We start from the raw sequence: 72,089 nt of genomic DNA on the forward strand, positions 1-72,089 counted from the left end.
GACAGAAAGCCTGCTGTAGTTGATAGAAGCATTTTATTGATTTCTGTGGATTTGGAATTGGAAAGTAGATAATCAGCAAACAAGCAAAAGCCATGGAAGGATACATACTGGAAATGACAGCTCTCTGCTTGACTCAGTTGTCTTTCTATCCTCTTCCTCGTATGTGTTCTTGTGGATTCTAAGTGTGGGGAATAGTGTTTGTTTACATTTATGGTAGTTAATGCAATAGATATTCAGCTCAGTTTGCCTCCAGGCATTTCCATGTTTCAGCTGTTACTCAGTAATACATCTAGCCAATCATGCAGATATAACAATCACTAAAGGGAAGACCCCATTAGGTTTCTTTTCTATGCTGCTAAGCTTCATTATTTCTGTTAACAACAGAATAAATGTTTTAAAATGACAAATTCCCCATCCTAATTATCTGTACAGATCAGGGTAAGGAAGCCATATCTAGATTTCCAGCTACTAATTAAGGTATGTGTTGGACTACTTCAAAATGTATGCTGGATTACACAATTGGTGTGACCCAGTCTGAATTCAAGGAGCAGTTGCTGCTGCTGAAAGCACTGTTTTTTAGCTTCAGCCAACATTCAGCTGGACTGAAAGCAAACCTAAAGGTCTTGTATTTACACCACATAGGAGAAGACTGTCAGTGTATATTGATAAAGTTACAAGGTGTTCACAGGAATGTTTTTTCTTGCTTAAGTCATTACCTCCAGGGACTTAAGTGTACTTGCCTTTACCTTGCTGTTTGCCTGTGCTGCCTCTCTTGTCTGTGCAGAGGCCACGTCCCCTCACTTTTCTGTGCTCTCTGTGGATGGTGAAAGTTCCTGGAGGAGTTTGTTAAGGGCCAAGGAGGGGAACGGAGAGGAATCTGAGCTTTACTGAATGATTCCCAGATGCTCTTTTCTTTCACTGCCTGCTGGATGCTGGTTGTGAATCTGCAAGAAATCATACATTCAGTACACATTTTGAAAGATGGGAGAAAAATTCTGCATGCTTCTTTGAGAAGCTATTTACCATTTGTAGTGCAGAACCCAGACAATGCCGGGCTATACCTGTTATGCAAGGCATTACACAGATGCACAGCAAGACAAACAAACGAGCCTCAGAATCTTCTCCAAAGAATTGCATTTTGTGTACATTGGCACCAGTGAACATAACAAGTAAAGCAGGAGGAGAGAGAGGCAGCTCCTTCGGGCATGTTATGCATGGCATAGAGTATCTCAGTGTGATGAGCAGATTAGAAGTGGTAGCTGCACTTGTTTCCAGACTACCCATTAATTTTTTGCTGCAGCCTATTTTATAAAGCAAAAATAATCTTTAAGGCTTAGTCCTGAGCCATTTATGGGTTTTCTTTTGTTTTCCTTTCTCATTTGCACATTTCTGCTTTTCGACCTTTTGAACATACAATCATGACGCCTCTTCCCTCATGTTCCAGATAAAAGGGAGAAAAAGTCCGTTTTGATATCTTTTTCGTGGCTGAGTTGAGCACAGCATACCTTCAGCAAATACTCCTTCCACTGAAATCTCACAGTTTAAATTTTCAATCATGTATTTCTGCTGTTTGTGTGCAAAGCTTCTAATTACTGTGCCCTAAATAATCTCATCCAAATGGAAAGGGTGACAAAAAGATTGCTGTGCTGCCAAGGGCTTTGTAGACCTTAAATACTCCTGGGAGGGAAACAGAATATGAAGCCAGAAAAAAAAAGTCTTCAAGGAATATTTAGTAATAGATTTTGTCATTTGCAATTAATTCTTTTTAACAATAAGCTTCTGAATATAGTGGAGAAATGGAACATCTTGTTTGTCAATTAATGTAAAGTGCTTTACAAAAGATGTTATGACATTTGTCTCACTTTGTCTATATCAACATGACAGTCTAGTTAGTAGCTGAAAGTCTTTTTTCCCCATGTTTTTCTCATAAGAACAGGATGGAGTCACATTTTTTTTTCTGTGGTATGTACTTACCTTCTCCTTGAGTATCATTCTTGTTACCTTGTGTTTTATTTCAAGACATTACTTTAGATTTCTGCTTGCTGCATAGTCATAAATACAATTTTTGCAACCTGGTGTTTATTTAATTAAACCAGAGCTCATAACACTGGAAACAAACTCACAACTAGCATGACTGAAACTATTCATAATTCCTGTTCATAATAAGAGCCCTAGTTAGTATTCAAATCTATCATTCCTGTGGGAGGGATAAATTGATAAGAGATAGATACTAGCCAGTGTGCTCTTCGTGTCATACCAACGTGCATTGAAACATAAATATTCAATATCACTCTGATGTTGCATTGCCTCCTACGGTACTGACCTAAAACCAGGCCAGGACCAAATGACTGCACGTACACACCAATATGATGAACAGCAAAATGGCGTTTATTACACGTGAACTCTAGCTTATATAACCTATGTGCTTCGTCTACGCCCCTAAGGGCACGTGCCACACATCAATCATAGAGCAGGGAGAGGGCCTATCGCGTCACATCCCGTGGGGGGCTCTCGCAGTCGCCGACAACATCTCCCCCTCTCCAAGCTCAAGAAAGTCTACTACAACTTGAGAGGACCCTAAAAGTGTACACCCTGAAATCCCCGCATTGTGCCTATACATGCCATTGTCCTCTCGGTTAAGCCTTGCCCCGTTACATCGCGATTTGCAGAATAATCCTACCCTAATAACCCTATAACCTATTAACCTAATGACAACCTATTAACTTAATAATCCTAATGTCTTAAACATGAGTTCTACATAAAACTATATATTACATTCTTAGAAGATGCTGATTCGTTCGTCTTAGCATTTGCCATACGAGTCATTTGTCTCAGCATATACTATACCTATGTATGTGTAATATACCTATATACCTAATATGACTATATACTTATATACCTACATGTATAATATGACTATAAGCTCTAAGTGTATTAATGTTAGACCTAATACAACTATAACTGAATATAGAATAGAATTAAACAGAGTTGAACATTCCCGTCATATTGATGGACCATCCAAGAAGCACTTCCCATCAGTGGTGTTCTCCATCCTTCTTCGCTCTTTCTAAGATGTGATGTCTCTCTCTCTTGTGTCGTGGTGAACAGTGATGAAGACTTTCTATCCACTGCCTCTGATGTGTTTTAGCAGTTGGTACAAGTTATTATGTTGCACGAACACCTTTCTTTTGTGGGTAAGCTGCTCAGGAGCAAGTCCTTCTCTTGTTCTTTCACCGATCTTGTCTGTTGTCTGGGCCTTCTCAGAAGTCAATGCTGTAAATGGGAAGACTTATGGTCCAGTTAGTTCCTTGCTGATGTCTGGCTTAATTTTTTGCGATGGTATCCATACTATTTTTCCCGTCTCACAATGTTTTACTGCTGCATAGCCTCTTCCCCGTACCAGAATCATCCAGCCCACCTCCCATTCCCACTATCTGCTTTTATTTTTACTGGAGGCCCTTCAGTCAAAACTTTGGGCTGCCAATGTTCCTGTATAGGGCTTCTACTGCAATCTCCACGTTCGAAGTGATTCAATGAGTAAATGGCTTTAGATAGAATCTCTGCTTGTCTTTTAACAGGAATCGCACTCTGATACCCTTCCTCCTCACCCAGGACGCGTAACTTTTCCTTGAGGAGGCAATTGGTACGTTCTACAATTGCTTGTCCCTGAGAGTTGCCAGGGATTCCTGTGGAATGAGATATTCCCCAAGCTGTTAGCCATTCCTGGGTCGATTTTGAGATGAAGCAAGACCCATTATCTGTTTTTATCTGGCTGGGCAACCCCATTGCGGCTATTGCAGTGGCCCAATGACTCTGTGCTGCGGTCGAATTGCACTCTGTATGTTGAGTGACTGATATCATAGAAGAAGCTGTGTCTACAGTAACGGTGAGCCATGGGTGAGGGGCCATACGGCGTTCCAATGTAAAATCCGTCTGCCAGATTTGTAATGGCTTTAAGCCACGGGGGTTAACACCTGCACCAATAGTTGGGGCAGAACTGCAATATGGACATGCCTGAACTACATTACGAACTGTTGGCAAGGAATAGAACAGGCCCGTGCCAAAGTCTTGGCACCTATATGAAGAGATGCATGAAGATCATGCGCAGTTCTGACAGTGAAGCATGCTGTGCCCACAATAACTGATGTGATGTTACCGACGCTAAACAATTAAAGCCTACGATACTGGTAAAGTTATAGACAGAGAGATTAGAGAAAATAACAAGGAGCAGAAACTTCACACGGCATGTGCATGGCATCCAGAGGATCAGACCCAGTCAGCACAGATTGATGAAAGGCAGGTTGTGCTTGACCAACCTCATCTCCTTCTATGACTGGGTGACCAGACTGGTAGATGAGGGAAGGTCTGTTAATGAGTACACCCTCTGTAACAAATTGGGATATAGTGTCAATCTGCCTGAGGGGAGGGAGGCCCTTCCAAGGGATCCAGATAAGCTGGATCGCTGGGCTGAGCTGAATGCAATGAGGTTCAACAAGGCCAAGTGCCGGGTCCTGCACTTTGGCCACAACAACCCCATGCAGCATTATAGGCTTGGGGATGAGTGGCTGGATGAGTGCGGAGAAGAGAAGGACCTGGGGGTGTTGGTTGATGCTCAGCTGAACATGAGCCGGCACTGTGCCCAGGTGGCCAAGAGGGCCAACAGCATCCTGGCCTACATTAGAAATAGTGTGGCCAGCAGGAGCAGGGAGGTGATCATCCCCCTGTACTCAGCACTGGTGAGGCTGCACCTCGAGTACTGTGCTCAGTGTTGGGCCCCAAATGGGACTCAGTAGGTCAGGTTGATGGTAGACTGTGATGATCTTGAAGCTCTTTTCCAACCTAATGTTCCATGATTTTATGATATGTCCTTCTCTGCCACAGAGAAGAGTTATCAGAGGACATAAACATCAGGACAGCTGAGATATTTCTTCCTATGTGTGATGCTGTGTGAGGCAAATAACTTGAGCCACTGCAGGTGCTTACGCATGCATTGGTCCTCATGGAACATGGAAATGTTGTGTTACAGAAGACACTCTGAGCACTTCTCTTAAGAAGTTAGAAAGAAAAATTAATGAGATGATTTGGTCAGAGTAACATGGTGGGAATTACTACTGCATAAAAACTGATAATAACACTGATAGCTTCCTATGCATTAGAATGGAAGAAAAAGTTGTGTACTATTAGAGTTAGACTTGGACAGTATTGCTTACATCTCACTGCGTGGAATTCAACTCCCTTTTAGTACAGTAACACTAGTGCAATCATGTTGTAAATGACTAACTAGCAGGGAGAGGTGGTTTTAAGTCAATGTTTACTGTCCTGTAGCAAGTGGAAAACACTTAAATACTCCAGTAGGAAGAAAGAACATTTATTAGCACAAGAAAAGTGCAATCTGAGATAAGCCTAAGGCAAAATGCCAAGTAGATTGTGCAAACCATAGGAGTGAAACTATAGCACTAAGATCAGCATATACAGAACCTCTTTCACTTATGACTTCTTCAGCATTTTATTTTATTTTATTTTATTTTATTTTTGCTATATCTTGTCTGTCTTTTCATGGAAGTTCAGACATTACAAACTGGAATGAAAAGGGCTCAAGTACTGAAAAACAGAGAGGCAGAATTTAATTGTTGGCTTTGTGAATGAAGAAGAAAACTTCTGTTGTGCACAATTTCAGTCTAGAGGTGATAGGTGGTTAAAAAGAAATCCCACTCACATATGAAATGCCCTGACATTTCTTAATAGCAGATCTGGGTGTGAACTTTGGATTTGATTCTTCCATTTCTAGTGATGCAGATTGAACTCTGTCTTGTCTGATCCATACAAGCACTTGCAGATTGCCACATACAGAATGGAGACATCAAAAGCCGTGGCATTTATATAATTAACAGAATGCATTAAATAAGCATTAAATAAGATACAGAATTCAATAATGCAGAGCTTGTTAAATGCCAGTAGCTCTAAAAGCAGGCTGGTTTTTCATGCCCTCTTTGGAAGCCAGTAGGTCCCTGTGGGACCGACTCACTTGTCAGGAGATCTCCGTGGAGGAGACGGTGCCATGTCACTCGCCATGGGGATGTGGCACCCTACTCTTCCTTGGCAGTGTGCCCAGAGCCACATCTGGCTAGTCACATCTCCTTACACACTGCAGCAGCCAGCTGCTTGGTGAGAAGGCTGAAGTACATCCAGCCTGTTGGTTTATGGTTCATGTATGTGTGTGGTGTTTTTGTCCCAAACAAAAATTGTATCAGAATTTATTTAGCTACACACTGCTTGAACTCATTCCTCTCAGCCTTCTCTGGGGCCTACCATAGCACTCTGCGCTATCTGCTGTGACAGTCAACTCATCAGATCTCTTGGCAGAAGAGCAAGTAATGCCCAAATCTAAGCCACTCCGATGGAAATAGCAAGTTCCTTGAGTCCTCTTCTGCAAAAAGAAGCCAAACTTTTTGTGGATTTGTGTATTGTTTTTCTTTGTGCACACTTTAGATTTAAGGATTGTGAAGGAGAAACTGATTTGTAACTTTTACAGAATGAAGTTTGAGAAGGACATGATTATGCAATATTGAAATTACCTCAAAATATATAATTATTGCATAACTTGATAGTAATTAGAATGCAATGATACTTACTATCCAAAAGGATTACTAAGCCTGATTGCTCCGTATCAGGACTGGTAGAATATTTTCAAAATTGTTCACATGAAAATTGCTTGAAGTCAATCCCATCCATCTTATCCTTCTACAAGGGTAACATGACAGAAGTCATCTTCTTTTATCCCTATCTGTTGGAAAACCCTGTTTTGTCATGTGTTTTGTCATGCATTGTCCCACAGCATTGTTCACTTTCCTACATCCTTAGCAGAAAGCTTAGCTTGTTCACGAGAGCTGTTCTTCATGGCAATTAAAAAAAAAATTCAGAATTCCATATAAAAAATCAAACAAAATGCAACAGAAATTTTTCTGAGCACCAGTCAGAGCTGAAAGTATAAATAAAGAAAGAGTAAATGCTGTTTATTAAACTTTCTTTGCAGAGATCAGGAGCTTGAAACGTTGTGTTGGCTCTATTATCATTCTTGCAAGCACAGCTCAAAGCATTTCTGATGGTACAGGCCCATCTGTCAGCTAGGGAAGAAGAAAAGGAAAGGCAATTAAGAACATTATAAATTAGATTTGTTGCTCTGGGCTGGAAAGATCCAGTTGAGCATGCTACAATTCTGAACACAGAAGAATGGGAGATGAGCCGAGAGAGAACTTCTCCTGATGCTATCACTTGACCTGCTTTCCCTGTCTCCCCAACTCCCTCAGCCCAGGATACAGCTGTAGCCAACCTCCTCTGGCCCTCAAAGTTAGAGTCAAGTATTCCATGAATGTGAGGGCTGAGCACTAGACTGGGCTATTTAGTCTTGTAGTCCGACCCTGTGACAGAGAGAATGCCTGCTTTACACCTCATTGAGGACACCCAGCCCTGTCTTCCTAGTGAAGAGATTGATGGCCATTTCCATATGCCCTGCATAAACCAAATTTACTTGGTACTGAAACCAAGGCAGCAGAAGTAATTCTTGCACTATATTGGCAGTGATAGCCTGTGACATCCTGCAGGAAGATGACACAGACTTAACACTCTTGCAAGTGGCCTTGCATATCTTGAACATTTTCACACATAACTGTGGACAGAAGCTGTGGGAGATCCTTCCATGGAGTTGCTCAAGGCTGGGTTGGATGGTCCCTGTTGGCCTGACCTGTTGGGGGGCAACCAGCCAACAGCAAGAGTTGGGGTTGGAGCTGGGTGGACTTTGAGCTTCTTTCCAACTCAACCATTCTGTGATTCTGTGGTTCTATGCCTCATAATTTAATCTGCTTTGCCTAGGCATTTGAGGTCAACATGGGCAAAGAATGACTTTCAATATGTTTGCTGCACTTTTTTTTTCCTTTTTTTTTTTTTTTTTTTGACAGTCTCCATATCCTTTCTTGGTGATGCAGCACAGTGCTCCTCTGGTATGCATGTAAAGCAGTAATGGGAAAAGAGTATCTAAGAAGTGAACCTAGACCACATTACTCTTAAGTAAACACATCAGGCAGCTGGTACAGGTCCAGCCAGCCACAATTCCCATGAAACTGAGCCATATCTTTACATTTCACTGTAATCTGAAGGAAATGAACACAGAACCCTTATGTTATGTCTGCTTTACAGCATTATGGCTGGAATTGATGATCTTACAGGCCTTTTTCAACCTAAATTATTATATAATTCTATAATTCTGTGTTGTACGATAGGTTGTTTCTCTGTGTTGTTTTTCTTACTGGTTCCTTTGTTCATAGAACTGCTGTGACCTATTGCCCAGAGCGTGTCTGTGAAGCACACACTCATAAACCTGTTACCACGACCTTAAAATCATTGCTGCACAATGTGCAGCTCACTTCTGAGTCTGCACTAGACATACTAAAGCTGTGGCTATTTTTGTAGGCAGCATCACTTGTTTTTCCATTCTCTTCACATCGTGCACCTGCTTGATGCATAGCCAATCTGCATTCTGCCAGCAGCTCGCATGTGGTCAGCCATCGTATGCCAGGGAAAGAGGCAAGATGCCTCTGCCACACAATCAGTAGGGTAATTTTCCAACTGAAGGCTCATCATTTTGGACAGGAGCAAAGTGATTGCTTCCTTGTATTTAAATAGCTTTGGACTCTAAAATAGTGTCAGGGCACTGTGTACATGATGGAGGTTTCTCAGGTGGACTCTGGGATCTACTGCAGCCTGGTGGTTAAATCTTTATTGTTTATGTGTTTATGAGAGTTGCCAAGACTGAGTCTATGCACTCAGTGGTCATACTGCAGTGTGAACAAGCAGCAGCTTGGACACCAACCTCCATGGCCCAGCAATCACCGAAAGCACCCTCCATGCCTGGAGGATATCGTAGCCTGGGGACTGCTCATTTGTCTGCCAGCACCTTGCTGAGCTGCAGGCTGGGCTTGGCCAAGATGTGACTGATGACTGCAATTGAGATGGATGTGCATAGAATCATAGAATGGCTTAGGTTGAAGGGGTCCTTAATGGTCATCTAATTCCAACCACCTGCCATGGGCAGGGCTGCCACCCACCAGATCAGGCTGCCCATGGCCTGCACCAGTCTGGTCTTGAATGCCTCCAGGGATGGAGCATACACAAAGTGGATGATACAACTGGATGTGAAAATTGTGCCAGATTATCTCCATTCATCAAGTGGAAGAATAGCAAAAATGGCCATTTTACTAAGAGCGCAATCAAACCTGCATGCAGAAAATAAATGAAACTAGTCTAAACAGAATTAATTTTTAATAACTTTTGCAGTGGTTCATAAATCATCCTCTACTAGCTCATGTATGAGTGGAAACTTCTCATGCAAAGCTGATCTTATCTCAGTGGAAGCATTTTGCTTCTGATACATGGAAAAAATGTTTGGCTCAGCTTGTAAAAAGAGGTTAGAAACACAATCTTCTTGAGAGCTGGTGAGATCCTTCATGTAATCCAGAAATGAAGACACCACAGGTTTCATAAGGTGCAGAAAGTGTTACTGGCTCTCCAATAAAGGATGAATTTACTCAATTAAGAAACATTGCAGGAATTTGTTCTCTTCTCTTGCACTATACTGAGGAAATCAGAACTGGGTTTTTAATATATTGGATAAATTGGAAATAATTTTCAAGAGTAAACTTATATTTTATGCTTTAAAAAGTATTGTTATTCCTTTTTACTTTTGAGTTCCATTAAAAGATGGATAGACTCTAGAGAGTTTTAAAGAGCAAAGCCTGGGTGAGCACTCGTCATTAACGTTCATGATAATGTCACTAGAATTGGGTAAACTTTTCACAGAGAAAGTTTGATCTCACTCTCTCCTTTACCACTGGTTAAATTGTCTGGAGCTTGGGGAGTCACATCTAAACATTATAGAATTTAAAATTATATGATTAAAACAAAATTGGTAGGATTTTATTTCATCTTTTTCATGGATTTGCTTATACACCCAGATTGGAACTGAAAACCTATTTAAAGGTTTTAAATAGGTTTTATTTAAAGCATTTCCATTTACTTATGGGATAGATGCCATTGTTGCTATTTTTGCAATTTATAAATGGAGGCATATAGAAATTGGGTCAAATTCCACACTGGCATGAACTTTCCCTCATGCGCATTAACGCTGAGTTCAGCCAAGAGTTATGTAGCTCACACAGATGATGCAGCTAATAAACATGTGGCAACCTGAGGCACCAGCTCCTGAGTGAGAAATGACACAACCTATGGCTGGTATCATCTGATATCTGAGAATCACGTGAAGAAGAGGCCACCAGAGGAGGCTACAGCCAGCCCAGCAGCTTAGCTGTTGGGTTAAGAGTTTGCACTGAAAGGCAGCAGGAAAGAAATATTCCACTGGCTCAGTGGGTCGTCGTGATCCTCATGATTTTAAACATTTCAGAAGTTCAGAATTTAATAGTTCCTAGTAGTGTTGTTTGAATGGAAATAAAAGACATCTCCAACAGCACAAAATCCTGAAATAATAAGTTCTACAAATTAAGCCTCAGCTGCTACAGCAGTCAGTCTTGAATAATAATTCATTTTGTAACAAATGAGATGATATTTTGGAAAGATTATTTGTGCAGAAAATAAATAGACTATTTAGGACTAGGAGATTGTGAGAAAATTGTGCTAGCTGATGCAAAGATAAAATGTTTACCTTGAGATTGTGAATATAATTCTCATTCCATTATATTAATTCTCATTAAGTATAGAGCAATGTGTTTAAAACAGGAAGATGATTTCTTTCATGGAGATTACTAGAATGGAAAGGCAAAAAGTAAATCTCTCATTTTAACATCTCGCTGGTTATCTGAGCTGGGTTTCTTTGAACAAGTTTTACAGTGCATTACTTCATCTACCTCAATCTTACAATTTTTTTCTGTGAATTATACTGCAAGAATGTTTCTATTTTTGCCCAAACCCGAGCGTTTTTACAATGCAGTTAGGTATTCATCAAAACGGTTTCTCAGCTGAGCGAGAGGTCGCTCATTATACAGCAAATCAAAATTGGTCACTGAACATGTGTATATTCACTTACATTTTAAATATTGAACACAGTGTATTTATTGTATGTATGTTAGAGTCAGTTCCAGAATGGCATAATTTACTCCTAATAACTGAATGTTGTGAAAAGCTACAGAATTTTTTGTTGTTTCAGTTTGTCCTCCCAAATGATTGCTTCAAATACTACCTCCTTATCTCCTTAATTCTTCTTCAATGCCAATAACTGAAATTATGTTCTAACATGATAGCAGAAATCAGTGGCTAAGAATACTAGTGGAAACCTACTGACACAGAAGATACTCTTTTGGTTTTTTTGGTTTTATGCATAAAGCAAGCAGGCTGGGAAGCTCTAGCAATCCAGAAGCAATTGCTTTTGACAGGCTCTGGGGACCTATGAGATTATTTACGACCTGTAACCACAGCTTTGTTACCTACTGTATATTTCCACCATGCACAACATCCTTTCCCACGTATTATCTGAATATGATCCTTTGAGCAAATAAGTTATAGAGACCTTGTATGGGACTTCTATGAACTTATGGGAAGCCAAAAGTCCATTGTTCTGCTCCCTAGATATTCAGTGCTTCTGAAGGAAAATGCAAAGAGTCATCCTTAGAAATTTTGTTATTCTATTTATATGTGGACTAATGTAATATATTGAATGTGTAAAAAACTTTTATTAAGGTCTGACTGGTACTTTTGCTGCCTGGTAAGTTGCTTCTGATCAGAGCTGGGTACATTTAAGTGCTTGGTTGATTTAGGATGTGGATGTAAGTGGCAAAACTCAGTTTATGAGCTTCATTATTTCTGGAGTGAGGCTGCCCGTACAGTTCATTAATAAACCTCATTTTTATTATCTCCTTCTGAATAGCAGCCACTTTCTTAGTATGCATTTTGACACCAAGGTTTAATGGCATTAAAAAAGATGACAGACCCATGCAGGGAAAGTACAAGTTAGATGTGTTCAATTGCTCAATCACGGGAAGGTGGTTCATCTCAGAAGTGGAATCTCTGCTGTTCTTTTTCTATTTAGGTTTCAGCTCTTGCTCTGTTAGTTTGAACAAAACCATCTGTATAAAAACGTTTTATCTTGCTCTCAGGAAAGATTTTCTTTTTTTTCTTTTTTCTGCCTGCCCAAAACTAGAAGGATGAGGAAGGCAACAACTACAGAATACCAAGTACACCATCATTTTTTATGCTTTTTTGAGCACTTCTAAAATCTATATAAATAATTTGATAAGAATAAATTCATCTGGCAATAGTGCAGTTAATCTTACGTGACTCTGTGGAGTCATTTCTGCTCAATCCCTCTACCTTCAGCAATGCACTGCATCTCCACACTGAGTTGAAAAATACTGGGGATGTGCCCTTCCACTTCAGAGGGAAAAGCAGATCAAACTAATGATTAAGTTGTGCTGGGGTCTGCGGCTCTTTGTCTCAGTAATTCGAGTCAGCAATTCAGATAGGACTTTTTTTCTGTGGGTATATAGGAGAATATTTTATCTTTAACTTTCTTTTCAGTGTACTTTTCACTTGGAAAAGTTCTGCATTTAAAATATATGCATATATTTGAGCTGACATTAATTTTCATAACGAATGTGAAAATGTAATGTATGCAGTCAGTTCAAGCTCATTACTGAGCTATTTTAATAACATTCATAACCATTTTGTGATAAAATAAATAAGCATTTTTCCTCACAGTCTGAACTGCCTACGGAGAGCAATATGCTCTTGCTGTGAGCAAGAGGGGAAGCACCATTATTCTGATGGCCTGAAGCTTTTCACCCTATCCATACGGTTGCAGAAGGATTAGGACTACATGGATTTTCTGCCGCGTATGGAGCAGTTTAACCTTCATTCATGTGTTCTCTGCTTGGAAGTGTCTGTCTGGATTAGCACATGTTTTTTTAGCTCTGAAATGGAGGGCTTCTGCAATATGTTCTCAGCATAATTCTGGACGAGTGCCTGCACGAATGGAGATGCTCACAGTGAAGGAGTAATGTGATCTTTGGAATAGATGAGTATGAATGGGAGTGCGTTGACAGCAGAGATCAGACAGACGTGTGTCAGACTGTCATGCCATTTGCAGGAGTCAGGAATTGTTGCTCATAGTCATTATTCCTCTTCCAGGGCGTTGCACTTCTTCACGTACAAAACTATCCTTATGCTAAGGGAAAGGCAGCAATAGGATTTAGTCTTGCACAGTAAATAACATCTTGCTTTTTTGCCCAGGTGGTTTTATTCTTGTCTCCAGATTTTTATCATCTGTATATATGAATGTGAACTGGAAAGTTTCAGTGTACAGATATTACAGGCATATTTAAAGGGGTGATAATAAAACACCTTTGCAGTGGTAATTTCCACTAGAATTCCAGTGAGCCAATACACAGAAAGTGTTAGGATCACAGAATTGTTCACAGTGGGATGGAACTCTGTTACCTCAGGGCTAACCTCCTGCTTTGAGCTGGCTGAGCTGAGTCTGGTGTTAGGACAGCTGCTCAGGGCTTTGAACCCCCCTAGGATGAAGACTGCACAGGCTCTCTGAGTCTGATCCCATGTCCGACCATCCTCAGTGATATTTCTTTCCTTACAGCTGGACATTTCTTTAATTTATGGCTCCTGCCTGTTACTCTCCTGCTGTGCACTACTGCAGCTCCTCAGTGCCTGCCTCACAGGCAGGGGCAGGATGCTGGTAGATCCCCTGATGATGTCCCTCATCCTGGCTCAGTCAGCCCAGCTCCCTCATCTCCTCACAGGGCAAGTGCTCCAGCACTGGCCATCCTAGTGGTCTGTGCCCAAATTCCCTAAGTCTGTCAGCATCTTCATACATCAGGCCAGGCTTCTGCAGAAATAATCACAGAATTAAGGTCTCAAGCTTGAGTTTGTGTATATTTTTATAGCATTCCTTGCTCTTGCTATTCACTGAGCTAATCTTTCAGCATTGTTATGAAAGAAAAATCTATTGCCAGTCCCTAAGAGTCATTATTCATGTTATCTATCTTGTGGGAATTGCATTAATAATAATATCATCTTTATTTTTGCTGTAACATCTTTTTTTTTTTTTTTTTTTTTTTTTTTCCAGTTCATTTGCTGAACTCCATAGATGGTGGATGTTTTCCAGAATTAATGAATCCTTTAGTGACGACACCATAATTCACTCTCTAAAGATTCGATAATCCTTTTTAAAGAGTGATGTGAACATCAACAGGTACATGATAAAAAGGTTTCAGAATTGCTCCCTATTTCTGGCAAGCCAATGAAGACTTCCAGTGGGAAATTTCTGAACATCTTCAGTGCCAGGTCAAGCACCAAACACTCACTTGAGGGATTCCAGGTGTGTTGACACCTCACAGCGAAGACAGAGAAGCTGCACTTTTCTTCAAGAGAAAGGAAAAAAATGCCTGTATCTAGATCTCAGCATTTTATCTGTGTTCCAGTGCAGTCAGTATCAATAGACTTTTTAAAATAACTGATTAAATAAATATCATAGAATCACAGAATGTCCACGAGCTGGAAGGAACCCACACAGAGTCCAATCCCTGACTCCGCACAGGACCACCCAAAGCCAAACCCTGTGTCTGAAAGCAGTGTCCAAACGCTCCTTAAACTCCAGCACTAAGGGCCCTGCCTACTGCCCTGGTCAGCCTGTTCCATGCCCACTGCTCTCTGGTGCACAGCCTTTTCCTGAGATGCTCAGAGGTTCTCTGCATTTATTTCACAGGTCTTTAGTAAACAATTAACTCTTCTTCTTCTTGCGAGCTGCAGGGGATGACAACTGGTGTGGATAAGCAGGGACTTACTGTCAAGACTCAGGGAGAAAAAGAGAGTCTACACCCTCTGGAAGAAGGGACAGGCTACTTGGGGAGATTACAGAGAAGTAGGTAAGGTATGCAGGGAGGAAGTTAGGAAGGCAAAAGCCCAACTTGATCTCAGGTTGGCCTCTGCAGTAAAAGACAATAAAAAATCCTTTTATAAATATATCAATGGCAAAAGAAGAACCAAAGATAATTCTCATCCTATACTTGATGCAGCAGGGAATGTGGTCACTGAGGACAAGGAGAGGGCTGAGGTCCTCAATGCCTTCTTTACATCTGCCTTTAACAGCCAGATCAGTTATCCTCTGGGCTTTTTATGCCCTGATCTGGAAGTCTGGGACGCTGCTCAGTCAGGTCCTGCACTTTGGCCACAACAACCCCATGCAGCGTTACAGGCTTGGGGATGAGTGGCTGGATGAGTGTGGAGAAGAGAAGGACCTGGGGGTGTTGGTTGATGCTCGGCTGAACACAAGCCAACAGTGTGCCCAGGTGGCCAAGAGGGCCAACGGCATCCTGGCCTGCATTAGAAATAGTGTGGCCAGCAGGAGCAGGGAGGTGATCATCCCCTGTACTCAGCACTGGTGAGGCTGGACCTCGAGTGCTGTGTTCAGTTTTGGGACCCTCACTACAGGAGAGATGTTGAGGCCCTGGAACGTGTCCAGAGAAGGGCAACAGAACTGGTGAGGGGTCTGGAGCACAGGGCTTATGAGGAGCGGCTGAGGGAGCTGGGATTGTTCAGTCTGGAGAAGAGGAGGCTCAGGGGAGACGGGGTAATAGCGACAAGTTGTATCAGAGGAGGTTTAGATTAGACATAAAGAGGAACTTTTTCTCTCAGAGAGTGGTCAGGCTGCCCAGAGAGGTGGTGGAGTCACTGTTCCTGGCAGCGTTCAAGAGCCGTCTGAATGATGTGCTGCGTGATATGGTTTAGTGCTTGTGGTGGCAATGGTGATGAGGAGATAGTTGGACTAGATGATCTTGTAGGTCCTTTCCAACCTTGTGATTGTATGATTCTATGATTCTCATACTGCACAGTGTAAGGTGAGAAGCCAAAGATCAGTTACTATCTCACAGAGATGGCAGTTTTAACGTGGAAGTATTTATTGAACTGATTTACAATGCCATCTCCAACCTGTGACCACTCAGTAGAAATTAAGACATGTGTATGATTTTTCAAATTATTAAAAAATATTTTAAAATGAAAGACAATCTGTCACAATTTCCAGCATGAAAAATAATTCATAGTTGCCTTGGAATTGCAGCAGATCCCATCAGAAACAACCAGAGGAAGAACAGTTCATCAAAGAGAAGAATGCAATGGTTTCATCGAATGAGAAAATATTCATGCATTCATTGAGAATTTTCCCTTAGGACTCACAAGAAAACATTGCCATCTGGAAATAAAGTGGATAAGACATACAGCCATTAATTTTCAGAAACATTCAATATTCCCTTTTGTTGGATTTTTTCCAATCAGGTGAGTCAGCTCTGTGCTGCTTGTGGAAAAAGTAAAGTAATGACAAGTTAATTCTGAGGAAAATGGGAATAGACTGAAGCTCATTACTGAGTTCACTTCAGAGTTCCTCTGTAGCAAATTGTGGCTGTGTGAAAGATTATTTTCTGCGTCATGCAGAAAATAAACATTAATAGAACTTTTTTGTTTGTTTGTTTGAAGTAAATAAATACAAAGGTGAAACATATAAATATGTGCTAGCTTATATATACATACTCAATAACAAATCTATTTACTATAATATTTTCCAATTATACCTGTAGCAAACTTTTCTGAAAGTACTTACAGATAATTTTGATACACCATGCAATGCTGATTATATATGTACATGTACATGTATGTATACAGTCCTACACATATGCTCTGACACTGTTCCAGCTGGATTTATCTTTAGCAAAGGACTTGCAGTGCCAAAAGTACTGAAAGGACTTTAATCATGTCGAGCTAAGTCACTCAAAGGGAACTGAAAAATGGAGCCTTTTAGTATCTAAAGAAAGGAGGGGACAGACTATCAGGGTCTGCTGTGATAGGAGAAGGGGAAATGGCTTCAAACTAAAGGAGCGAAAATTTAGATTGGACATAAGGAAGAAGTTTTTACATTAAGGGTAATGAGGAACTGACACAGGTTACCCTGAGTGGCAGTGGACATCCCATCCCTGGGGATATTAAAGGTCAGGCTGGATGGAGTTCTGAACACCTGATAGAGCTGTGGGTGTCTCTGTTCAGTGCAGGGGAGTTGTGCTGGATGACCTTTAAGGATCCCTTCCAACTCAAACAATTCAGTGATGCTATGAATGACGATACCTTTTCTGCAATATAACACCACACCAGGCAGTCTGGTAGAGTGATAAGTTCATGGAATTTTAATACCCAAGTATTATTACTGACTGTGAGTGCTGTTTTGGCTGTAGTAAAATCCCTGTCTGTCGCTCCATCTGCAATAAATGGGAGATGAAGTCACACCATTTCAATGCAGGGGCACAGCAAGGACTAGGGAACGTGATACAAAGCATATGTATGGCAGTAAACATCATGGAACTGCACCATTAGTTGTATTTCATCTAGTTCATCTTATTGTAAAAAATGAGCATGCAGTAATGGAATAAGTGCTTGTAAATGTTTCGCCATTGAATTTAAATCACAGATTTATTTCAATAACAAACATGGGACAGCATCTTAATTGGCTGTTAGTTGAGTTGCGTGGGTGGTAGCATTTTATCTTTATTCAGATGACTCTATGAAGTCATATTCAGTTGTGTTTTCTGTAGTAAGGGTACTGAACTCAGACATGAAATGTATCAAGTGTTCTTCACTTTATTGAAATCATAGGGCAAAAACATTAGAATTATTACCGAGTTTTGTTTGTTAGATTTGAATATGTATGAGAAGCTGTCTGGAGAATGCCGGATGTACACCAGAAAGGCAAGACAACGCTCGGGTCAGAATGCTAAGGAAAAAAAGCCCTTGCAAAGGTAAAAGCATTCTGTAAGTACTGTATCTGTAAAATTTGGTGCTGGGTTAGTTTATGAAAACAGTATTCATACACTGCTTCTGATGAGTCAATTTGCAAACCTGGAAGCACGATCTCCTTGCAGAACGTAAGAAAAAAACAGTAAGGATTTCTGAAAGGCTTGGTCTAGAGTCATCACCTGGAAGGCATTAACTTCCCAGTGTTGAATTTCGCTTTCCAAAATAGGAGTTAACAGTGCAGTTTCTAATTCTGTTTTCTTTCACATCAAATACTGAGGATCCAAAGCTGCAGATTCTGCAGGGTGGCAAAGCTAGAAGGGGAAAGCAGTGAGAAGCCCATGGTTTTGTCAAGGCAATGGGCTGCAGGGATGGCTGGTAGAGCTTTGTGAGTGTCACAAAGTGTTTGTATTTTGGAAAACAGTCATCTTTTCACCCTGCTAGTTAGAAACTGTAGTATTGCAACAGCCATCACACACTGTGTTTTGTGGTAATTCTCCTGCCTCATCTGAACTCTAAGTGCCTTTCCTCATCCAATATCTGTCATTCAGAAAGCACAAGCAGCCTGTGTGCAAACTTCACATTCAAATGCATTTTAATGGATCATAGTTAAATAAGACCAATTTGCTCTGCCTTTATCAGTATTCACCAGAAAATCATTTACTATGATTTATTTTTGCATTTGTTGCAGTCTCTGCCAACAATGGATTTTCACTTTTTTTTCCCAGATCATTGGTAGACACTGATGCACTAAACAGGACAGTGAAAAGCCCCAAAGTATTTTAATAGTAATTTGTGGCCCTGGGCAGCCTAAGCTGGTGGAGGGCAGCCAGCCCATGGCAGGGGTTGGGTGGGTGGGCTGTGAGGTCCCTTCCAACCCAACCAGTCTGTTATTCTATGTTTCCTTGATAAGGTATGCTCCCAAAATGCAGCAGCCATGAGGTTGCCATAACTGCAAGTACCCTTAACCCACCCCATCACAAGACTGATACACACACAGTTTTTTTATGTTTTGTTGCAGGTTGCCATTATCATTATATGCCTTGCATTGACACAATGGTAGAATAGGTTGAATTCTGAGATTTTAGATGAGTGCATTGCACTACACTCCTAACTACAGATTCACTAGAGTCACCATCATTGTACTGCCCCACAGCCTCTTCACCTTGCTGTTCATTTTTTGAATCTACATTGTGTACCAATTGAGTAAGCTAACCAAGGAAGCATCAGAAGAGATTGTACCAGCAAATTATCTTCCTTTTCCCCTCTTTGTCCTTGCTGCAATGTCATTTAGCCCACAACAGTAAGAAATCTATAAGAATGGTTTATTTCTATTAGTGGATGTGACACTGATTCTTTAGCTCTTTTTGCTGCTGTAGCCACTGTGGGTATTTCAGCAGCCAGTTTGCTTGCAACAAGTTGCAACATCTTCAGTGATGTAAAACAATTTTATTACTTTCCTTCTAACAGTTCTGAAAATCATGAGCCACAATCTTTTTGGGATGGCACGTGTTAGTATTACAGAATCACAGAATCAAAGAGTCACCAAGGTTGGAAAAGACCTTCAAGATCATCCAGTCCAACCATCCACCTATCAATAGCTTGCAATAGCATATAGTATAATACATATATATTATGTATATATAATATAATAGCATGCAATAAGTGTTACTGACATGTGCAGTGACACCTGCAAGCCTCAGTCATGGATGTGAATACTGGGTCTTCTGTACAGCCCTGTAACTTAACATAGAATCATAGAATGGCTTGGGTTGGAAGGGACCTCAAGGATCATCAAGCTCCAACTCCCCCCTGCCACATGCAGAGCCACCAACCTCCATATCTAATACTAGACCAGGCTGCCCACGGATTCATCCAACCTGGCCTTGAACACCTCCAAAATTAATAAAGTAGTCCCTTCAAAATAAAAAATAATAATTTATATATATATATCAAACAGGTCTTAGGAATAATTTGTGTTTAGACAAAAAAGGGAAGTTGACTCCTCTGCCATTTATTCACCTCTTACAAAGACTCTTGTATTTGGAGCCTGCTGGCATGTGAGCAGTGGTTATCGTGTGACTGAGCCAAGACCAGCTGCCCAGCCTCCAAGGCAGGAGGCTGCACACCTCTTAGCTGCTCACTGAGGTCATATCCACTCTCCTGTGCACTGTTTTTCCCAACTCAGAAAATTCTCAGATACATCAACTGTGGGTGAAGCTCACCTGAAAACCTTTTGAGTTGCTCGGGTCCCAAATGAGCAGTTCAGGTGGGAAGGATCCCCACATTAGGCAGACTGATGGTGATGGCCCTAGTGTGCAAGGCTGGCAGCTGGCGCTCCCTCCTCCAGCCAAGGCAGCATAAATGTGCAGCATGTGAGTCACAGCAGGGATGATGTCGTACAGCAGCAATTAGTTTGCTCCTAAGGCAAACCAGTTTGAATGGTGAAGGCTTTTGCAAATGGAATTTACTGCTCCAATGCAAATAACAAACTGGCAACAACAACCCCTCAAGTCTGAAACCCAGTAGGCAATGGCTTGACATTTGGCTGCAAAGAGTTTACGGATTCCCGACGAGCTGGATAGGAGCTGTGTTTTGGAGCAACAAGTGATTTATTTCTGTGACAACCAGTAGAAATACAAGGACCTGCTGGCAAGCAAGGGTGTGATTCATTCCTCTGCAAACAAGCAAGAAGTAGCCAGCTGGCCAGTGGCCATGCCCAGGAGAAAGCCCTGGGGAGGGTACAGGTCTTACATCTGCTTGAGTCTTGCCTGCTAAATAGCAAAGGAATTTGTTGTTGGCTCTTTTTTATTATTACTGTTATATTGTACAGAACTACATTTGTTTTTAGTAATGCCTCTACAAAGTAAGCTGGGGAGGCAAAGGTCAGGCTGCCTTCTAGATATTTCATCTCTCAAGCAATAGGGCTGTGCTTTCTCTGTTATTCATGAGCAGAAAATCATTCTCATTTACACTGCAGCTGCCCCTGCAGGGACCAATCAAGGTCCCATTGTGCTGCTGTCTGACTGGTAGCCAGGAGCAGAAAATTGCTGGTGCCTGCTTGGATGTGGTTCAGAAACATCTGTTCTTTGCCATGTAAGGTTTAACATGAGCACATTTGGATAGGCAAAGCACATAAGCCCACGGTTAAAGTGATCTCTGTCCAGGAAAATGTATTACAGTGTTTCTGTTCTCTTGAAGGGAGCAGAATTTAAACACATGAGAAAACACTTGGCTAAATCAGACAGGGTTGCTGTACCCAGACCTTGTGTCTTTTGAGCATTACACTTCAGAGAGTTTTCTGTGGAAGGCTGGGGTCTTTCAACGGGCATGGTGATGATGGGTGGACAGTTGGACTAGATGATCTCAGTGGCCTTTCCAACCTTAATGATTCTGTGATTCTCTGCATAAATAAAAGTCCTGAACCAGCGTGGTCTCCCTTGCCTGCCCCTGTGACTGAGCACAGTGCAGGAGCAGCACTGCGTGGGAGTGCGCCACTCACCTGCTATGGGCTGTGAGCAGCAGAGGGACGGGGCCTTTCAGCTGTCTGAAACAAAATAATGGAGTGATAGACTGAGATTAGAATAGAAAAAAAATGATGCTGAAAGGAAAAAATATATATATAACAGTGATAAGCTGTCCAATTATGGAGTAATCCTGATGGAGCAGGGGAAGAAACCAAAATGGCATGTAGTGTTTAATGATAATTAGTCCTGTATAAACTGAGAGAGAAGGGTTAATCCTTCACTTGCTGATAATAGACAAGCTCAGACTTCAGAGATGTGAAAAGTTAAAAATCAACGTATGGCAATGAATTCATTATTTACGTGACTATGACAATTTGTGGTTCAACATTTTTGCTGCTAAAATAATGCAAAAATAAACAACATTGACCAACGGCTACTTCATATTCTGAGTATGGAGTCAAAATGCTGCATCTTACACATTACTATGCTGGCAAGCATGTAAAAAGCTGATTTTGTAATGCTGGTAACTGTATCGCAGCAGAAACTTTGGATGGGATCAGTGGAGTGCATCTGAGTGATAAAGAATTTCCCCATAAAGCTGTTACAGCAGCTGGTGCTGCAGTTTGTCTCCTGCATAGCCAAGCAGGTGCCAGCTGCCAGAACGCTTTCTAAAACTGTTTGCAGCGCTGCCCGATGTGCTGCCTTCTTCCAGCGGCTGTTATCTGACTTTCCACCATCCCATGAGCTCCAACACAGAATTGTGAGCTCTGGCACAGACTGAAGAATACAGATTCATTTATTTGCAGTGCTACCTACTAGAGGGCAGAGGTTAATTCTTTACAATGTAGGGAATCACAACATTTCATGCTTAAACCATTTTCCACTGAGGTCAGGAGAGCAATGAAAATAACTATTTCTGTAGGCATATACAATGTAGTATTCAGTCTTCCTCTTCATTTTAGGATGTAATGTTTAAAGACAGTCCTCTACTTAGATTCCTTTTAAGACTTGCCTTCCTTTCTGTGCCTATTATACCTCTTTAACTGACCAGGATGATTTAGCAGTACTTGTCTTCTAGCACACCAAATAGATTTTCAAGGCTCCCCTTACATGGGTAAGAGAAAAGGCAGCTTTAAGGCATTGGCAGCTTTTCATCTACATACGAAAGCAACAGAAAAGAAACAATGAAACGGCACAGCTTCTCCTGGAGCTCTCAGACCTTTCCATCATCTCCATTTTCCCCCTAGCAATTTATGTGAGCATGCTTCGTGCATTAGCCTCGTTCGTTCCTCAGCATCATTCCCCGTTTTATACTCTTAGGGCAGGCAGAGCTCCTACTGAATTCAGGCCTAATCTGGCTAATTGCAGGAAGAGAAAACAAGTTCTGCTTTAGAGGGATATCTACAGCCAAAGCAAGTGCATTAAATACACATTGCCCCGAGTCTACAAGCATTCAAGGATAACATTGCTGCAACTTCTGATGAAGTTTAATCTGCACCCAGAAGTACAGAGATTATACCTCACATTACTGTTCGTCTGAAAGGTAAAGTGCCATGTGAAATCTGGTGAGGAAAGAAATGCTGATATTCATAGAATCACAGAATCATAGAGGTTGGAAAAGATGTCTAAGATCATCAAGCCCAATCTCCAGCCTATCCCCACCATGCCCACTGACCATGTACCTCAATGCCACATCTCCGTGATTCTTGAACGCCTCCCTGAGCAGCCCATTCCAGCACCTGACCACTCTTCCTAAGAAGAAATTTCTCCTAATATCCAACCTGAACCTCCCTAAAGGTTCTTGAGAGCATTACCTCTTGCCCTATCATGAGCATTTTTAGGCAAAATCCAGTAATATTGGATGGAACAGGCAGACAGATCTGCACGTCACCAGTAACTGCACATAGCGGTGTGGGCAGGAAACACTGGGGTTTGTCAGGGGATGTAGCACTGATGGCCATGTTGGCAGAGGAAGCACTTCTGCGCAGCATAACTCATAAAGAATTCTGCTCCATTTATCTTAGCACATCAGAGAATGAAAATATAATGGTTTTGTGGTTCTTCCTCTTAGTTTTTTTTGGCCACGGAGATTCAAGGAGAACATGAGGTGTAAAGAAAGTTGCCTAAGGGCTGCTGAGGTTGCATCACTGTTACATTCAGCTAAAACTGAAAGCCCAGCAATAAAATCCAACCTGTAGATGTTTTTTATCTGAGTGTCCCCAAAGCCAAGGTGGCCTGTTAGCTGTGACGTGCTAACACGTTGGTTGCTGTGTGCCTATTACCTCCCTGAAATTAATGCCGTGTGTCACCAATCACTGCAGCCATCTCCCACACATCTGAAAGCCATTTCCACTCCATTAAGCTCTATCCTGTGTGATGCCCAGAAAGCTGGGAATAGGCTTCATTTTACCTACAGCCTTAGCAATTGCACCAACCTATTGTAGCGTAGTTCATTAAGTTAAGACTATTGAATCAGATTCTGCTGGCAGCTAATCCCAGATTTACAGCTGAGGTTGGTGTTAGTTAGGAGATAAAAGCAGTCCCTTCAAGGTTTTACTCTGGAGCTTCTGTACAAGAAGGGGACTGACAGCAACTAAAATTATAGTAGCTCTGATTTCTTCCATGTTTCTGTTCACTGTTTTCTTCGGAGAGTTAACATTTTCTCCCCAGCCCTCCCAGTTCCTTACAGTAAGGATAGCCTGTTTGCTTTGTCCACCTGGGAGTCCAGAGCTTTTGGATGGTCGTGGGGGCTGCGCAGATGTTCCCACCTACTCCTCCCCAAACCCTTAGGTCTGCTAAGTCTTATTTTTTAGATTAACTTCTAATAAAGGAAAGAGACACTGCTCACCTACAGACCCCCCATGTGCTGCCAGCATGCTCTGTCCCTTGCCAACACCTGATTTCCCCAAGGGCTCCTCCTGCAGCGTGGGCTAGGCAAACGGTAGAGATCTGTGCTGTCCATTTACGTACATAAAAAATATATATATGTCTTACCAATATGTACCTTACACAAGCAACGCCCACCAATACAGTGCATGCAGCCTGGCTGGAGAGCTGTCTGGGCGTGAGAGGCATCAAGGTCATCCCAAAGCTCTTCTCAAGCTTAAGCAGACTCTGGTGCTCAAAGGCATAACTCAATTGGGAAATACAGCAATAAATTTATTTCTGATAAGAGAGGTTCATTTATATATATATATATTAATGACATATTAAATAAATGGCAAAGCACAGCGTTGAAGATTTGGTACTTGGAGTGCTAAACATATCACTTAGCATTTATATAGTGCTTTCCTCACTCAGAAAAGCACTTTTGCTAACTTAATTCACTCTCAGCCACCCTCTGCACATCAAGAAGGAAGTCAAGAAGATTTAATATCTCCATGATAGGTGAGGTGTACCACTAGGGCTGGCACAACTCCCTTCCTCTTACTCGTCTCTCACACTTAGTATCCCATCCAAGCTGACTTTTGGTGGCTGCAAACCACACCTACATCCTGGAGGACCCCAGAGGTTGGACTAGATGATCCAAGTGGTCTTCCCAACCTTAATGATTCTAGGAGGGGCAGGATTATGCCCCTCTGGTGAGAGCCAGGGGGTGAAAAAAACTGGTGAAGGGATTCTGGTAGAAAAAGGGTTGCTTTGAATTGTTGGGTGTTTAAGACAGGACATGATGAAGAGATGGTTTAAAAGCAGGGTCATGGGAGGAAAAAGGTCTTGCGACTCTGCCACTGCTCCAGAGGAGTGCTACAGGTGGGTGCTAAGGACCAGCCAATGTCACCCCTGCATGGGTCACCACTCACCCTTTTGTGCTTGATGCCACTGGAGAGAGCAGCCACTGCCAGCAGACAGTTTCTCCTTCACCAGAGCCCAGGGGTCAGCATGGTGCCAGGAGAGGGTGCAGAGCCCACCCTGCATCTCTGCACCCCTCCTGTTGCCACAGCCCCATCACATGCCCAAGCACCAGGAGAAGAGTCCCAGGGGTCTGCGTAGGGTCTCAGATACAAGCTGCTCAGGGACAGATCATGGCTCACACTGCTGTTTTCCACCTGAAGGTGGAAAGGGGCTGCTTGACACGAAAGGGAACAAATAAGGATCATCCTTTAATCTGCATGAATCTTACTTTCAGTGTACATAAACATGTCTGTACCCCAGGTCTCCCCTCCCCTTTAAGCTAGAATCACTCCAGTGGACTGATTTCAATGGATCTCTCTGGTAGAGAGCCATGTATTGCACTCTTTATTTATGCCAAATGAATGCACACATAGACAGCATCTCCTTATGGGAAGGATGGTAGTTACACACTGGTGTTGATCAATATGCTCATTAATGAATAAAGCACTGATTAGTGCCTACTACCTCTGTAAACTGACATTCACAAAACCATGCAGTTATTGTAGGGATGGGATGGGCTGAGTTGGTTTTTTTTTTTCTTAATAACCTGATAATATGCTCATTCAGATAGACAGTCCTAGCCTAAAGCCTTCGGAGATGACACCATTTTCTGAAACTTCCCTTACACTTACTTTCAAAGAGCTAAACTTTCTTATCGAGTGGTTCCTTCTCACTAATCCTCTCTTGTTTTAGTGGTGCAGTAAAAACATTGCAATGTGACTTACATTTGTAAATCTTACTGGAATATAAAGCCTTCTTGAAAGATACCTGCAACTATCAATTGCAATTTTGTAATTATGGTAGAACATATGTTTATTTCATTTGTTTCTTAAAATACATTTGATTCTGTGTTGCATCACTGCCCAAAAAACAGCTTCAGGTGCTATTTAAAGTAATATTTTTTTCCTGAAAGAGGAACAGATAAAAATCCAGAAAGTTAACCCCAAGGTACAGATTACAAAAATGAAACCATTCATTGCCTGCGTTATTCAGCACAAGGTACATGCTCATGCTTTCAATATCTTTAGGCTGAAAGTGTTTGCAACGTTTCGCTATAAACCCAAACCAATGATGAGTGAAATATTGCTTTAATTTTTGAGAACTATTTTCCTAGCTGCAAAGCCACTGATCACAGCCTGGAAGACACACTCGGTGTGATGTTGCTCTTTATTGTTACAGGTACAGAGCTCTGAATTGGCAATGCTGCACACTCAGATCATCAAACATTTACAGGTCAGGAAGAACTTTTCAGTATTTGAAATGGTTACAAATGGTTGTTGTCAGAATGCAATCAGTATAAGCAGTCTGATCTCAATGGAGTCCTATGGTTTTACTTTGGATAACAACAGCAAAGTCTTACCAACTGCTGATGGAGGTAGCACGGGTTAGTTTATGTTCACGTTGGAAAAGCAAAGCAGTGCTCCCTCCCAGCAACGACAGATCCCTCGTGTCCTTTCCAAAGCTGTTTGTCAGGTTGCCCCCATCTATAGGCTTAGCGCCGACAACAGCTCACAGTTTATTTGCAGCTTTGAAGCCTGGTCCTATAGTGTTTCTCTTCTGACAGGAGATGAATAAAGGTGTCACTGTGGGAGACTTTTAGCCGGCTGCTATAAAAAGGGCCCTCCTTGCCCTCACTTGCAAGGTCCCCGAGTTCACCCTTGGAGTTTGCAGTTTTCCCCTCAGCTGAGTTTAGCTCCATCAGCTCCAACTCGTGCTTGGCAGCCGTTTCTAAAACCCTCTGTTTGTTATAGTACCTGACAAAGTTGTTAATGATAGGGTGGATGGGAAGGGCAATCGCTATCACTCCACAAAGAAAACTGATGGCAGCATTCAGTTTTCCTAGAGTTGTTTTGGGGTATATGTCTCCATACCCGACCGTGGTCATGGTGATGATTGCCCACCAGAACGACTGAGGGATGCTTTTAAATAAGGTATCGGGGTGACTTTGCTCCATGGTATAACCCAGGGCAGAAAAGACAAAGATCCCAACAGCTAAGTACATGAGGAGCAGCCCCAGCTCCTTAAAGCTGCGTTTCAGAGCATAGGTCAAGGTCTGGAGCCCCGAGGAGTGCCGTGCAAGCTTGAAAATCCTCGCGACCCTCATGATGCGCAGTGCCTGGACTGCCTGCTGGACATTGCTCAGCTCCATCAGCTTGGCTCCCAGGTGTGTCAAGGTGAGGCTGACATAGAAAGGAAGTATAGCTAGTACATCGACAATGTTCATGAATGACAGGGCGAAGTGGAGTTTATTTGGAGAGGAGATGAGCCTCAGCACGTACTCCATGGTGAACCAGCCTATGCAGGCTGTCTCGATGCTGTCCAGGGTTGGGTGCTCCACACGGTTTCCCTCCGCATCTAAGACCTGCATGTCTGGGATGGTCCCTACGCACATCACAACTGAGGAGATCAAAATAAACAGGAAAGACAGAACGGCAATCACTCGAGCTGGGTAGGACGATTCTGGCTTCTCCAAGAATTTCCAGATGTACTTTTGACATCTTTTCCAGCGGCTTTCGGAGGCATCCACTCCCAAGTCATCCAGGATCAGTTGCACCCTTCGGGCTATTTCCTCCAGTTCCTCCTTTTTCTCACTCAGATGAGTTTTGCAGCAGTCATCCAAAAATTTAAGATCCACTTTCCAAAATTCCATCTCATTCTTGAAACAGATGGGGCATATTCCTTTCTTCATGTGAATTTCCCCAAAGTAGTACACATCAATAATGCATTTGAAAGCATCTGGATCTCTGTCAAAGTAAAACTCTCTCTTTCCAGGATCGTAGTCATCGCAGAGGGAGAATATGCTGTCGTATCCCCCCGACAGGCAGTTGAGCAACTCTGCCAGCCGTGTTCCTGGGTACTGGTTCAGGTTATCACTGTAGAACACCTGCCTCACCCCACCGACATTGACTACGATCTCAGTTTCTTCGTTTTTCTCTGTTACGTCAGTGTCCGCATCTGGAAACCTAAAGTCACCTGCCATTTTAAACGGTGTTGGATTCTAGCTGATTTTTAGGCTGCCGTTCGGTTTCAAAGACTTGTGGATTTAATTTCTCATGAAAGCAAATCGGCAGCAAATCAGCTCTGCTGCAAATGACTGACCTGGAGCGGCGGGGGAAAAGGCTACGAACACAGACCTGCGCTCAGGAAAGCCTGGTGAGGGATGCAACAAGCTGCAGTGAAAAGACAAGTCATTGGGCTGCCGTGCCTGAAAGCAGGAGGTTAGAAAGCTTCAGCGGATCGGAAAGAGAAGAAGCCATTCAGTAAAACTCACCCCTCTGCTCAGTGCTTGAGAGTCTTTTCGGGTCCCATTCTCTCTCTAAAGTGCTATTTATTCACAGGTTGGAAGTCACGGCCGAGAAATAAATCCTGTGCTCTGCTTACTGCAAAGTGGCTGACAGTTCTCGGGGAGGGCGAGCCCGCAGAAAACTGTTGCCGTTTCCCTCTTCGATGTTTCCCTAGAAAGATGCTTTTTGATTGGGCTTTTTCTTTCCGTTCTCTTTTTACTTTGAGGTCCTCCCGAGTTTCCGCGCTGACTCCCGCACACGGTCGGTGCGAGCGTGCAGAGCAGAAACTTGGGCTTGTTTTCCCGTCGCTGTTTCCCAACACAATGGGGCTGAGCTCCTTTCCCAACCCTACCCTCTTCTGGCGAAAGCCAGCAAAGCACCAGCTGCAGCAGCACCGGGCTATTTATATACCCGCACGCCTGCAAGAGGAAGGCTTTCCAAGCTGCCGTGCACCTGAGTGATATTTTTTTTATGTATATTAAACACAATACCCGATAATCTATAAAAGAATTTAGAGCTGCAGTACAGTGCTTCTATGAGAAATGCAGAGAAAAACAGTCTCTTCTGATGGTAGAAGTCAGAGGAAAAAAAAAAAAGAAAGGAAAAAAAAAAGGTGTTTTGGAATAAAGACCCAATGTAAATCTTGCTCTGGTGCAAATGAAGAGTGATTCCCTGACAGGATTTTGAGTTACTGTTGGCTTCGTAGAATCAGAGAATTGTTTAAGTTGGAAGGGACCCTTAAAAGTCATCCAGCCCAACTCCCTGCAACAAACTGGGACACCCAAAGATCCATCAGGTGCTCAAAGCTCCATCCAGCCCAACCTTGAGTGTCTTCAGGGATGGGGCATCAACTAACTACCTCCCTGGGCAACCTGTGCAGTGCCTCACCACCCTTTTTGTAAAAATTTCTTTCTTATATCCAATCTAAATCTCCACTCCTTTAGTTTGGAGACATTTCCCTTTGTCCTGTCACCACAGACTCTGCTAAGAGTCTGTTCCTTCTCTTTTACAGATACTGAAAGGCTGCTCTCAGGTCTCCCTGGAGCCTTCTATTCTCCACACTGGACAGCCCCAGCTCTCTCAGCCTGCCCCCAATTTGTACCCATGTTATAGTCAAATGGAGACCACAAAGCTTTCACTGTAGTTGTAGAATCAGACTTTCCCTGCACTCTGTGCGCATTTCCCCCTCAGTAACTTCTGAGCTCTTCCCATTCACTGTCCTCTGAAAACTGGTAAGTGAAGGGGAGCAGAGAGGCAAATCAAGCGACAGCTTGCCTCTCCAGACTCATGTTGACGCTGGGACAAGGAAGAGGGCTTTGACGTGCTCACTGTCATCATGTCACTCAGCGATGGGTAATGCAGGACACACCTTGCACCTTGATGGGGGATGAATGAGAGGTTGTGCACCAGGCCTCATTTTGGCATGGAGTGTGCACATGGCCTCAGTATTTACGGTACCATGGAGATTGGTCGTGACTCCCAGGGAAGCTCAGGCCAGGATTTACATTCGCTGCTCCAGGCCCTTTCAGATTTTGCAATGACCTTCCTTGTCCCTGAGCTCTCACACGAGGAAGGAGAGTGAAAACTCGCTAAGGAAAAGATGGATTCAAGAAACCTGTGAAGCAGAGGAACACAGTCCTTTGTCTTTCACACATCTGTGCACCAGTTTATAGAGCAAAGCCTAAAGCCAAGTGGAAGTGGATTCTTGCTGCTCTGTTCTTGTCACTCAGGAAATGCAACACCCAGTTACTAGAGAGGAATAAGACGTGCACGAACCACAGCTCTATCACCTTCTTTGAATGCCTGGGTTGGATCACTCATATCCATGCTGCAGAATGGCAGAGGGCAAGGAATAATACTGCAGTGTTTGAACACCTTATTCAAGTGACAGCCTAGGAAATTATAATACCCATCAGCCTGAACCTGAGCCACACCATTAGTCTCTGCAGGTCATTGTCACCTCTCCTGTTCCTAAGGGTATGACATAAGGTAGAAGTAACACGAGATGTAACTTGAATTTTGTTCCACATATATATTTACTGAGACTTGCAAACTTTTTAAGTCAAGAGAAATATCTAGTAGATCTGGAAAAAAGATTAGAGGCTCAGCAATAAATATTTACCCAGCTAATCACACACTGAAATGAGATTTCCTTGCCCGCTGCCATGAATGGTTATCTAGACTTTAGCAAAATAAATTTTAAGATGCCAATACCACTGACATGATTGCACAGATGACAGATGCAGATGAGGTTACAGACTGCCAATTTGTTCAAAATAAATTTGGGACCCAGGATAGTTAACTTTAAAATGCTGACAGGCTGAATTAGTGTGAAGAAACAGGTTTCTGGGTTCTCAACCCCAGATCTGACTGCCTCAGACACCTACTCTCTGTGATCCATGATTCATTGCAGTGATCTCTTGGTTTTTCTCCAGGTTGCAATACCAAATCATGGTATCAGTCCAACAGCACTGACCCAAAAGCACCGCCTTCACTTCCAAAAAGTCTGTTCTCCCTGTAATTTTGCAGAACAAAACATTCCTGCAAATTAGTATATGCATTGTTCAGTTTGAAAGGTGAAATCAGTTCCTCTCAAATGAGAAATTTCAGCACATTCTCAAAAGGTTGGAAAGAAACTATTTTTGAAATGCCAGATTGGTCCTTATGAAGACTCTACTTAGGCAGCTGCTAAAATCCTGGTGCTTTACTCTCCTGTCTTGCACCTTTTCAGAGATCTTTACACCTTTCAGCCTGACTGTCAAATATCAGCGATCTGATTGCATTTTAAATCCACTTGGACAAATGTAAATGATCCAGAAAGAGGGTCAGGGAGAATCACCACATATTAAGATTTTGTTTCTTATTAGCAAAGAGTGAGACATCCTTACTTGAAATTATTTTTTGTCAGACTTATTGCACAGCAGCAACCAGCAGAATGAATTATAACAAATAATTTATTTTGCTAATTTAATTCATTTTTTCATCCATGAAAAGAGAGATTCTCTGATCTAATAATTTCAGTAGATAATTAGTGCCCTGCAACTCATTTAGGAGTTGTTTGCTGCATTTATTAAGGATTCAAAATTCAACTTCTGCTGATTTGTTGGGACTGGACAAGCAGATCAGGCTGGAAGCAAGAAGAGCTGGGAACTGAATTCCTACAGATTCAGTAAGAAACAGAGATAGCTCCTTTCAGTATAAAGGAACAACCCATACAGATGTGTTAAGTTTTGACTATGGTTCTGACTGATTCCCTCAGGGAGATCTGTAGGATGGTCATTTGGATCTCAAGCCTTGCAGCCTGATGGAAGGGCTCAGGATAGTAACATCCTGGGTTGCTGAGATCTCCTGGAGGACTTGGATCACCATGGGGTGGTCCACAGGGTGTAAGAGTACCTCTGGATCCTACAAAGTGCTTAGAGCTCTGTCTGAATTCCCAAGTTCAAGAAAGATTAGGCCCTTGCTATGATTGTCCAACAGAGGGAAGATAGAATATGTCTAATGCCATCTGATTGATGTAGACAATTCCCAAACCCTGTTTGGCAATCAGGGACCATTCCTAATAAGCAGGATATAAGCCTATATTGAAGACTACAAAGGAAGTCCTAAAATAGATGGAGACGAGTCACCGGTTGGCCTCGGCTTCCAGAAACACCTACGAGCTGGTCTAGATCATACTGAGGTAAGCTGAGTCACCTGCTGCCATTGGGCACCTGCTTTTTTGTCCTTTTTATGATTTCCAAGCTAGGTGCAGTTGTGCAGCCCTCAGAGACAGTACAACTAACAGCAGGTTTGGATGATATTGGATCCTAAACAATATAACCCCCAGATACCTACTCAGTATAATTGCTTCCTATTCAATATAACCATGTATTTCTGCTTCATCACATAAGGTTTTTATATGACACCCCCAAGGCTGGAACTGCGATGGATCCAGCAAGAGATCTCACCACCTCATGTATAACTTATTTTCAGACAGAATCATAAAAACATAGAATCATTTAGGTTGGAAAAGACCTTTAATGTCATTAAGTCTATTCAGTCACATAACACTAAAAGTCCACAGCTAAATTCTGTCCTTAGACACCAAATCCACACCTTCTAAATTCCTCTGGGTTTGTCAACTCCATTACCTCCCTTAGCATCTCATTCCTAACCATCATTTTGTCGAAGAAATTCTTCCTGATATCCAGGCAAAACTGATAGAGGCAAATGTGGGAAGCTGCTCAAGTCAAGCACATCATGAAAAGTCAATCAGAGACCAAGAGGAGGATTGAAAAAGGAAATATCTTAGTTCCTCAGGATATTCTGGGGACAAATTTTGCAGCTACTCGGGGACTGCTTTGGTAGCAGATAGCACAACGTTCTATGTGGAGGAAGCATAATTTCTTTCATCAAGCCATGCAATTTCATGTCATTGACAACACTGAGATGTTGGAGCAAGTCCAGAGGAGGGCCACAGAGATAATCAGAGGGCTGGAGCACCTCCTCTACAAGGACAGGCTGAGAGCTGAGGCTTTTCAGCCTGGAGAAGAGAAAGCTTCAAGGAGACCCTATAGCATTCTTCCAGTATCTGAAGGGGGTCTACAGAAAAGCTGGGGAAGGACTTTTTATAAAGGCATGTAGTGACAGGGTGATTGGAAATGGCTTTAAACTGGAAAAGGGTAGATTTAGACTAGATATTAGGAAGAAGTTCTATACTGTGAGGGTGGTGAGACATTGGAAATGAAGCATGCCCACCACCAGCTGATATTTCTGGCTATAGGTGAGTCTTTCCAGTCCCTTGATATGGGAAAAGAAGGGCTCCCTCAAATGCAAATTTTGTGAAACTAAATTTCTACATTTTTTTGTATACCTGTCTGTGTCTTTAGGATTGATATTTCAGAAGTAATAGGTTGTGGAATGTCTGAACAGAGGTGGGTATCTCAGAGTAACTTCAACCTGTGAATCTGGTTCAATGTCTCTGTCTCTGGCATGCACACATATTTTCCCATGACTATTATTTCAGACCAAGTCCCTTCATAGTTTATATTCACCACTCTTAGGTACATTGGTTCTTTTTTCAAGTTCAAAATTATACATAACCAGTCAATTTGTTCTAGCAGATCTTGTAATTAAATCCTTATTAAAAGATGGGTAATAACTTGTTATACATTTTAATTGGCCTTACTTTCCATTTGACATTAATGACTATTTTCCCATACAATTAAACCTGCTTTAAGTGGCCACTCAGGGGACAAGCCAAATCTCTGACTCAATGTAAATGGTTTAAGTAAATAGGATGTAGCCTCCACTGCAAGATGCTAGCAGCTGGGTTCAAATTAAGCAGATTAGTGAATCATGACTAGGATGTGAGATGGAGATGATGTAAAACTTTTTAAGACCCTGTCTTGTTTTCAGTCTCTGTTTTGAGGGAAGACTGGAATTCTGCTTCCTGATCCAACAGTACAGTCCTCTACAGTGCCTGGAGTTGGAATAGCCTTTAATAATACTCTGCCCAAGCTATGGCTCTTATTTTTGTGCAAAACCATGAGTTTAATTTGTGCTATTTTACAATGGAAGAATTTTTAATATGAACTAGTATTTTTACTGTGGGCAACCAAAGTAAAGAATATGATTAAATCATTCACATAAGACATAGTCAGAAGCACTCCTGTTTGTGTGTTCTGAGAGCAAGGAAAAGTAGGAAAGTGTTTTCTAGTGTGAAAATGCTGCAAAGGAAAACAGTAATATATATATGTATATGCCATCAATATGCTGTAATAAAAATAAAATACTTTCATTTATCCTAGAAAATATTACAGTGCTGAGGAAAATTTAGGCTTCACCAGAGCTGTATTTCTCTTGTAAATATCAATTTTCCATCTTTCAATGAGCAGAGTGTGTTATGGGACACAGAAGAGGAAGAGGAAGGTGCGTAGGCAGTAGTAGAGGCAGAGTTCATATCCTCACAAATACAAAGTTAATCTTATGGCACCCAAAGAGGAGTCTATGAACATTTACTTCATTAAATCCCATAGAACTGAGAGCTATTGCAGGAGGCCCTGAGCATTTGGTTGATGCTCTCCTGCTGCCAGTAGACAAAGCAAAGAGGCAAAGCAAACTTAGTTTCCTGTTGTACCTACTGTCTATTTTTGAAGCTGTAGGGAAGCATGTTCGTGCTCTTGCTGTCTTTGAAGAAGAAGTCCAGATATCTACGTGGACTTGAAAAAGTGATTTTAGCATCTCCATTTTTTCCATGTTCAGTTAGCAAAACTTCTTAATTCAAGTGAAATTTTGAAGATGTTTTAAGTCAATCAGAACTACATTTTCTGAATGATAAATGATGTATCAAAATAATTTTCTGGCCTTCCTCTGGACACTGGTGATCAGGCAGGTTGTTTACACATCACATTTCTTCACAGATTGCAAGAACACTTTTTATTTGGCAAACATATTACAAATAAGTTTACACATTATCTGAATGGCTCTAAGGGCAACTCATGTTCCTGAGTGAGTTGTCTAGACAATGGATGAGTCAAACCTTTCATCCATTCTGTTTTATACAACCATCAGTTCTGCTCAGTTAAGATTTCATTTCACTTTACTAAAAATGAATGCCTTTCATTACTGTGTGCCATTTAATTGAACATTCTGCATAGTAATTCACTTTGCTCAGGATAGAGTCACAAGCCTATTTAAACAATGCGAGGCATACAATATGGGTTCGTTGTGTGTACTCCCAGTGTCCTCAAAGACTCAAGATATCCCATTCAGGGAAAAAAAAAAAAAAAAAAAAAAAAAAGGCTAAGGAGATGAAAAGAATTTCAGTGATGAATGGAAAATGCTGCTGTTCAGCCCTTTCTTTATTGCCATTCTGTGACATTTGCAATTGTTCTGTCTGGGTGAGTAACGAGGACTTCATTGCTTCCGTTCAGCTTCACTGCGAATTTCTGCTGCTAACACCGGTTAATCTCAGGACAGCCAGAGGTTTCTTGTTCTGGGAATGGGGACATTTCAACTACCCTCTGTATCTATGCTTCTCACAGGTGACCTTGAGAAAAGAGTCCCTGCCTGGCGTCTCCTCCATGGTCTGGCCTCAGTTTTTCTCCACTAACCATTTCCTCAGGCTTTCGTGCAGTTAGTGAGGCTATGTACTGCCAGAGTTGAGGAAGAATGACCCACCAGATCTGCCTGCCCACTCTACATTTTGCCATAGATCCCTGTACACATAATACTACATACAGTCATAAATTCTTGTGCTAATGGAAACTTGTTAATTACACTGAATATAAGAGTCAAAGCATCATCTAGGTTGGAAAAGTCCTTGAAGATCATTGAGTCCATCTGCCAGCTTCACCTACTAAGTGTCATCACTGAAGTATGTCTATTAGTGCCACAGCCACATGGATCATCCTCCAGGAGTGAGGGCTCCAACAATTCCCTGTTTCAGTGCTTGATCACCCTCTCCATGAAGAAATTCTTCTTAAAATTCATCTACATCAGGATAGAAACTGCAGTGCAACCTGCTTGTCAAATCTAAAATCTTAGCCTAGCTGTGTTAAATACTCCAGTATTTACCTAACATTATAAAAAATAGCTCAAATCTCTGAACAGTTTCCCCCGATTCCTTTTAGTTGGCGATAAGCATGGATGTTGTCATTTGAAGTCAGGTACAACCAGGCAAACAACCCCATAAATGAGACAAGCATGCATTATTATCAGTTCTTATACAAACAAATAATACGGAAATTAATTATCTATGCCTAGAAATGGGCTTTGCAGATTATGAATGAGATTTTAAAAGCAATTGTCAATGGCTCCTCATGGAGGTTTGACCTTTGGTTCATTTGAGAAGAGATCTAGGTACAGTTACACCACTATAAATATTCAAAATAATTTATTATTAATCCTTACAGGTCCAGTTTCTTCTCTTATAACTGGTTTTACACTGGTGTATGAAGGGAGAATCAGGTCCTACAAGTTTTATACATTTTGTAATAAATTCCTAATATACGTGAGTGGGGAAATAAATCAGAATTTTACATAGCAGTGTCCTCATTCCCCAGCTCCACATTCTATTTGAGACTTCCATCTCAGAGCTTGTAATAAGCCATTTACTGCCCAAGCATTCAGTTTCTTCTTCATTTAGTTCTTGAAGTACACATCTTCCTTGTCAGGACTGATGAATATTAATTTTAAAGAGAGCTATAGAGAAAACAGAATATTTTCTAGGAATTTCCAGTGTTCTGACATTTCACTGAGATACATGAGAAAGAAAAAGTAATCTGGATTTTAAAATCTTTGCTTGCATTGACATATCAAAGAAATCTAAATATACATCAGTTCAAAAATTTCAGTTAGCAACACTGACATTTTACACTGTAAAAATACTTATATTCCACATAGTAGATATAACATGTTAATATTGTGCTTTAAATACAGTGCAGTTCGTGCAGTACAATTTATAAATAAAAAGAATTCAGCTGCAAACTGAAATTAAATGTTTTATCTCCCATGATAAATATATTATGGCACTATGAAAACAGTTTGTCTCCACATGAGGGTATATCTCAACTAAGCGATTTTATTGTAAATTTTGGCAACATTTAATTTTACCCAGATGTGTTTTCTGACATCAATCTCCTCTGTCAAAATAATTATCAGTTCTATTTCCAGTGTGCGTCACCACTAATTCTGATGCTGACGACATTCTTTGCTTCTCTTTGCCAGACCACTTCTTAGAAATTGGAAATGACAGATGGGAGTTGTAAGAGGAAAAGGATACTTTCTGTGCATACAGCCACAGGGCAAGAGAAAAAGTCAACATCCTCCACACAGATATTTACTTGCTGTCGCCTTTATTTTCTCTGTAGCCCCTCTTGTCCTATTAAACTTGAATCCTCTTCAGTTGCTCTCTATGTGCACATTTTTCAAAGGGAAAGAATGTCCTTAACAAAACCTTTGGGAAGCCTGGGGGTGTTAATGAAGTGCTCTTCACATCGATCAAAGAGTAACAAAGCTGGTCCATTCACCACGTGTGGACACAGATCTCCAAAGCAGCTCAAAGTCAATAAAACACCAGAGGAAATAATTTCTATTGTGTCAGTATATGAATGTAACAAAAATTCAAATGAGGATCTTCTTCTGGTTCTACCACAACCACTTTTTAACTGCAACACTACAATATTAATACATAAAATGTATAGTGTGTCACTGATAAAATGGCAAGCCAAGAGATTTATACCTCAAAAGTGCCGTATTTTAAAAATTCTTTGTTTGTCTAATTGTCTGTTTGCTTGATTATTTTGCTTTGTTTTTATAGGATCACCTGAATTTCATCTACTGAAAGCTAACTCCTTCTGCAGAACTGTGGTTCCATTTGGGGCACAGTGGCCCACCAGCTCTGCATATTGGCTTAATGACATAAATCATATCTGAGGTATCATAAGCTCTATCTGTATTAATTCTCAGTGTACACTTTGAGTATTAGCAATGGGATATCCAAATTATGTTGTTAATACTTTGTGCTTTTTGGGCAAGCAAAAGATATGTAACTATTGCACACGCGTACAGGAAAAAAAATTATTCTCTGACTGAGACATTATTAAGTTACTAATGACCCTGATGTATTCCAAAGGAATTCTATATTGGATTATTCACTGATAACCCTCAGCTGGTTTTCAAGTCCTGCCAAAGCATCCAAACCAGTGTTTCAAAAATTAAGTGAACATTCTGTAGACAAAATAAATAAACACAAACAGGTGAACCCATCGCAGTGGCAGAGATTCACCCGGACTTGCTGCCAGATCAAATAACCAGGAAAGCGACATTCTCTACCCCATTTTCCATGAACTCATTACAAGGATGTCTCAGTTTAAACACATAAAATTATTGCAATCATTTTTCTTTTTATCCTGCTTGGAAATTGCTTGCAAGATGATCCTACTTTCTTTCAAATGTTTTCATTATTGCTGCTTATTATTTATTGGTATTACAAATGTGCACAGGTATCGTTGGTCATTGGGAAATTATTCCAGAAACGAGCAAGAAGCAATAAAGAATGAGTAGCAATCAAAAACAGAGACAGCACATCCATATGCTAATACTTTTTACCTACGTGAATACCTGCAATATTCTTTATGTGAATATTTATTCCTCTTATATAATCCACATATAATATATGTGAATATTATATACCTCTTCTTCCCACAGCAAAGCGATGGGAATACCAATCATAAAATCATAGAATCATAGAATGGCCTGGGTTGAAAAGGACCACAATGATCATCCAGTTTCAACCCCCTGCTATGTGCAGGATCACTAACCACCAGACCAGGCTGCCCAGAGCCACATCCAGCCTGGCCTTGAATATCTCCAGGGATGGGGCATCCACAGCCTCCTTGGGCAACCTGTTCCAGTGCATCACTACCCTCTGTGAAAAACTTCCTCCTATCATCTAACCTAAACCTCCCCTGTCTCAGTTTAAAACCATTCCTTCTTGTCCTATCGCTATTCACCCTTATAAACAGCTGTTCCCCTTCTCGTGATTCCAGTGGATCTTTGGAATCAAGAACATGTGGATTTCTCTTAAGTGCAAGGATTGATATTTACTGTCAGTTGTGGGATTTTCAGTTGAACAATGTAGTTTTTGTTGGAATCTATAAATAACTTCACTGATTACATGAAGAACATCATATATACCTTCTATCATTCCAGAAATGTATATTTCTTCCCATTAAATGGAAAACTTGATTCCATCTGAGATTACCCATGCATTTCTTATTGTGTGTGTGGTGTCTGGTGGAGAAAAACAGAAAATAAAGTTAGCTAGAAAGCAAGAAATTTCTCTCGCTCCAGACTAAGCTTGAAAAGTTTTTTTCCCCCTAAGAATAAAAATCTATTTTTTGGCAATTTCCTCAGTTATTTTTTTCCGGTGTATTTTTTACATTTTGATCTTAGCAGCATATTGGAAGAAAACCTGGCATCAACATTCAGATAAAGCAAAGGCTTATTTCCTATATCCTCACAGAAAATTCAGGCACTGTGATCTCAGGATTTCCATAGCACTGCAAATTCCCCAAGAGCACCGCATGGTTTCATATACCCTGTCCTCACCAGGAAAACAGCATTGAGAGCTCAGTTGAGGGCAATCAAAAGGCAATTGGTGAGGCACTGAGCGCTAAACTTGTTTTGAAAAAACACCAGTATGCTTTCAACTTCTTATACAGAAAATTCTCTTTATACTGACACAATTGCAGCCAGGAACAAATAGTATTACCTGACTGCTATTTATTAATAGTCAAAGAAGATAAATTTCCCGGGTTGCTCATAGTACCAAATCTTAATCCTAGAAAATACTGATGAACAGTAATGAAGTGTCTGTAATTTTGAAAATCACAGAATCGCAGAATGGCCCTGGTTGGACGGAACCTCAAGGATCATGAATCTCCAACCCCCCTGCTACATGCAGAGCCACAAAAAAAGGGTAATACAGCAGTGATTAAAAAGCCCCTACTGTCGTATGATGAACCCTCTTTTTTTTCTTTTTTTGAAGTGATTTGCAGTTTGCTCTCAAGTGCAGCTACTTTGATCTCAAATCAGCACTTAGGCAAAGCATCTACCTGCTCACCATCCCTACCTTAACATTCAACATGTTAAATATGCTGAGAGTTCTTCTGGAGCACTCATGGAAGATTCTCCCTTTGGTGCTTTCCTACCTCCTGTTTCTGATGAACCACATAATCCCCTTTTTTTCTCAGGCTTTCTCTCCCTGCCCTCTGGCATGATACAGCCACGATTGTTCTGCAAAGCCTCATCTTGGTTTCAAAATCCCATTTCATTTTTCGTGAAGTGGCCAAATTTGCATGCACTGGCTTGAGGACCAAGCATATAAAGTGATGGTGAGGTGCACAATTGTGCTTATTCAAAGTCATGGTGGAAGGCAGAGGATAGGAGGAACAAAACAGTGAGGAACTGACAGTTATCTGCAGCTTTGCCACACTATTTCCATGGGAAAAAAACACTCATTCATCCTATGTTTTCTTTCAGAATCAGCTTTACAGTTTCCAGAGGCCAGAGGAAGGGATCAATGGACGTTTGCTGACCGATTTTCTTAATCCACCAACAAATGCCTATGTACTGAGACCACATTTCATGCTGGTCTGTAGTCATAAAGGAAGAAGTCAGCGTTCAGGAATTGCAACAGAAGGGTGTGATGAACAGTTACTGTTTTCATCACTCTGTTGGAAGGGATCATTCCATACAATAAAAAAAGATTCCCCAATTGTTTATCTACGACTGTTATCCATTTGGATAGCATATGTCTTCTTATATTGTATGCAAATTTCCACTAATCCTACATTAGAAGGAAACTGCTAATAACTAACTGAAAATTCTAGCCCAAGAGAAGTGCTGGTTACTTGTGTTCAAAGCATCTGGCTATGGTCATGATAAACAGATTAGGTTCCCAGCCAGAATGGGAGGGAAAAAGAAGAAAATCATCTCATATTTTAAAGCCAGTCCCCTGATGAATGTGCCTCATCTCTTCTATACTCTAAAAATCTCTTATTTTAGCCAAAATAGCAGGAAAACATACAGTCATGTCAGATTCATAGTCAATATACAAACAATAAAATCTGATGAAAGCTTTTGAGACTGACCCAAAACACCAGGCCTGTTTCACTCAGCCATCCCTTAATGCCATGCTTCGTGCCTCTGCGTTTATCAGGCATTGATCACTGTGATACGGTGGGCTGGCCAAAAAAACAAAGGCAAGGAGCATTTGGACCCATTATTCCCATTAAAATGAAAAGTTGCTTAGTTTGTCCTCCCAGCTGGCTCCTGCAATCTTAGCAGGCTTCCTCAGTGGTAATACCTCTGCTTTAACTCTGGGACTTCAGATACACTGAATATTCTTTTTCCTTTTCTTCTTTTTTTTTTTTTTTGGCTGGACTTTTCAGGTTCTCAGGCATGCTGCCATTTTCTGTTGCTTACACACAAAGGCCTCTACAAAAACCTTAGTCACCGACCTCAACACTCCTCAGGGGCTGTAAGAGAATTTTCACTTCAAATTTCTGATTTCAGGTACTACACAAAACTGATGAATTATTCAGAGTGTAACCAGTATAAATTCTCTAGACTCTATCTAGTTTAATTGAGATGAATCCCAACAGATACTGCAATTAAAATGAGAGAGTAAATAGGAAGAGTTAAACAGCCTGTAAATTGGAGATAAATTTTAAAAATTTCTATCTTGCCCAACATTTATCTCAAAGCATTCACTGCTAGCTATCACTTTATGGCTACCTAAATTCTTGCTATTAATTTAGAACAACACATAGCACTGCATGAAGAACTGATTTTCACAGTGATAGAGCGAAGGGAGGTAGTTAATTCACAGCTAGCTTGACAGAGCAGAAAAACCAGTGAGCTACTGTCTATCTGATGCATGATGATCCCTGTGGCATACAAAAGCTGGGAGTATCTGTCTTGGGATGTGTCCTCAGTTTGTCTGTGTTGTGACTGAGCAAGATAAACCTACCCCAGGAAAATAGCAATGACACTTGTAGGCATCTGGATTTGGGTGACTGGGTCTCAGAAGGAATCCCACCACTTGTGACAACATCAGGAAGGAATGCAGGATGCTCCTGTGCAGCTAGTCGGGTCCAAGGTGAATATTTAGCTGAGGCTGAAATCTCAGAGAAGACTGTGAGGCACAGCTAGCTGGCTGTGAGGAACAGCTATGAGGGGAAACATCAGAACATTCCCTGAACAAATAAAACATCTAACAGCTGTCATAAGCAGATGCTAGAAGCAGAATCTCTTGGAAAACACAAAGCAAATGTTACCCACAGTATACTGACTGAGATGAAATATCCATTCATGAGCAATCTGTGGCTAAGTACTCCATAAGATAGAATTGAGCAATCATGGAAAGCAGTTGCACAGTAACATTCCCCTTTTACCTGTAATAAGATCTCCTCTGATTCCATTTCTAGGGTGGGATGTTTGAATGTGTGATAGCTTATTTGTTCAATTCCTGTGCAGATGTAAGACACAATTTTTTATTTTTTTTTAACTACCAGGTTAAATGCTCAGTTTCACTTTTGGGTATCAAGAATTTGATTTCTGTGAGCCTGATTCCTTTCCATGCAAGTAAACAGCTTTACCTTAGTGTGTAAATTTATGTTAGTACTAAGAGGTGAAAGAAAAACAAAGGGACCAAGCTCATGATTAAAGAGTTAGTTGACCAGCACATCTATCCTGATTGCCTTTTTAAACCACATTTCCCCTTCCAATTTTCCTATCTAAATTAGTATATTTATGTTTAAGAGCAAGTATCTGCATTTGTAAATACACATTCTCTCATCTTGTAGGAGGGCTAGAAATGCTCCCATACATCACAAAGAAATACAGTATGTGGGTGGTAATTTTCTCCAAACATTTTATCAGACAATTCTCAGACACTTAGTATTACAGATTTTCTTGCCTAGCTAAAGAAGAATAACACTAGTGCTATTAAAGCTATTGAAAGATAATAGCTGATACCTACAGAGCTAGAAAAGGCTGGGAAGGTGGGAGAAAAATGGTTGTATTTGAGGTGATGGAGCCTAATCCTGCGATGTGCTGAGGTACCTCAGTGCTTCTTCCAGTCAGTGGAAAGAGCTCAGCACCCTGCAGCCTATGCCACCTTCTATAGATAAATTTTGGTTTCTTGGTACCTGACCTATGAAACATGGCCGACCAAAAAAAAATCTGGGGAATTCCAGGTTGAGGATCTCCAAAGCCCAGGCTTTATCTACACAATTAAATCAAGGAGGGCTTGGTGGGAGCAGACAGGTTGGAGATGGCTGTGCCTACAGATCTGCATCTCAGCAAGGTTGAATATGCAGCTGATCAGCTGCAGAGCCTGAGGGAAGGACAGCTACATTTCCTCAATCACCAGGCAGCTTCTATGTGGTACATCTGCAGGGCACAGCACAACATGGACCTAGTCTTTCAATTTACGGCTCCACTACATTCACCCCTCACCTTGACCTACTGATGGTTCACCTTCTCTGATAAAGGAAAGTAGTTGTGATCACCTAAGAAGGTAATGTGATGAACTAGATCACAATCTCATAGTCCTTTGGCTTATTCAGGTGCTGGCCCTATTTCTAAAATGCTCATGTTATGAGCCATTAATAAAGATACCTAGTTATAAGACATAGTAAAGAGTGGGGAAAAAAAAAATCACAAAATTGCCAGTAAGACTAGTATGAAAAAGAAATACTTTCCTGTATATGTATAATGTAAATTTCAAACACGTCACAACAATTTTCTACATTTTACTGTTAAAATCATGAACACCACAGATCTAGGGAAGTAGAGGCATGGAGTGAAAAAATGGATTATGAATAGAGCTTGATGAAGTGGGAAAGAAGGTTCTGCCTCATTTTGCAGCTAATACAGCCATTATACACTTCAATCTAAAAACAGTTTGCCTATATATTCTCAAAGTCAGCATTTAAAACTAGAACCTTCATGCAGTTCCTTGCATAAAGGCATCTACGATTCCTTGAGGAGACCAATGATCATGGTCTCTTCTTGAGCCAGTCCAGTAGACATCGTGTTCTTGGTTGTGCCTACCAACACATGCATAGCTCTCAGTCATGGTTGGGCATCTCGCTGGGCACAAGGTCTAACAATAGAGGTAGCCCTAAAAATGGGCCTGATGAATTCTAATTCCAGCTCCATTACATACTTTCTTTGGGATCTGGGTTGAACTCCTAAACTAATGACTCTAAATACAGTTTCTCATAAACTTCCATGGGAACAATGATTTTTGAAGAAGAGTATGTGTGTATGATTGGATTGAGCTACCCTGATTTAGATACCTTATCTGCGCCTGCAGTTTGGATACCTAAATGAGGACTGAATCAGTCCTGCAGAAATCCAGGCAGACAGGATCTTCCTTTGAAGACATCTCACTACTGACTGAATAGGAAATATCAGATCTTTTTTTAGGATGACTGGCTTGATTTTGGCATTTAAGATGTAGCACTTTAGATGTCTGCAGTTAGATAGACCGGATTTCATAGTTTACGAACCTCAGTGAATGTGAATTGTATAATTAAATTCTAGTAAGGCTCACAGATTCTGTGGTTAGCTCGCATATGCATTTCCGGGCAGCCTGTACGTAACTATGGTAGTCGTGTGTCCACATGTCTATCTGAAAAATTCAGCCATTTGGATGTGCAGAAACCAAGATTACAGTAATACTGTCAGTGAGTGGAATCTATGGTGGGCCACCGAAGTCATTAACATTAAATTGCACAATCTGTTTAGTCAATATCATGATATTCACATGATTCAACTGCAAGATAAACAAATGTTTAGGAAGTATGCAGATATTAAGATGGAAAGTGAGCTGTTTCCTTTGAACTACTATTGTAATTTAAAAGCACCATCTGTGTAACATCAAAATATTTTTTTTCTTTTATTGTCCTAATTCAGAAAAATGTTGCATGCTTCCATGTCTTATGGAAACAACAGGAAATTTTCATCTTGCAAAAAGATCTGTTCTTGAGCAAGGAGCAGACAGGAAATTCAGACTCAGTGGATTGCACCAAATAAATACACCTGAGAGAACCGCGATCTTTTTTCAGAAACATACAAAAATCAAGATGGGGTTCAACAAATAAATTTCCCATAGTGAACTGATCTCCTCACTGCACTTGGAAGTCCAAAAAAGAACAAAGGAGAGTCAGTAGTATCTGACTGAAAAGTTCTCCAACATTGCAGTAATTTTATCTGAAATATATGGGATTTATTCTCTATCTTTTACTAAAAGTTGTTGTTCAGCATATGAAATAGTCTCCAAAATTTGTGAGTGGCATTAACCTCACCTACCTTGAGATGCTTGCAATGTTGACAGCTACACCCAAACCCATCGCCTTTGGCTCACTTTGTAGTTAAAGGAGAGCAACAGGCAATCTAGGGTGCAATTCAGCTGTCCTATTTAGGAGGCCTAATTTTAGGTTAAGATGAATCACATTCCAGAAGTGTCTACGTCTCTCCATCAACTAGAGAGGGAGCTGAGATATGAGGTTTCTGCAGCTTATTTTTTCTCAGTGAACACTGCTTTAGAAATCCTGAATCTTAATGCTCACAGATATGGTTTTATGCGTAAACAGAGAAAGAATAAGTTAAATATATATATCTATATTCTTGAGGAGGCTCGAACAGCTTCAGAAGACTGAAGGCTACTTTGAAACTGGCTGGATCAAAAGCCAGGCTGGTGTTTAGAGCCATACTGGCAGAAAAGAGAACCCCACCTGAAGAAACTTGGAAATAATTGGTTTATGCAAAGGCTTCTCACCTGGCCGGGAATCCCTCTCCATCCCCACTCCCTTATTATCTGAGCTACCAGCACTGCCAGCAGCAATTTCTGCTCCTCCCTGTGTCAGTGAAAGCTATTTGGGGTGAGGCATCCACTAACAGGAGAACAAAGGGCATAAGCAATCAAAGTATTTCAAGAGCTCACCTTGCAAGCTTCACATAAATCGTTTTCTGATTCTTCAGTCTAATTTTATTGGCCCAATTTTTGTCCCCAAGTTGCTCCTACCCTAAGTAAGAGGAAAACATGGCCCATTTTAAAGTTTTTCATGCATGAATTTTGCATTTTATACTGGAAAAAATCCCAGTTTCTTTCCCTTCTTTAGTTATACATTAGAGTGGAAATTTGTAGTTAAAAGAGTCAATCATGTTCCTATGGCTGTTGGATGCTGTTCCCACCTTTGTGCATGAAAGGTGGGGGTGACAGATGATGCTCTTTATCCGGAAAACTAAGAATGGCAGAAATACTGAGCATGAGGTCTTTTATGGACAAAAGCTATTAAAATGAAAGTGCAACCAAATTATTTTTACGAATGGAAATGAGGCTAGAGCACTCTGCAGAAAAGTTCCTAGGAGTCCTGGTGGACTTCAAATTGAACATGAGACAAAAACATGCCCTTACTGCTACAAAAGTTAATGGCGCTCTGCCCTGCGTCAGGCCAAGAATTGCCAGCAGCAGGCTAAGGGAGGTGATTCTTCCCCTCTACTTAGCACTGGTGAGGCAGCACCTGGAGCAGTGTCCGGTTCCAGGCTCCCCAGTACAAGAGAGACCTGGACGTACTGGAGTGAATCCACCAAAAGGCCACCAAGAAGGTGAAGGGTCTGGAGCACCTCTTTTATGAGGAGAGGCTGAAGGAGCTGACACTGCTCAGCTGGAGAAGAGGAGGCTCTAGGGGATCTCATCAATGTCTATAAATACATGAGAGGAGAGTGCAGAGAAGATGGGCCAGGCTTGTTAGTGCCCAGTGCCAGAAAAAGAGGCAGTGGGCACAAACTGGAGCACGAGAGACTCCTTCTGTGCACCAGGAGCGCTTCTGTGCAAAGTGGGGGATGGAGCACAGGCTGCCCAGAGGCTTTGGAGATCCCCAAAGCCCCTGGCCATGGTGTTGGGCACTCTGCTCTGGGTGTCACTGTTGCAGCAGGGCTGCGCCTGCTGGATACGGAGAGCACTGTCCTCAGCTTGCGTAAAGAATACAAAAGTATTGTTAGGCTGTGAGTAAGGAGAGCCAATGTCCTGCTGATGGCTGATTTGTTTTTAAGTGGCAGTTCTGCTCCTGTCTTTACCAGGCTATTTTCTGTTCATGAGAAATGAGCACATACAATTGAGTTTTATAAACCAAGGCATGTGTTTACATCAGCTGTCAGTGTTGTAGTTCCAGGTTTTTCAGTCTAGCAATGATGAATGTGAGGCCTGATGTGAAAAATGGATTCTGCAACCCTACTGAAGTCAGGAGAACTGGGCTCATGCAGGACTAAGTCCAGAACTGCAAAGAAACAGTTTACAGTTTCTGAAAGAGTTTTCTTCATGTTTTTCATTCTCCTGCAGTCAAATCCTACAGAAACTTCATTCATCAGATGCAGAAAATTCCACTGTCAGTGACAAATGTCACTCCATTTATCTTGTTTTCATCTTATCTTCTAAGTAGCCCATTATATTTTATGACCTTCCAATTACAAGTTTCTGTTATTATTTGAATTGCTGTAAAACTGAACAGCCTCCGTATGCTCAGAGCAGCTTGTAATAATTGTTCCTTGAACTTGGAAGATGAAGTCTATTAAAAATATGGAAAAATTAAAGCATAGCATCTGGGAACTCGCATGTGTTCGTCTTGCACAGTGGCCTTCAGATGCCAGGGTCAAAGACTCTCAGCTATCACATAAAAGAGCTTATGTGATCACAACAGAGCTGCAGGATTTTAGATTTTTTATACTTTCTTGGGAACTGCTTCACACTTAGCTTTTATTCTGTTTTTAGAGTAAAAATAAAAAAGAGCTAAAGGAAAGAAAAAATCCATGAAGTTTTCTAAGTTATAGCCACTCACTTTGAGTTTTCAATTAGGTTTATAGCCACAGCATCAATAAAACTATGAAGATATGAACATGAAAGCTTTAATCTCAAGGTTTTTTTACTATGCCAACTGTCTCATTTTGTGAGAATTCCATCAAACTAAGGGCCTGCTGGAGAGCCATTTCTGCTTAACTATGGTTTGGTTCCAACTCATAAAAAGTATAAGAAGTACTGTTCTTGCAGGAAGAAAAGCAGAATACAAAGCTAGGGCTTATCTCTCTTCCAAAATTGAAGAGTCCTGAATGGACTACATCGTTTTCCTCTCCATATAGCTATCAAGACAAACACAAATCTCTATCCTATGCAGATTCCCATTGAACAAATATACTAACTAGCTGAGGGCTGTTTTCCACTTTAATAACAAATATTCTGTCAGTAACAATCCTGTATATGAAACAGGACCTTTTGAGTATGTGTTATACGAGTAAGAGTAATTGGAGCATAACAATTGCTGTTAACAAGTAGCAGCAGATCTGAAGTGCTTTTTGGAGGTGGCACTACTGAAGAAAAGAAATCTAAATGATACTTATTACTTCATACAACTGATTAAACACAGCATTGGGTAAGGCGACAAGTTGAGCTCAGTGCCTTCCTTGGCTACCAGAGGGGTGAGGTTGGCACAAAGCCTGGGAATTAGCTCCAAGTGTAGAGCTCTACTTTAAGTAGAGCTGCTCTACTTCAAGTGTAGGTGTTCATAAGCAGGGAAGGAGGCTAAGTACTGTAGTCAGGTGGGATTTAAGATAGCTGCATCATGTTCATAGGCCTGGCAGATAAGGAAAATGAGTTAAGAGAGATATGCTCAAGTCTGTAACAGCTGCCAATGCCAATAGGACACAACAGGGCATCTCTAGAAGCACTTACAACCCATGTTTAAGCAAACTGTAGTTTCTTTGTCAAAATAGTCAGCAGTCATTCTATAATAGTCATGATTCCGCTGTTCTAGGCAAAACATAGATCTGCAGTCCATTTTTCTTATGATCATAAACACTACTATAATAAGGCCATTTGCTATGATGAAATACCTCCAAAAGAGTACTTTGTTTAACATGATTTTCAGCACTGGAAAGCAAAACTTGCAAGATTTGTTACCTGCCATCTTGATTTGAATTATTTCCCCTGTACTGCATTCACTCTCTCGTGAAGCTGACCCAATAAGAATGTATCTGGATGCCAACACATGATAGAAGGCCAAAGAAGGCTTGTTTTCTTAGTGTCTGGCAGCAAAAAAAGTTGGACCTCAGTGACTCTGCAATCTGCTGGTTACAAACAAGCAGACTGAGCGGCAGTGTGCCCTCTCCACATCCCATGTATCTTTGTAAAATCATTTCAGTCTTCCTTTGCAATCTGCAGCAATAATTCTCTGATGCTTCAGCTGAACTCTTTCCATGTCATAAATATATTGACAATATCCTTGAGTATCTCAGTCTCAGATCTCAGATAGATTTGTCTGTCGTTCTGTCATTTCCAGGGGTGTGTGGCTAATTTGCTTAAAATGAATGGATTGTGTCCTTTCAATAAAAGGAGTCATTAGAAAACAGATATGATCAGAAAGCAGATTGCAGATAGAGGAGGAACATGAAAGACAGGATTGAAGTGAGTCATGTGAAGACAGCAATCCCCTCAACCTTTCTCAGTAAAATAAAATTTGGGAGATGTGATGAATCCAGACCTTTTAAAGCTCTGTTCTTTTCCTACAGTATGCAGTTGCCAAAAGATGCTCTTTGATCAATTTGTTGTTTCTGTTATGTGTCTGCTCCTCCAGAGGTTGGTTTTTCTCCCTTTGGAAAACAAAGCACATCCTGAATGTTCCCTTTGCAAAAGATAATGGGAAAAGGGGGGTTTCATTTCATTTAGATATCATAGAGTGATGGAATGGCTTGGGTTGGAAGGGACCTCAAGGATCATCAAGTTCCACTACTCCCTGCTGCACGCAGGGTCAACAACCTCCAGATCTGTACTAGATCAGGCTGCCCGGGGTCCCATCCAACCTGACCTTGAACACCTCCAAGGATGGAGTATCTACAACCTCTCCAGTCAGCCTGTTCCAGCACCTCACCACTCTCTCCATGAAGAACTTCCATATGTTTTATGTGTATTATGTGTGGTTCAGGAAAAGAATGAGCACAGTAACTGTTCCAGCAGCAAACAGGAGATAAAGCAGTAATGACACCTTCACAGGTGCACAGTGCTGGGTGATGCAGATGCTGTACTGCCTAAAGTATACAGATGTTTTTTCTTCTTAGCCCTGTCCATTGGTACAACAGCCAGGGGCATGCTAAAGAACAAGGAAAGAAAAACCCATTTTGAAACGATCCTCTGGAGTCTGCAGTCATCCAAATCACTGACAAACAACTCATCTGGGAGCACAAAACATTCCTGCTCCTTGCAGCACTGCTGCAGATACAGGTGGAACCTTTGCATCTCTTTGTTTTTCAGTATGGGGCTGTTTATCTGACCAATAGCATTGCATTAAAACAAAATAAAAATGGATCTCCTTCTTGACTGATTGCTGACAATATTACAGAGGACTAAGTTTTGTGCTGACTTCTGTAGGGAACTATGTGAAAGCAAAGTTTTCTTCCTCTGGATTTTCTGCTCCAGCTATTGAGTGCCTGGGCAGAATAAGGCAGAAATGTGCAAAGCTGATCCATTCCCAGAATAGGAAAGAGGACACGATACAGAACAGAGCTCTGTATCCATGCTTTGACTCCTAGTTCTAAGACATGCACCAGCGAAAGTCATATTTATTTACTGCACTCTCTATTTATTCCCTCTGCCTCATGTAACAAGGAGGGATTAGGGTGTTGTGCATCAAAGGGAATGAGAATATCTCTGGGGTCAGAGAGCAGATAGTTTGTGCTCCTGCTCCATGCTATGACTAAAGCCTGAATGCAGCTTACTGCAAGTGGTTTGCCATTGCCAGATATGGTGAACATGCAGTGTCTGAGTCCCATGCCTGCTTTTAGCAGCCACGTTTAAGCAATCATAATATTAAGAGGAAACTATTTAATCCGATAAATTAAAGGCTAAATATATATGCACGTATCAATCTGTGACACTAGATGTCATGTGCTGTTAGCAACAGTTTACAACTGGAAAATGGTTGATTTGAATAACTGTTGATTGCAGTGAGGGGATTGCATTAATATCTCCAAGGAAAAAGAAATGGATACATTCAGGAAATTGTAACTGTGAGACTTCTGAAACTGGAATAAATTAAACTAAAGGAATGTACAGAATATTGGAGACAGAAACAAGCCTATGAGTTGATTGGAGCTATCTGAATTAAAAATATATATTGATGTTTACATATTGATGCAGATGGAAAGAAATCAGCTTTGACTATAAAATCCTTTCCTGTCCATCTCTGGTATGACTAGAGGATGGGTAACAAAAGCTTCATACTCACGAGACGGGAAGACAAAAGGGGATGATGAAAATTGATGCACAAATTGAATATAGATGTAATTACAATATGGTGGTCATATGGAGTCATATTTTATATCACATTCTGAATGAAAACAATGTTATTGCAAAAAAATATACAAGCACAGTTTTATTTTTTAAATGTGTTACATTTTAATTTAAAATTATTGTTAAAAACATGAACACCGTGTCCTAAGAAACTAAGGAACAAAGAGAACGTTTAAAAGAATGTCTTGAGTTGTTTTCATTTCATTACTGTGTGATTAAATAAGTCATAAATAAACATTACCTCACTGCTAATATAGATCAGAGACAATAGCTGTCAAGCATTCGATGCATCATAAATACATGGTTGCACAGACTGTGACAAATGAGAGCACACTGCAATACAGCCTGGAGAAAAACATCGGCCGTGGACACAATGCTACGGAAGGCTTCTGCAGGCAAGCTATCAAAATCATCTACCTCCTAGCAATCAATATTTCTGTTTTTAGATCTCTGAATCAATTCAATTTGCGCATTTGTTTAGTAAATCAATGCAATACAAATTCTGTATATCTTGAATTGTAACCAGCAGTCCAGCACTAGAGATAGTAGCCCAATCTTTATGATAGAAGATAATAATGTCTTCATTCATCTGAAAATCTGAATGGCATGTATGGAACCGGTGTTCTTATGAGCCTGAACTCTTCTATATATAAACAAGTCAGAGAGCAACAGTGCAGCTTCCCAGTTACTGTTTTATTATAATTTATATTGCTGCTATTAAGGATGCATTTCGTCTGCATGAGGTACAACAAAGACATGACGCACTGAAAAGAGAAAGACATTGGACTCAGAATTCTGCTGCTGCTAGGAATGGCTGTGATCCAGTGCTGCACTGAGCAGTTCTGCTGAGAGCAAGGGGTTGAATGCTGACCTGTTTTGTGCTTCCAGAACACAACAATGCAGAGATTTACCCAAGCTGCAAGCTTATGCAGCTGGTCCTAGAAACACCAGATCAAAGCCATCTTCTTCCAAGGCCAGGTTGAGTGAGGCATTGACCAGCCTGGTCTAGATCTGGAGGCTAGTGGCCCTGCATGGGGCAGGGGATTTGATGATCCTTGGTGTCCCTTCCAGCCCAAGCCATTCCATGACTCTATGATTTCAGAAGTACAAAGCTGGCTTGGAGAAAGCCCACCTCCAGCTTCACCAGCAAATCTAAATATTTTCCAACTTCACACAAATGGTAAGACCACATAAATGCTATTCCTTGGAGCAACATGAGTGAAAGCCTTAGCTTTCCCTTAAAAACAAAACTATTACTAAAACCTGTGCACATGCAGAGATGCAAGATGTTGTTACCACTGTGATTGTTTTTAGTTGGAATGTGAGCTGGGCTGAAACAACAGTGGTTATTCAGCTTTTTCTTTTTCAAAACACACAGAACATGACATTCATTTCACAAGCCTTTGCGCAATAAATACTGTATTATTCAAAATTTTAGCACTTACAAATGCAAAAGTTGGTTGAAGGAGATTGTCACATGTGGGGCTTTGATTATAGTGTTTCATCACTCAGCTGAACACCTAATGCTTAGCACAGTTGTTGGAGTGCTTCTTTTCATGTCATAACAAAGGTTGCCCTCAGAAAGTAATTACAGCCTTCCTAATAAAAGGAAAAGCAGTTTAAAACTGCCTAAAAGTTGGGAAGCTAGCAACAAAGTTTGGAAAATCAGTTTGCCATCATCTTGCACGTGGCAGGTAGCCTGCAGTCTGAGCTGCTGTGCAGCAAAGTGGCATATTTGCCTTCAAAACATTTCCCCAAAATAGGAGACTTAAAGAAAAAAAAAAAAAGACTGACAAGGAAAAAAGCAAGTCTCCAGGATTACAAAAAACCACAATAAAGTTAATGTCTCTGAAAAAGGAAGCAAAGCCAATCTGAAGATGCAGTGCAAAAGAGATGTAGCGAAATTTAGATGAGCAGCCAGAAATACACTGGGAACAAATCTGCCTCCTTTTCTTTGGACTGCAGCTGTGTCTTCAAATTTGGGTTTCAGATTTTGACCCATTCCTACAAGAATAAACAGGACTTCTCTTTCCTGTGCTGTCCCGATTTGATGATTTGAGCACTCCCACATTAGTGAGGAATCTTGCTAATCTCTAAGATTTGCCTGTTGTCCTGGGGATTCCTATCCCACCACCAAATGAAGGACCAGACATCAGAAAGCTGGCTGGATTAGAGGATTCTTCATAGCAATAGAATTAATCACTACTGACACCAATTCTGATCAAGATATTGTGAGTTTGGACAGAATAGATAAATCTAAGAGAGAAGAGAAACCAAATATTTTATGGCTGTCCTTGTGTATGCTGAAATATTACATGCATAAGAGGTAATTTGCCAGCACTTTTATCTAATCCAACCTGGAATGATAATCATCCAAATAAGTTTTAATATAGGAGTCATATCGATGGGGCTTTGTCAACAAGCTCAGCACCCATTGCATGGGCTGTGCTGAAAAGCCCCAAGTAGCTGCCCCTAGGCAAGTATTACTAATACTCCCAAACACCTGTGGGCTCTATTTCATGTCTGCAAGCTTCACCAGTGTTTTAAGATTACTCAAGTCTAAAGAACATTGGTAGCTCGTTTGCAAGCTTGTTTTCCTTCCCATCAGAGATACAATTTCCAAAGCAGTGGTAGGGATTCAGGATTTGCTGTACTTCTGTCCCTTGAGTTTCACTCAATTTCACAAAGAGCTTTACAGACACATCACCTCCAGCTGTAGGTGTTCAGCACAGTTACCTCAGTGAGGAGAAAACTGTGCCTGGCTGCCTCTGTACTCATAGGAAGAAGGTGGGAAAGCTGGAGACAGTACGTATCACAGGGACTTGGGTCGCCCCTGGTGCCACCAGTCCTGCCCTTCCTTAGAGGGGAAAGCTGGCAGGGAGAAGTGGGAAGACAAGGAGCACACGGTGTGGACAATGCTACTGCCTATTCAAGCCAGGGGCCACCTTAGTGCCAGGATGACATGGCTTGTGAAATAAGAATTCATGAATAAGAGTATTATAGCAGGAAGCCAATTTCTAGAAGTCCAAATACTTAGTTTTCCCACACTGTAGGCTTAGAGTCATAGATTCATCAACGTTGGTAAAGACCCCCAAGATCATCAAGACCAGCCATCAACTCATCACCACTGTGCCCTCTGTTGTGGTTTAAACTATTAGACTAAAAGCTATACTAGAGTTCAGCTCTGCTAGACTATTCCTATAGTCTATGGGCCATCCATGTAAACTCTCCGTGGTATTCCCTTTGTTCATAATTTTGGTCTCCACCTGTCATAATAGTCCTTCATTGTAGGAAGGATGATTCACAGTGTTGGGTTACTGCATGCAGAAGCCATTTCTGGCTCCATCAGAGTTCATTCTTCTTCAACTTGGTTACTGTAACTCTGCTAACAAAGCATATAAAACCATAGTAATTATGACTTGCAGTATTATGAAGAAATTGACATCATACAACTTAAATTATTAGCTGTTCTCACCCAGCATCAAACCACCCTGAGGTACATAACAGACACCCCCATCCTTCTGCATTACCCATCACATGCACCCTGGTCCTTGAGCAAAAGCAATCCTACAAAGAGGCTTTCCTTTGCCTGAGGCAGGAATTACCCAGACTGTCTTGCCCAGCATGTTCTTTATGTGTGCCACTGAGACTTTATTCCCTTCTATAGTATGCAGGAGGTTTGACTGGGCAAGACCAGCTTGATTGGAAGAACCCTGGGTGCTGACTTACCAGGTGGCTTTTGCTAAACATGTGTACCAGTGTTTGAATGTCCCAGCAACCATTGATCTCAATGAAGTCTTTAACAGTCTACTGTATTCTCAATTTTCCTAGAGGCATGTGTGTGATACATGATGTCACATACCTACTCAATGTCACCTTCCTTGGCCCAGGTGTTTATAAGGCTGTTTCCAAAGCAAGTCTTGTTGCCTTATTCAATTGTTTCTGGGGTGTCATGCAGACACAGTCTTGCTTTCCAAGACACAGGTTAGTATTCTGGGAGGTGGCATGGGGCATGGCATATGTTTCCAGCCATCCTGTGGTTGCTTCCACCAATGTAAGCATGTGGCATTTGCTATGTTGAGTTTGTGGGAGTGAGATATGATCCACCTGTCAGTCCAGGAGAAGAGACCAGCTGCACAGTTCGAGTTCAGAGAGGCATTTGTGCTTATGGTAGCAGGTTATTAACACAAATCCTAATTTGTGGGCTGTGCCAGGCCAGCTGGCAGGCTGAGGACATGGTGTTAGTGCCCCCAGTAACAGAGACAATTCAAGAAATGTTGGGAGCATCCTCACCCTCCACATCTGTCCAAATCCCCTTTGTCTGTGGCTATTACAATGGCACGTAAAACCTCACTTCTACAGCTCAAAATAATATATATGGGAATGTTTCTTTTAAAGCTTACAGGCTGCACGTGAATCTGCTCAATCTTCTTTGCAGTACCACTTCACACCAGGGCAGCTTCCCAGTTCTAACAGGTGCAGGCTGTGCAGCCACCTCATAACTAAAATAATGGCTCAAGATCCAAAATGTCATCCATGATAAGACAGAGGACAGGTTAAACAAACCTAGTTTTGTTCTGACAGTAAAGTCTGTGTTTCTACCAACTTGTCTTTATCTTAATTTATTCTCATGTTCCTGTGAAACTGTGACTGATATGCACACAAGCCATAATGTCATGCTCTGCATTCAATTTATTGTGTAACATCCCTTTTGGATATCTGAGCCAGTGATTTCAGAAAATTTCAGACTGTTCTTTGAAGAACATGAGATCTACAGATAAGAAAAGACTCTTCTCAGAGATCAGGCAAGTATATACAGTCTGATGCTAGAATACCTAATCTCTTTTAGAAACTGGATTGGGAAAGTTTTTTCAATGGGAAATGTCCTCCAGTGGGAGGACAATCCACATTCACATTCCTTACCCCACATTTCTGTATGATGGAGAAATCCAACTCATCTGGGCACCCCAAACCACTCTCTCCCTGATGAGAAGCTGGCCCAGGATGAAGCTGCCCCAGTCCCAGGGACATTTCCCAGTCTTATTTTTTGTGTTGCTTCTTAGAGAACTGAAAATACCTGGGCGTAATTTCCTATTTGAAGTGCATCTTTCAGAAGGTGAATTAAAACCTTGTGTTTAAAGACATTTAAAATATTATTGTCTGTTTGGTTTGCTCTAAATTCCAGCATACTTGCCGGTATCCAAAATCATCTTGTCCGCTTGTCAGTAACTGTCATTGTTTATGGAATCTGTAAGGCTGGCACTATTCATCTGAAAGACCCATTAAAAGTCACACAGACATTTTGTTTTCTTTATTCATTAAAATGCCTGTTGACAAGATAAATCAAGTTCTAAATATTTTCCACTACATTGATTGGAATGCCATTAGAGCTTGGAAACACTTGAGTGCTCCTCTATTGGAACAGAAAATCAGCAGTAGTTTGGAAACTGCAGGTTTGGAAAGTGGTAGAGTTTCAAATAAAGCTGTTTTCATAGAATCATAGAATAGCCTGGGTTGAAAAGGACCATAATGATCATCTAGTTTCAACCCCTCCTGCTGTGTGCAGGGTCACCAATGAGTAGACCAGGCTGCCCAGAGCCACATCCAGTTTTCATTTATTTTCATATTTGTGTAGGTTTATAAGTGCCATGCTCCCACCACTGGGACCTTCCATTTGTCCCCAGCCTTTCCCTTCCCAGCATGCTGAGGACACAGAATCTTGGAAAATTCGTGTAACTGGGAATTATATCAGCTACACCAACTTTCACATCAAACAGAGCTGGAAGAGCTCTTGGGAGCACCAGGTCTGTAGGAGTATAAACTCACTCTAAACCCCTTCGATATGAAAGCCCAACATGTTTCTTAATCAGTTTAAGCCTGTTAAGAAGAGTTTATTAGCAAATGGAAAGCATCTTACAGTTTATCCTGTAAAGCAGATAGGAATAAATTGCTGGGCCTATCTGTCACATATCTGTGGTCGTAATACTTAGGAATCATGCCCATTTCCCACAGCCGTCACTGCTGGCTCTTGAAATGCTATAGGCCACTGCATGCCATACTTTGGAACACAGAGTTGCTGGAGCTGTGGCAATGTGCAAAGCCCTGGCCAGCCCATGGTGCTCTTGGGACAGCCTCCAGGCTCATATGGGGAGAGATTTATGGCCACGGGGCCTGGCACTCACTGAGGTCATTTAAAAAAAGAAGGAAAGAAGTCAGAGTGAGACTGACAGCTGCACCTGCTTCCCCTGCAGCTTCTCTGTGCTGTGTCTTGAGCCAGGTAGTGGAAAAGCTGAAAAGAAGAAAAACTCGTCCTCTAAGCAAAGACAAAGCAATCTTCTCCAAGGCCGTGCATCATCCCTCAGAAGGCAGGCAGTCCCTGCAGTGCCACAGTTCAGAGACCCCCCACTCTATCCCCAATGACACAGACTGTCTGCAGCCCATCCATCATGCCACACTGAGATTTGATCTATCTTCCCCCACACTGTCCTTTCCAGAGCCTTCTCTGGCCTCACAGCACTGGAGAGGTCAGGAGGTCCCAGAGCATTCCTGCTGATCCCTATCAGTACTACCTTTCTGTGCTCCTCCTGAGGCAGTGATGACCTCATGCTGCTGGAATCCTACAAGCACCTCTTCATGCCCAAAATCCATCTCCCCAACAGCATTGCTGTTTTTCAGTGGGATCACCTTGTGGCTTTCACTACTAAAGGTATCCCAGTGAGGTATCAGGCAGATGCTTAACCTGATTTTAAAAGATCTCCAGAGGACTGAAGGAATTTCACTTCCAGAAGCAATGTAGCCAGGATCCTAAAGAACAACAAAAAGGCAATACTTTGCTGAAAGCAAACAACTGCTGTTGTGAATCATGTTGTAAGTGCCAGACCTTTAATATGTTCCCTTTTCACTTCTACACATAAAACTGTTTCTGTGTGTTCCCAGGCCACGGGCAGCCCTCACTTGACTTAGAAACACCGAATCAAAGAATCATTACAGTTGGAAAAGACTACTACAATCATTTAGTCAAAAAGTTGACCCATCATCCAACCATCAACCCATCCCACTTGTTTGGGGCAATCCTACAGGATAATGGGAAACATCTCTGATTTCCAGCAGAGGCAGGCACCGAGACTGCAACCATCAGAGGTGGAAAAATGAACGTAACTTCTTGGTGAAGTAATACAGTTCAAATTCTCCACAGAGCCTCCTGAATGCAGCAGTTGAGAGGACCAGGGCTAAGGCTGACGCTGAATAAGAACAAGTTTTTGCCATGATGTTTAGGAGGCCTATAGCAGGACAGGCTAACACTTTTTGTAAGTAATCTAACCCAGTATTCTATGATGCCAGTCAAGTTCTGATTATTTTCTCAGAAATGACAAACTGGTGTTCAGACAGCTTGACACATTCTCTTGTGCCCTCTGCAGTTCTGGGGCCCATCTGCATCTCTGAGGCTCCCGGCACAAGGAGAACACGGACCTGTTGGAGAGGATCAGGGGCTGGAGCATGGAGCATTCTCCTATGAAAAAAAGGCTGAGGAATCTGGGCTTGGTCAGCCTGGAGAAGATTCTGGGGATACTTTGTAGTGGCCTTCAAGGAGTAATGGTTTTAAACTAAAAATGATAGATATGGATTAAACATTAGGAACAAATTCTTCTCCATGAGAGTGGTGAGGCACTGGCACAGGCTGCCCTGAGAAGCTGTGGATGCCCCATCCCTGCAGATGTTGGATGAGTGCCGGGCAGCCTGATATGCTGGGTGGCAGCTCTGCCCCTGGTACGGGTAGAGTTGATCTTTAAGGTCTCTTCCAACCAAAACCATTCTATCACTCTATGAAAAGCACTAGATTTAAAGCAGTTCTATAATGAATAGTGGAATGTTCTGGTTTCCAAGTGCAGTGGTGGCTGAAAAACAGTGACTGTGCGATTCAGGACTTTTCTATGATGCAGTTTAGCATAATATTTTCTGTATCAGAAAATAAGACAAACTCAGAGGTTCTTCAATTTACAGGTCTTTAACTGGCCAAAAGTGCTTCCTACAGACTTTTCACTCTGAAGTTATAGTTCACAACTCTAGATGTGATGTCCTTCATGGTGCAGTTATGAGAGCACAGATCATCATCTTTAAAGAGCCATCCACTGGAAACTTGTCACATTTACAGACCCATCATTCTCAGAGATCCTGATGTATCTTCTCTTCCAGACAAAAGTGATGAGTGAGGGTTCAGGGTTAACAAGTCATCACTAAAATTGCACTGAACCAGATATGCAGGTCACTGTGTTTGTAGCAGTCCGACATCTGTCAGTCCTTGCCTTGGAATAACAGTGTTCATTGGGTGAAAACTCAGACACCCAGCAAGTCCACACCAACAGGAAGAAGCAAGGAGTTTCGTGTGACACAACAAACACTTCTCAGACTGTCTCACCCTCTCATCCAGATTGTAAAAAATAGCATTAATTTTGGCTCTACTGTTATGTTGCATTTATTGAGGAGCTGGGACTTGTGGAACACATTTTGCTCTGTTTATTCCCATTTTCTCATTAAAAATTGAAGCCAGGATGCACACTAGAATTAAGCATGTTGCTCTGAAAGGCCACATCCTGCTCTGCTTTCTGGCAAGGACAAAATTCCCATTAGTTTTATTAGCACAGTACTAAGCCCTAAAACTAAAAGTAGCTCCATGAGTGACAGATCCGTTTCATTGAAGACTAAATACTCTTCCCGATGAAGAGCTGGCTTCTTTCTGTGCTGTCATTTGTGAAAAATAATGATGATCTTTGCAGACGTCATCCCTGGAGGTCTGTGCTGTCTCAAAAAAATCTTTTGTGACTTTGATTGCTTGGCCACCACCACAGACGTGCTGATAAGCTGACAGTGGCACATCCAAGCCACAGGCAGTCAGAGCTAGATGGGGAAGGAGGAGTCCAAGGTCAGCTGAAATTCTGTGTGTGCGGGGAGAAGATATACAGTGGGCTGCTCCTATCAGGAGTCCTGGCACCTGGAAGATTTTCCCTTCGAACTGCAAGATAGGAAGGTTTACAGTGCATTTTCTGGCTATTTCATGCATCTTTTCCTGCAAAAACAACTTCATATACACAGTTAAGTCTTGAGGAAAGGAACATTGTTGTTTCTTTTTTTTACAGCTGGACCATTTGATTGGTATAAAAAGAAAAAATCATAACTCCATGACAACTCTTATGAGTCTGCCACGCACATTGTAATGCAGTGTCTCTTAGAAGGACCCAGCTGATGAAACACAGACACTGCTCTGTGCAGCCTGCACTTTTAAAGGAACATTCAGAGCTTCATTTTTCAAACAAAACCTCTTGATTTGGGAGCTGCAGATGCACTTTTTGGGGCTTGTAAATTGTCAGCCTGCAAATACAGCATTCACAGCATCTGCTTTTCAGTTGCATCAGCTCTCCATTATTTTGTGAAACTCTTTACTAATCAACACTCATATATCCATGTACTTCCTTCCTAGCAAATATGCAGACAGGATAACATGTACTGAAGTAGTAATCCAAAGGTCTGTGTTATGTACTGCATTTAGCTCTGGCAGGGCAGCTGACTGGACAGCAAGTCTTGGACAGCAAAGCCTGCTCCCCACAGATGCCTAATGTCCTAATGTCTGTGAAGTTATTTTGATCCATTTCATGCGAAGCTTTTGGTGGCGTTTGCTCTTGGACCAGTTGAGAGATAGAGCAATCAGAGCCTGTCCACCACACCACGGCACATCCCATGTCCCTTTGTTTTATAGGATGCATCTCTGTGCTTTACACTCACTGTTTTATCCCAGAGTTGGGATTGCATAGCAGATCAATCTGTGGCCAAAGAAAGGGTAGCTTTAGTTTGTGCTTCGTGGCATCTGCAGATGTGAAGGTGCAGCAGCAGAGCTAAGCCATTTCCCATAATCTTCCCATCTGCTGGTGCTGTCTCCTCCAGAGAAAGTCCCCACAGAAAAGTACTCCCAGCTAAGACCCCCAGCGAAGACCACTCTTTCCTTCCTTACCCCCCTCCTAAAGGAAATCCCCTTTCTCCTTGCTTCTATCAGCTTCAACAGAAGTTGACAAAAGTCATCAAACCTCTCTGCTGATAAAAATCTCCCTCTCTTGCCTTGCTTGGGGCACTGGTTGGGCTGCAAAATAACCGGCCAAGACTGAGCAATGAAAGCCTACAGCCAGCAACTCACTGGTGTTTGAAGGTTTATTTACACCACAGCTTTGGGAACTGAGCACCACAGCACAGGGAACTGCTTGAAACCTACAGGTAAGCTCTAGCCCTCTAGATATTGGCTTTCCAATATCTAATTATCTCTTTTCAACCTCCTTCTAAAATACTTTATTTCCAAACTATGAACAGGTTTAATAACAGCTTTCAGCTTCATTAACTGTTTTATATACCTGAAGTTAGGAAAGAAAGCAAAAAATCTTGATAAATTTCCCAGCAGCCCTGTCTAATGCAGCGTAAGGTTTATGCGGTGTTAAAGAACATTTAAGAAATCAAATTTTTACAGTGCAATGAAAGACCTGTATCAAGTCAGCATCTACTTTGTGAAGACAGGGAATAAAAATCCCATCTTCTGGTCTTCATATTACTTGCCTTTTAAAAACTTTAGAGTAGCAATTTGGTTCAAGGGTGCAATGGTAATATCAGTTAAAGGAGAAGCTTTTAAAATTGAATGAAACTGTGATTTTGAAGTAACGTATTTCAAACTTATCGATCCACAGCCAGAATTTATCCAGCCATTTAGCATGTCTTAGTTTCAGCTGGAATGCAATTGTTTTATTCAGGGTGTCTGGTCTGGTGCTATGTTGTGGTTCTAGGAGATAACACACCAATGTTTATAGCTGCTGCTAAGCAGTGTTGTACAGAGCCAAGCCCATTTATAGTGAAGGGCCCAAGGAGCTGATAGGGAGCAGAGTTAGGACAGCTGACTTAAACTGGCCAAAGGGATATTCCATACCATATGACATCATGATGAAGGAGTTTCAAAGGAGGCTGGGGTTCATCTCTCTCTTCTGGTGCTTGAGGGGCTAGTTGGGCTTCGACTGGGAGTTGGTAAGCAATTGTTTGTGCATCACTTGTTATATACATTCATGTGAGAATACAAGAAAAACTGTTCAGAGCAGAAGCTGTGGAGCAAGATAAACAGCATAAGAACTAAGGGCACCTCTAGAAGAAGAAAGGATGTCTCACAGCTCTGATTGGATAAGCACCTGTGTGAACGGTTGAAGAGTGTTTTGTAGAATGCTCTGCTGACATGTAAAGGTGGATGGGAAAGCTAGAAAAAGAAAACTTGTGAAGGTATATAAGTGATGTGAGAACTTGTAATAAACGATTTGGATCATTCACATCTGAGTCCGTGCATCAGACGCTGCACATTCATACACATATAATCATAACTACTATCCTTTTCCTTTTCTCCATCTTATTAAACAGCTCTATCTCAACCCACAAGTTCCACTTTTATTTTCTGATTCTCTCCCCCATCATACTGAGAAATGGGGAAAGTGAGCAAACAACTGAGTGGGGCTGAGCCACCTGCGAGATTAAACCAATAGCAATTAAACCAACAATGTTAGCAAACAACTCTTCTTCCAGTGTGGAAAGAACATTAGTTGGGTTGGCATAGTGGCCACATAAGTGGCTTCCACAGATTCTTGTTGCCACATGTCACCCCTCCATTTTCAAGTGTTCAGTACAGTCTGAATTCCTTCTCAAATAGTCTACATTGCATAGATAAATGTGAATTTTTCATATTCAAAAGCCTCCCTCAACTCAGCATGCATTTTGGTGCTTAAGGAATGGAAAATGAGCAAATTTTGCACTGCCCTTTACCATTTAACCAAAATGACTGGTCCCTTTCGAAGTCGGGCTGGCTTTTAAGGATGCTCAGCATAGTATTAATGTTGCCTGTGAACCAGATCAGATTTTATGTCATTTTCTTTGACAAGAAAATGAAGACAAGAGTAGCAAGACGTCAAAAGGCATGAACAGTGCATTACAGTTTAATATTCCAGTGGAGCAATGCGAATAAAGATAAGGGAGCCTGGCTGCTAAAAATAACCCCTTGTTCTTAATGTTGATCTGCAGCTGTAATTAGTGTGTTCAGCAGTTCTCTAGTCTACCAGTTTTTAAATCTAGTAAGTTATTTCAACCTCAGATGAGAAAGATTCACTCTGACTTTTAGACAAGCTGTACTTTTTTCCTAACATAGCTCTGCTTGATTTTGGAACCAAGTATATTCCCCAAACCAAGAGAAGACCAAAGGCATGCTGTCACCTTGGCATTATGCAAAGTGTGAAATCACACTGCAGCAAGGAGAGCCCCAGGGTGATAAAGCTCTGCTTAGTGTCAGGACCACTTCAAACAGTTTGGGATCATCATCTTGCTGCATTATACAAGTGGGCTTTCACAAGTAAATTCTTGCTATGATTTAATTAATATTCTAGAGCTTAATTCTGATCCATTCTCCCTGGCTTAATGAAGGATTAATTACACTGAAGCCAAAGGAATTACAGTTATGTGACTGAACCCAAAATCAGGATCTGTGCATGGTTTAGGACGATTTTTAGGTTTTGGGGGGTTCTTCAGAGCCAACCCTCCCAAATTCTTCTCTTCCTCCTCAGAAGTCCTGGCAACGTCTGAAAGGAGCTAAAAGTGAATGCATCCATAGGCAAACAAGCACTTATACTCCATAGGAGACAGAGGGAGCCAGTTAACTCAGGAGCTATAAACATACTGAACTCACAATTCTAAGATGGCATGGCCATTTTCTGAGTTTTCAGCACAAGCTGGTGTTGTATGCAAAAGCACTCGTCACTGATATGTAGTCTGTTTCAGAAGAGAACCAGAAGAGGTCTTAAAAATGAGAAAAGTGATAGGCAATGATAAGAGAAAGAAGCATATCATTCAGAATGAAGGACAAGTGAAAGGAAGGGAATTGTTCTAGGGGTGTTTTGTCTGGATGACGACTAAACTTCACCACTCCCCAGAAAGATGCAAGAAATTGACTCTTGCCAGTCTCATTTATTCTTTCAGTTTGGTTGGTTTTCTTTACACCTCACCTCTTTTCCAGCACCAATGCTGCATACAAACAAGACAAAATGGCCTTACAGAAATTAACTTGATAGATGTAATTATATCTAATTATACATAATATTGACTAGGTTTAATTTCAAAACATAACAGTCTTAGAAGAAGAAATCCTCTCGTTCTGCATATGACCAGTTTGAGATGAGCACAGTGCGGAGACAGTCCAGATCATTCTGGAGAAGCATATATTGGCCTGTGATCAAAGGATCACTTCTGCATCCAATAAGCTGTTCAGACCCTCCAGGATCACAATGACAGCTCTGACAGAGATCTTTATGACTAATGCAAAATATTTCCAGGGTTTATTGGGAATTTAAGGCTCTTCGGGGGTTAAAGTGATCAACAAACACCTATAACAAAGCAAGTGAGAGAAGATTTTGTCCTACATTGCATGTCTGTAGCTGTATCTGTGCAAGAATTTCAGCTGTCCTGGAGTGTCTCAAATCACATTATACCCACAGTTTTGGACAACTGAACCCACTTTAGATCTTCCTTGACTGTAAGTGTTGTTTGTGCACTTCAAACTCCTGTAAATATCTGTATGCAAACATGTAAAGATAGTTATCTCAGTCTTGAACTGGATCCTATCCCGTCCCTTTTAACTGTACCTGGGTGACTTTCTACGACTGACATAGAAGTGAAAACCTACAGGTGAGTGTTAAGAAAAATAACTTAGTTACAACTTGCTTTAACTTACTTTCAGCCAATTTACCTCAATTTCTGATCAAACAAGGACCTTCAAATAGCTGAAATGTAGTGGTAACTTTTTTAGACACAAGTTCTGAGAAGACAGCTGTAGCTTAGGCAGTTGTTAGTTTAGATCATCCTCTGACATATGTTACTAATTGCTCAGTGTGCACCTGGATGAACCCTCTCATATGCTGTGCAGACCTCCCATGAATCCCATTCTAGACCGTATTGTATTGCCTGGGCGAGGCAGCTCAATGTTGAATGAACCTAATGTGGGGGTATTTAGCTCTACCCCTCTCAAAACCTTTAGGGCAGCTGTATTAAACTTCATTATATCACTTCATTATATTGCTTTATTGATCCTACTGTCTGCTAGAATGCAGCATAGTGTGCCACAGCTTAATGAAGTGCTGCATTGTGGATTTCTTGACATGTCTTGAAGGTTGTGAGACTTTTATGTGAGGTAATCTTTGGTCACTGAAATGGCAGTAGTTGTTGAGTTGAAATGAAGGTAAATTTGTGTGGATTTTCTGGAAAAAGGTGTACAGAGTTCTCAGCTTTCATTACAGATGGGCTAGAAAGGAGAGCCTGGCAATAATGCTTGATAGGTGGGATTTGGGAAACACAGGCTTTGATTCATCTGCTGCCACTCAGTACACAATGCTGGGGTCCTTGAGGGGAAGCTGGGGCCAGCTTACGCATCCAAAACACAACACTGGCACATAAACCATGTTGGATAAGGTCTGGCATGTCCCACATACTCATACCAAAAACCATCTCTTGTCTGGATGTGGATGACCTGGACCACATATGTTAGCAGTTGTCTTTAGTGTTTACTTCTTGATACTGCCACATTTTTATAATATGGTTTTGCTGTTCAAGTGATCTAAGGAGCCTGCTTAGCCCTAAGCAAACAACTGCATATTTCCCAGATGCAGAAAAGGTAAAATTGAGTGATTTCAGATCATCTTCAGAAGCTTCAAAAAAATATGAATTTCTTGTTATTGAAATGATTGATTTTAGCTGAATGTCACTTCCCTCTATGCTAATTTTGATCCAGCTGGGAAAGCAGTTATTGAGGCTATTAAGCAAACATTCCCCAAATCAAAGTAATAAGCTAATTACCTCTAGAAGCATATGGCTTTTATTATAAAGGAATTAGTTACTAATTCACCCATTCTACATTTTAATATTCAGCTAGGAAGTGCAGTTTGGTTTTACAAGAATTTTATGTTTTACAAATGTGAGAACTTTGTCACTTACTGAAGGGTTCTAAACAGTAAATAAATGTTTCATGAGACTGTGGAAAAAGCATCTCTTCTCAGACTTTTTTAAGAAAACAGTTTATTGAGCAGTGGAATAAAATTGAGAAATGAACCATGTTATCCTCAAATCCAAACTGGAGCCTAGGGGTAAAACGAAAAAAGAGATCTAGCTTTACTACATAGTATAATTTGTTGGTGTCAGAAGTTGAAGAGCTGCAGAGCCCCAGGGTAACTAACTCTGATTGCTTTTCCCTGCAGAGAAGGGCATGCAGTCACTGGTGACTCAGAGAGTACATGCCAAGGAAATGAGCCATGGCTGTAGCTGGGAGGAAGAGGAGGAGGAGGAGAAGGAAGGGGCAGAAGGTTAAGGGGAATCTGTTCTCCTTCCACCTAGGGGAAGAAACCAAATCTATGGGGCTGTGAAATTCCAAGGGAGAAGCTGGATGAGGTAAAGCAGGGGAGGGAATGACCTGGAATGATAATCACCATTTGCTTTTACACAAAATATTGTGTTCAGTGCTAGATAAGCAGCTATAAATCTTCTTATCTGTGCCACATAAAAATATGACAATAGTAAGGGGCAGAAGATTAGTAGGCCCTGAGTTTTTGTAGGGGGACGAGTTTCCCAAACTTCCTGCTGCAGTCCTCCATTGGAAAACAGGTAATTCCAGAAACAGTTCAGCTACCACAGAAAAAAATGCAGCTGCTCTTTCCAAGTCTGATTTCTGCAGGTCCATTGTCTCTCCAAAGCTGCTGTCATGGAGTACTGGGGAGCTGACCTGGACTTTTGTTTCAAGGAAAGAAGAATGGGATTTAATGAACCAAAACACAGAATTTAGATTACAACCAGCTTACTTGAGAAACCTGGCAATGGTATTTTGTCCTTATGATGAGGACTTGAAAATCATTAATAAAATTGAATTATTTTTAATGTTATGTTCTTTGGATCTTGTGTTCCTTGCAGAGATGACTTAAATCTCAGCAGGCATATCCCTATATTAAAGCAGTGTTGAAATCTCCTCAGGTCACTTTGCAGAGGATACATACTGCAAGCTGATTTGAGCTCCCTATCTTGGGTCACACAGATGTGCTTCCAGGTCAGTGGGTGAAGCATTCAGGTGGGTTGGAAGGCACACAGCCCTGCCCTGCTGTGGGGCATTTAAGGACATGCATCACTGCTTACCTGCATTGCATGCTTAGAGCTTTAGTGCTGGTAAAGAATTTGCTATATCAGGACCTGACCCACCAAGTGCCTGAGACAAGTCCTCCTGTGAAAAAGCCAGTGTATGAAAGTCTTGCCTAAACTCTAAACATGCTCTCTTGCCCGCCCCTCCATCAGAGGTTACCCCATGGCTGCACTAACCCAACACTTTGTGACCATGTTGTGACTCACATCTATAGAACTGCCTGCTCCTTTAGGATTATTTGAACCTCACAGGCATGGGCTGTGCAAAAGATGGATATCCCTCAATACAAAAAGCCCCAAAGCTGGAAATTTTGTGTCTGCTGAGGCCCCACTGTAGTCAATGAGAGAAAAAACACCTCTGACATATTCAGCCCATGCATTGGGGAGGGTCAAACTCTAGAAGTGCCCATATCTCTCCAAAGATAGATACACCCAGCATGACTAGCACACCCTGACACCTGACCAAGGACAGCACCCACCCAGAAGGTTTTGGAGGGGGAACAGGGGATGGGTCAGCACCTAGTGACAGACTGTGCCATTCATGTTGGTGTAATTTCTCCTTCAGGTTTTGCCATGGGGACAAACTTGCCTGGCTTTAAGTGCACCCATGATTCTATGATTCTATTGTCCTGGTGTTGCACAAGAAAACTGGGTTTTACAGTGCTGGAAGGCCTGCTGTGCTCTGCAAATCTTGTCTCCTACAGTCCATCGCTTTCAGATGAAGGTACCCCAGAACCACAGTGCCCTATCAGCAGGGGCGACACCCACTCAGACTTCACAAATAATTCCAGATCAAAACGAGGAACATTTTTAAATTTCCCAATAAATAAATTATGAAATATTGTATTTGGGATCATTGGAAAAAAATTCTAAATATATCTCATCAAGATTTATACTGTGGATAAAAGGCTACATACTTAATTGGAAATATATGCATGCTATTAAAATGAATATTTTAATCTAATAGCCTGGATTGCAGCCTGGTAGCTGAGTGTATTGGTAAAGTTAGAGTGGTTGGCTTCTCATTGGAAATACTAGAGAAATGAGTTTGTCCCCACAGAGTACTTTTTGCAATTAAGCTGCATTTTTTCACTGTGAACTGATTTTTCAAGAATCTCAGGCACTTTTATGTATAACAAAAGGTATAAATGGATCAGAGATGCTGCTGATGGTCCGAATTTCTCTCCTATATAAACACATTCCATGTACCAGATTGCATTTGAAGAGAAACCTTCATTTCACAATATAAAACAATGGAGAGAAACTTCAGATTAAGAGAGATTATTTTAATGCAAGAACTGTTAGAAGATAGATTGACGTGCTGTCAGAGTGAAAAAGAGTCCCAGAGAGTGAAAGCTAGGGCTGAAAATGTCAGGCTTAAAATAAATCTAGCCAGGCAAGTTGAATTTCAAATTGTTCCATAATGCTACAATGACATTCTGAGCAATAATTAAGTTCTCTATTGTTTGCATTCAGAGAAGAATCTTTTAATATCCTGCAATTTATCATTCTAAAACTGAATTGCAACATATTTCTCTCCATTTTAAATAGAGCTGTAATTGTTAAAGAAATGATAAAATGCCTTAGTAATTCACTCCAAACTGCCAGCATCATTATTCCTGGGACAGGGTTTGGTGATTTGTTGATGGGATTATGAGATTACCACATTAGGAGGCAAAAACTGAAGGACTCCAAAACAAACTCTTCCTTGTGAGCAGAGCAGAGACTCTCAAGACTCTCGATGAGCAGGTTTGAGATGCAGGAAAGGAACAGAGCCTGCACATCTTTAAGCACACCTTTCTGAGATCACAAGCACAAGAAATCAAAAAGAGCAGGCAGGAAACCAGCATGACAGGGCCTATGCAAGTCCTTTGACATTGTGCCACATCTTTACCTCTAAACAAGAGAAATGTGGATTTGAAGGCTGGACTATTTGGTGGATAAGGGATTGGTTGGACAGTTGCATCCAGAGCAATGTTGTCGATGGCTCTGTGTCCAGGTGAAGGTCGGCCACAAGCGGTGCTCCCCAAGGGTCAGTCTTAGGAGTAGTGCTCTTGAACATCTTTATCAATGACACAGACAGAGTGATCAAGTGATCTTCAGCAAGTTTGCTGATGACACCAAGCTGAATGGCGCAGTTGATAGGAAGGAAAGAAGGGATGCAAATCAGAGGGAACCAAACAGGCTTGAAAAGATCCACGAAAACTGAATGAAGTTCAACAAGGCTAAGAGCAAGTTGCTGCACTTGGATCAGGGCAATCCCAGGTGTGTGTACAGACTGGAAGAAGAACTCCTTGAGAGCAGTCCTGCAAAGAAGGATCAAGTTGATGGGTGCAGACATTTTTGGTGGCATACAGCAATAGAACAAGGGGCAACGGGCAGAAACTGGAACACAGGAAGTTCCACACTAACACAAGGAAGGACTTCTTTTCTGTGAGAGCAACAGAGCACTGGAACAGAGTGCCCAGGGAGGTGATGGAGTCTCCTTCACTGGATATATTCAAGACCCATCTGAAGGTGTGCCTGTGTAACCTGCTGTAGGGAAATCACACAGAGCTCTCTTGAGCATGAAAAAGGCTGTGAGCAGACAGACACAGCCTCCAGAAAGATCCTGTGGGTGGACAGGTGGTGGAAGAGAGAAACCATGGAGCAGTGCACAGTAAAAAACCAAATCAGGCTGCTGTCTGCTGAGATACACAAATACGTGGACTATGAAGAAATGGTTAAGACCAACCACAATTTTCAGCACAGCTCAGTGAGCTGGAGACAAGAACCTCTGCTTTCCTAAAGTGGGAAGAGGAGCATAAAAGAACTGAACTTCTAACAATAAAGCAACAAGGAATTATTTTGCCTTACCGCTCTGTCAGCCTTCTCTTTCCCTCAGCCCTTATGGATCGTCACTCATCCCAGTTCCAGCGTCACAGATCTGCTATGGAAATCACATTTTGCTGTTAGGACAAGTACAGGGTGGTGGTCCTCAGTGGACTTAACAGAAATTCTAATTAATGATACCAGATACCAGAGACTGATCATTATTACTATCCTTTCTCATTATTGTGTCTTAAAATTTGAAATACACTCCTATTTTTCATAAATCTTCAGCTGCTTCTGATTAATCACAGTTTAAGGATGCAAGCAGTATAGGTGGATGAGGAAGCACTTCCCCCCTACAGGTTTCTGCATCCCACATCCCAGTGCTATCAGAAACATGGCTTCGAAAGCTGATTTACAACTTGCTGAGAAAGGAAAGCAGTCTCATTAATAATGCAGAGTAATTTTCTGCTCTTACGATCCATCAACCACAGCAGCACTGGCTGGTATATTGACAGGATAGTAACACAACACTGCCACCCTTCCAGATCCGCTGCTTGCTGCAATCCCATCAGCTGGGACTTGGACAGGAACATTGCCAGCTGACATCTCCATGTTGCTCCCAAGGAGCAAAGAGTACCTTTAACTCAAGCTGCAAACAAAGAAGTATTCAAAGCTATCTTAGAATCATCATAGAATCATAGAATGGCCTGGGTTGAAAAGGACTAGCACTCAACCTTTTTTCATAGGAGAGGCACTCCAGCCCTCTCTGATCTATTTAGTGGCCACAGCTGAGAGGTGATGGTGAGAAAGGAACTGCCTTTACAGGGACTAAAGGAAGGATTTTTTTTTAATGATTGACCTACAGAAATCCCTGGGAAGACTGCCTTTTGTAACGTTTCTCCATTCCAAGAGGACATCTGAAACAGATGCTATCATCACCATTGTCATGGTTTCTGCACACTAAAAAACTGAGTTGTGATACCATGGACTATTATTTGGTATCTAACATAGATTGCAAGTGTGGTTATCCTTGTGGCAAGCTAAGTGAGATGCCCTTGGATGATTGGCTCAAACCACAAATATATTTTTAACCAGGGCACTTTCTACCAGCTGACATACAATACTCAACACTGTTTCCTGGTCTTTCCTCTTAATCTTCATTCCAAGAGAGGTGTTGTAAAGATCCTTGCAAAATGGGATCTGATTTCTTAGACTTTGTCTATATTCTTCATATACATATATGATGAACTAAACAGTTCTAGAGCCATATTTACTATTTCAGAATGCTTAGAACAATTTCAAATATGGATTATGAAACTCCTTGTGCCTCGTGTTTTCAATGTGAGTCTCATCAAATCTGTAGCAGTTCTCCTATCCCTCATTCTTAAATGAGCTTAGTGTGAAATAATGGTACTGGAGTCAACCTTCTGTGTGATGGGAAGCAGTTGAACACAGGGGTCACTTCTTTTCACAAAACCAGGTAATCAGGTGTCTCTGCAGAATGGGTGCAATAGTCTCAGATGGCAGCATGACTTCTCTTTCTCTTACCTTTGGATTTTAAATATTATCATGAATTCTAAGGTTGTTTTCTGTAGTTGTTTTCAATGGAAAAATCAGGGGAGATATCCTGTAGATTTTTCTTGTCTTAGTCTC

General features: G+C 41.4%; 1 protein-coding gene across 1 annotated transcript; it reads right to left on the reverse strand.

The window, feature by feature from the left end:
- Nucleotides 1–26,156: 26,156 nt before the first annotated feature.
- Nucleotides 26,157–28,797, reverse strand: KCNF1 (potassium voltage-gated channel modifier subfamily F member 1). Its single transcript, XM_042889759.1, has one exon. It carries the CDS (start codon nucleotides 28,186–28,188, stop codon nucleotides 26,725–26,727), a length of 1,464 nt encoding a protein of 487 aa, XP_042745693.1. The 5' UTR covers nucleotides 28,189–28,797; the 3' UTR covers nucleotides 26,157–26,724.
- Between the last annotated feature and the right edge of the window lie 43,292 nt (nucleotides 28,798–72,089).

The sequence above is a fragment of the Lagopus leucura genome, unplaced genomic scaffold (genome assembly GCF_019238085.1).
Source record: "Lagopus leucura isolate 7727_CA_CO unplaced genomic scaffold, USGS_WTPT01 Super-Scaffold_73, whole genome shotgun sequence".
NCBI classification, from domain to species: Eukaryota; Metazoa; Chordata; class Aves; order Galliformes; family Phasianidae; genus Lagopus; species Lagopus leucura.

Excerpts from the sequence above, each read along its gene's own strand:
- KCNF1 (XM_042889759.1), bottom strand. The coding sequence starts at position 28,188 with ATGGCAGGTGACTTTAGGTTTCCAGATGCGGACACTGACGTAACAGAG.